General features: G+C 36.7%; 2 protein-coding genes and 1 pseudogene across 2 annotated transcripts in view; 1 reads left to right on the forward strand and 2 right to left on the reverse strand.

Annotated features, from left to right (window-relative positions):
- Positions 1-14,637, reverse strand: part of Zfand1 (zinc finger AN1-type containing 1) — a 16,973-nt gene extending 2,336 nt beyond the window's left edge. The window contains exons 1-6 of the mRNA XM_076835893.2: positions 14,574-14,637; positions 12,518-12,560; positions 11,316-11,355; positions 9,075-9,202; positions 8,895-8,986; positions 8,020-8,141 (exon numbers count right to left, since the gene is read on the reverse strand). Coding sequence (XP_076692008.1) covers positions 8,020-8,141; positions 8,895-8,986; positions 9,075-9,202; positions 11,316-11,355; positions 12,518-12,560; positions 14,574-14,628 — 480 coding nt within the window. The 5' untranslated portion in view covers positions 14,629-14,637. The remainder of the gene's footprint in view (positions 1-8,019; positions 8,142-8,894; positions 8,987-9,074; positions 9,203-11,315; positions 11,356-12,517; positions 12,561-14,573) is intronic.
- Positions 14,638-28,206: 13,569 nt separating this feature from the next.
- Chmp4c (charged multivesicular body protein 4C) lies at positions 28,207-53,543 on the forward strand. The gene is made up of 5 exons (XM_076836306.1): positions 28,207-28,396; positions 47,891-48,068; positions 50,480-50,594; positions 53,134-53,287; positions 53,479-53,543. The coding sequence occupies exons 1-5, from the start codon at positions 28,207-28,209 to the stop codon at positions 53,541-53,543; spliced, it is 702 nt and encodes a 233-aa protein (XP_076692421.1).
- Positions 46,221-46,636, reverse strand: LOC143382315 (small ribosomal subunit protein eS24 pseudogene; annotated as a pseudogene).
- Positions 53,544-72,089: the final 18,546 nt, after the last annotated feature.

Consider the following 72,089-nt stretch of genomic DNA (forward strand, 5'->3'; position numbering starts at 1 on the left):
AATCATTGGAAATTCCAGTGGTCCATAAAGAAAGTCTCTGTTTCAAAACAAAGTAGTAAGAGAATAAATATAAAATGAGATTAACTAAAAATATATAGCCTTGTTGGGCACTGTGGCAAACTCCTGCAATCCCAGCAATTCAGGAGGCTGAGGCAGGAGGATTGCAAGCTTGAGGCCAACCTAGACAATTTAGTTAGACCATGTCTCAAAATGAAAAATCAAAGAGCTGGGGGATATAGCTCAGTAGTAGAGCACTGCTGGGTTCAATATGCAGTACTATAAAAAAATAAAGAAAGAAAATGAATAAATATATCTGAAGATCAAAAATGAAATGCATGCTGTCATGATACTCCAAAAGGAAGGAAGAGGTCATTCAGAGTTGAGATTGAGGGTGAATGGGAAATACTGGTGTTGCATAGAAATAGAACTAAAACTCCCTGGTCAGGTTCACTGGTTAAAAGCAAAGGCTGGAATGGGGCTTGGGCTCTAGGAAAGGAGGCTAAAGAAGTGATTGCTAAATGTTAACTGGGCTGTTGCTTATACAAATCAACATTCTGAAGGCAGCAAAACATGATATAACCTAATGACAGTGAACAAAGCTCAGTAAATGCATCTTTAAAAATTTGAAAATCTCTGTAGGGCAGAAGCACAAACTTCCAGTCTCAAATATGGATTTGATATAGAGGTTCTGGAAGTGTGGGTCAGACAGAAGAAAACACAAAATTGTTAGACAGGGATTAACCATGTAAGGAGAGGGAGAGAGATACAGACAGAATCTCTTACTCAAGATGAACACACAGAGTCAATCAGCTGAAATTTTAAAACAAATTCAAGGTTCAGCTATTATAGACCATTGAAAATAAGTGAACTTAAAAGACATTAAATAAAGAAATAATATGCAAAGGAACAAAAAGTAGTGAAACCAAAACAAGTAGAAATGAAAAAGGAAAAGTTATGATGATCCAAACAGAAAACCAAAAATAAGATTATTGAAGTAAGAAACTCAAACAAGGTAAATTTCTACATTCCTTAATAAAAAAGTATATTAACCAAGAGTCAGCCAGAATATAGTATAAAGACATACAGAGAGAAATTATAAATCTCTAAAACATGTTGAACAAGAACTTCAGAGACTCTTCACCTACCAGTGAAGTGACAACCAGAGAGAAAATGACTATAATTTTTCAAAAGTGAAGAGAAAAAATTAAAAATGTATCTCAACTGTCCAGTTGGATAATTTAAAAATACATATATTATTTCGTTTTTTTAGTACTGGGGATTGAACTCAGAGGCACTCAACCACTAAGCCACAACCCCAGCCTTATTTTGTATTTTATTTAGAGACAGGGTCTCACTGAGTTGCTTAGGATCTTGCCATTGCTCAGGCTGGCTTTGAACTTGTGATCCTCTGTGTCTTGAACTGCTGGGATTACAGGCATGTGCCATGGTGCCTGGCAGATAATTAAAATATACTGAAACCTGGAACACTGCACCAATATTTGAGAATATCACAGATAAAAACCTTAAAAGCTATCCAAAAAGGAGAATTACAAAATACAACAAGAATGAACCGTAAAGAGATGTTTCCCTAATAACAGATGGCAGAGGTCAATGAAGAGTATGAGTTGAGAAAGTCTAATAGCAAATCAAGCTAAAAGTGAGAGCAACTTACATCCTTGTGGGAAAGGGAGGAGATAGGAAGACATATTTCTAAGACCATGTTGTGTTACCCCTGTCTCTTAAAATATTTTTAAACAGTATATGCTGAAGCCTGTCATTTGCAACTATATCCCAGAGTTATAGTATTGAAAATCCTGAGATGTTTTTAAAAATTTGGATATAGTAATTTTAAAGTTCATATGAATGAATAAATGCTAAAATATTTCTTAGAAAAAAATAGAGACAGGACTTAGGTTACAGATATAGAACAGTCTATGAAGCTACTATTAGATATTAACATGAGAAAAGAACAGATAGATGGTGAAATAGCTTGGAAAGTAAAAAATAATTCTGTATATGTAGAATGTTAATTTACCATGAAGGTGATATTTTGGTATTTCAATACAATAGAAAAAAAAATGACTATTTAATATCAGTGATGTAAAACTAGCTAACCAACTGAATGAAAATAAAATTGAGCCCATAGCTCATAACATCTACAATAACAAAATCAGATTAATTAAAGACAAATGTAAAAATATTTTAAAAAGATAGATCCTAGAAAATTTAAATATTATATCAATGAGAAGCATAGTGAAATCAATATACCTGATTTCAAAGAAAGTTTGCAAAGTAGATTGATTATAAAAAGATTATTGCCTGTTATAGTGTAAGAGTTTCTTTTCATAAGCTGACAAAACAAAATAAAAAGCCCCAAAGAAAAATAATCAAAGGATATGTATGGGCAATTCAGAAAACGCAATTTCAAATGGCCAAAAAACATACTAAAAGAAGTTCAAATCCAACAGAAGTCAGATAAATGCAAATTACAGCCATTATGAGCTATCATTTTATAGCCAACAAACTAGAAAACTTTACTTAAAAAGAGTGATAACAGCTAGTGGAAATCACAGGAGAGAGGTATTCTCATGTAACAGTGACAAGTGGAACATACTGAACTGGTTAGGAGGGCAAGCTGTAACTGAGTTATTCTTTTCTTGATTTTCCTTTTCTTTTTTGCAGTATTGTTAAAATTTTATTTTAAGGCTGGCTTCAAACTTGTGATCCTCCTGACTCACCCATCTGAGCTGCTGGGATTTCTGAGTGATTCTTAAACAATACTTAACTTTATTTAGATTACTGTATGAAATGAAGAATAGTGAGAGAGAAAAAAAATCCAGAGTCACAAAACAATGCTTGGTATAGTCAATAAAGGTTTGCTATTATAATTACTGGTGGTAGAAATATGAATTGTTACAACTCCTCTGTAGAGTTGTTTGGCAATATTTATTAGATTTTAAAATATATATAACCTTCGGTGCAGGAAAAACATCATTAGAAAACATCATTACAAATATAAAAGTATCAGATTGATACTTAAAATAGTGGAGGAAACTAGAAACAACATGAATGCACATCAACAGAAAAATGGCAAAATAAGTTACAGTGTATTCACATTATGGAATATGATACAGCTTTTAAAGAAAATGATGGAGAGCCATACTTGTGCCCTTGAGGAATCTTTAATAGGCAATAATGAGAAGTGTATGTAGAGAAAAAAATGCATAGCCACTGAGCCCTTTCCCCTGCCCTTTTGTATTTTATTTAGAGACAGGATCTCACTGAGTTATATAGGCCCTCGCTAAGTTGCTGAGGCTGACTTTGAACTTGTGATCCTCCTGCCTTAGCCATCCGAGCCACTGGGATTACAGGTGGCACCAAAGGAGAACTGCTTTAATTTTATTTATAGACCTCAGCACCATACACCAGATGTGTGTGTATGTGTATTATACATACACATAACAATATCACATTCAATAGCATATAAATGTCATAAGAGTAGAGACTTTATTTTATTCACTGTTGTATCCCCAAGGCCTCATCTATAACAGGTGTTCAAAAACTATGCTGACCAAATGAGTACATGTCATTTTTGTAAAATAATGATCAAAAAACACTCTTCAAGTTATTGCATACATTAAGTAGAATACATTTCATTTTGTGTAAAATCAAAATCACACATGTATAAATATATATGTATGTACAAAGAAATGTGTGCATTATATATATATGCATGTGTATGTGTACACATGTGTGTACATACATATTACCTATGAAATGTGTGTATGAGAACACATACACCAATATATCTATATATTTATATTTGTACACACATACAAAAACATTAATAGTAAGCAGAAAAATTACATCTATAGATTTGAAGAATGGTCCATAATATATTAAGGATGTAAGAAAAGAGTCTCTGAAGCCAAATTGGCTGGTTTTAATTCACAGTTCTCTTACTAGGTATGTCACTAGCAAGTTACTTAACCCTTTTGTGCCTCAGTTTTCTCATCTGCAATAATGTATACCTCACTGACTTGCTGTAAAGATGAAACATGTTACAATAGTGCTTAGAACAAAGTTAGGTGATATTTAAATTTTAACTATTGTTCTAAGTATTGAAAGAATTGAAAAATTATGTGAATGATATTACTGGATGCTTTAAGATAGGTATTCTCGACTTTACAATACTGACATTTATTCTTTGCAGTGGTGGGGACCAAATTTACTTAGCATAAGCTAAGTAAGAACTCTAACTCCTTCCAGACCAGTACTGATATATTGGACCAGAAAACTCTATTGTGAGCACTGTCTTTTGAATTGTAGGATGTTTAGTAGCATCCCTGGCCTCTATCCATTAGATATCAGTAGCACCACACCCCCAGTTGTGACAACCAAAAATGTCTCCATTGTCAAATGTCCCCCAGAAGGAGAAATCATCCTTAGTTGAGAATCACTGATTGTGGGGCTTGGAAATGGACGAGGGACATAGGAGGGTATATTTAGTTTTTAAATATACACTCTCAACAGGTATACTATAAAAGTATGGACTACCTTTGTAATTATAAAAACATCTAATAAATTTTTGTAAATGACACTATTAAGGATAACCACAAAAATTAGAAAACTATAATCATTGATTTCTAAACCAGTAGAAAGTAAGGGAATATAGAAAATTTAAATAAGAAAAAAGAAGACGGGAAAGACAGAAAGAATTATAAGAATAAGCAGAAAACACAAGATGGAAGAAATATGTTCAAATGCATCAGTGATCACAATAAATAAAATGTATTTAACTCACCTATAAAAGAGATACTATCAAACTGGATTAAAAAAACAAACTCCAGCTATATGCTGCTTACAAGATACACCCTAAAATAAAACAACACAGAAAAGTTGAATATAAAAGAATGAAAAAAGACATAATAGTTAAATGTTCACTAAAATAAAACTAATAAAAGTATATTATTATAAGTAAAAATAGAATTTAAGGCAAAATTCATAAAAAAAATACAATGAAGAAATTCCATACACTTGATAAACACAACTCAGGAAACCATTAAAATTACAAGAAGAATCTCCATGGTTGAAGATTTCACTAACACACTTGTCTAAGAAACTGACAGATCAAGTAGACATAAAATTAACACACTTGTGCACACACAAAGAAAGAGAATGCAAATATTATAGCAAACAGAGAAAAATGTAAATAACTGTTGCATTTGGGTAAAAGATATGAAAAATTCTTTGTACTATTTTTGTAACTTTTCTGTGTTTGAAATTGTATACAAATAAAGATATCCAAAAAAAAAAAAAAAAAAAATACACCCAAACAACTACGCTGAACATAAATAAGTTGACCATTTCATTTGAGAACTTGGGAAAAGAATGTCAGACAAAAATCTAAACACAGTAAAGACAAGGAAATAATATCTGAGCAGAAATTAGTGGAATGCAAGACAAAGAAATAATATAGGTAAATAAAACCAAAACATGGTTCTTTGAAAAGATGAAAAAACAAACAAACAAACAAACAAACAAACAAAAAAAAACCCTAGCAAGATTATTTAAGGGAGAAACAAATAAAAGTACAAATGAAAAATATTAATGAAATGGAATATGGAATAACAAAAAACACAATAGAGATTTGGCTTCATAAGAATAACTTGAACAATTTTGTAACAATAAACTAGAAAATCTACAGCTAATAAGAATTCTCTAGAAAAATACTGCTTACCAAAATTGACTTCAGAAGAACTAGATTCACCAAATAAGCCAAGAATTATCTAATGAAGTAGAATAGTATTTAAAATTCTCCTCTTAAAAAATATTAGACTGGGTGAGGAGGGAAGAATAGAAGTTCACTGGATTAGACAAAGGGGAATAAAGAGAAGGGAAGGGGTATGGAAATAGAAAAGACAGTAGAAGAAATCAGATATAAATTTCCTATGTTCATATATGAATAAATGACAAATGTTAATTCCACATCATGTACAACCACAAGAATGGGATCCTAATTAGAATAAATTATACTCCATGTATGTATAATATGTCAAAATACATTTTACTGTCATATATATCTAAAAAGAACAAATAAAAAGATACTGGAAAAAAATATTAGATTTAAAGGTTATAAAAACTGAATGCTATAATCACTATATTCTCTACAACTATCTCAAAGTGTAGAAGAGGGAAAGCTGCTCAACTAATTTTATGAGTATACTTTTACTAACTAATGTTATTAAGAATATATTAGCAAATCAATGTAACAATGCATTTTAAAATAATCATCTACTAGAGTCAAGTGGTTTATCCTAGAATATATGGCTGGTTTAAAAATGAAAAAGATCAATCAGTGTAATTTTTTATTGTAGTAAGGAGAAAAAAAGATGATCATCTTACAAGATACAATAAAAAAAACTTAATAGTAAATTTTAATACCGATTTATGATATAAATTCCTAGCAAACTAGCAAGAGAAACAAATACTGTTAGGCTGATAAAGGCTATAGAAAATATAATATTTGATGAAACTTTAGAAGTATTTGCATTAAAATTAGATGAATGACAAATGCCTGCTACCATCCATACTATCAACATTTTTGTGGAGCTCTCAGCACAAGGACAAATAATAATAACAAAAAGGAGTTAGAGGAAAGAAAAATTGGGGAAAAACATCCCACAGAAACTGGTATTTGCAGAAGATATGACTGCACAGAAGACATTTCAAAAAATCTACAAAGTATAGGAACCATTCAGAATTTATTTGCTGCATACAAGGCCAACATATAATAAATAACCTGCAAAGACAGAAAAATGTGACTTTAAAAAAGGTATTTGTGATGACAACCAAAATGATAAAGAATGTAAGCATAAACCTAAGAAAAGATAAAAAATAAAGTAAGTATTACAGAATGTTGTTTACACATATAAAGAACACCTGAGCACTTTGAGTTGGAGGGAAATGAATTACAGTAGATGGGGTAGAGAAAGAAGATGGGAGGGGAGGGGAGGGGAAGGAGGTTAGTAGAGGATAGGAAAGGTAGCAGAATACAACAGTTACTAATAGGGCATTATGTAAAAATGTGGATGTGTAATTGATGTGATTCTGCAATCTGTATTTGGGGTAAAAATGGGAGTTCATAATCCACTTGAATCTAATGTATGAAATATGATATGTCAAGAGCTTTGTAATATTTTGAACAACCAATAAGAAAAAAAAGAAAACTTAAAAAAAAAAAAAAAGAACACCTGAGGGTTGAGGCTCAGGTGTTAAAGAGTGCTTGACTCGTATGCACAAGGCCCTGGGTTCAATCCACAGCACAAAAAAAAAAAAAAAAGGCAGCATAATTTCTACGAAGATTGAAGTTTCAGGGGCTAGGGATACAGCTCAGTTGGTAGAGTGCTCGCCTTGCATACACAAGGACTTGGGTTCAATCATCCTCAGCATACAAAAAAAAAAAAAAAAGCAATTTTGCAGAACAGGACAAAGTAATTCTGAAAGAATAATGGCCAGGAATGGATACAATTGAAAGTGCTTTTGGAAGGAGACAAATCAGTACAATCGCAGACAAGAGGAAATTGATAATGTCCAACTACCTATGGAAACTCTACCACACATACATAAGGGACTTCACTGTATAACAATTTATAGCAAAAGACTGGAAAAGTCTGAACTTTATTAATAAAAGAATAGATAACTTGGAGTATATTCACATGATGGAATTAACATGCAGCTACCAGATGAACTAGAACTAATCTAAAACTATTGTCATGGATAAGTTTTAAAAATATGATGCAAAAAGGTGGGGGAAAGTTAGAGGATTTATATGGTTCACTGTCATTTTTATAAGTGAAAAAACTCATAAAAAACATATTATTGATGCATATCATATACCACGTAATATTAAAAATGAAACATATCAGATGCAGGTTAATTGTTACTTCATGGGAATAAAAAAAGGAGACTTCAACTATATTTAGAAGACCTTTGTTTCTCCAGGTTTCTAAGACTAACCTGTGGCAATGACTTGTCTCCATCAGCATGCATCTTTAACTTCATCAATGCAACCTTTGCAGCTGTTTCACTATTTTTGGCACCTTTCCGACGTTTATTTGCTGTCTCTCCTGTCTTGGAATCTAAGAAGTAAATGTTAAGCATGTAAACACATAAGAACTTTTACATTACATTTCCAGAGTTTTATTTTAAGGCATTTATTCATTATGGCCCTAAAACATATACAAATTGCATACTATAGAGATTCAGGCACTGTATATGACTAATGGAAAAGTATCACTGAGGTTGATCAAGCAATCTCCACATCAAAAAATTTCACCGTTTCCAACTTAGCCGGTTTAATATAAAGCAGTCACTAATGCTTCTACAAAAAAGTTCAGGATTTTATTATGGAAGATTTTAATACAGGTACTATCCTTAACACAAAATGAAAATTCTGCTGAACTAACATACTGGTAGAGATAATAAATCTAAGTCACAGATCTATTCTTTCTTGGTATCTTAGCAGCATTTATAACACAGCCAAACAGGCTTATTAGAGTTTGCTCTTAAGAGAAAGCAAACTACTATGTCAACCTCATGAATACCAACCAAATCTAGCCAGGATGGTTAACCAGCTGATCTGATGGGCAGTCCAGCAAGAAGATCATCTTGTGTGGTACTTTCAAATAGCTTCCAGATTCTCTTTGGTCAGGTAGGCCTCATAAGAAATAGTATTGCAAGAATGTCCTCAAAATACAAGTTATTACCATTGGAGCTGGTACATTAATGATACATTCCATAAATGGTAAGCAGAAATAAGAGGCAGGAGCTCTGGAACTAACAGAGAATACAGAAACAAGAAAAACAATAGAACAAGTTTTCTAGATACCTACCAATAATGTCTTTAACAAGTTTCTGAGTGTTAGCCATTCGGGGCTTTTGGATTTCCAGTTTTTCACACTCATGATCTGATTGATGGCGATGTCTACGAACAACAGAAGAGTTTCACTAGCACATGTATTTGTATACAACTTAAAACAGATATACAAAGCTTGAATGGTCTAAGTAAATACCTCAGGCAAAAATTCTTCTCACAGTAAGGACATATAACTGCCACAAGCTCTTTTTCAACACAGTTCTTGAATGAGCATGGGTAAGATTTATGTTTATCAGTCTTCAGTCTCTCATTGATTATAGTTACCTGAAAATGTAAATGGGGGGAAATGGCATTATCCTCATGCCATTATAAACATTTAAAGTATATATGCAAATCTATTTTAGAAGGCAGAATTCACATCATTTTGGTTTAAACTCATTATTCAAGTTATATTCTCTCACATAAAAATATAATGATTATTTAAAAAATGATTACTGAGGTTGGGGATATAGCTCAGTTGGTAGAGTGCTTGCCTAACATGCACAAGTTCCTGGATTCAATCCCCAGCACCACCAAAAAAAAAAAAAAAAAATGATTACGATGTTGAATTTTCTACATTTTCATAATTTTCCTACTATGGTATATTTATCTTCTAATTTAAAATGACTATTCAGTTACTCTCTGCAATTTTAATCTTCTATTTCAAAAAAGTCCCTCATACAAATGCCCCCATAATATGTTCAGGTAATCATCTTGTCAATCCGTAACTGGCAAGTCATTAAGTACTTTCTATACAAGCTTTAGGGAATTAAACAGTTAACTTAGGGAACAGACTACTTAAAATTACCTATTTACCCATTAGATAAAGGGCTAGACATAGTTTTATAATCATATACTATTTTCTATGCTATATTTTACATTGTCAAAAAATATTATATCAGGTGAAGAGAAGATTTTTGTAAGAATTAAAAAAAAAAAAAAAATCCAGATCAGCCAGGCTGTTTGGCATTAAAGTAACCTAATTTAGAGTTGAGTAAATTTAGGGAATTGTGTGAATACTATACAGCTTGAAGAAATTCTTTTACATTCATGTTGTACATTTTTTTGCAATTTACTTCTTAAATATCCTTCCAAATTTGTTGCAGTAATCTAATGATAAAATTAATTTATTTCAATATTTAATAAAATCCAATAATTTGAGTGACACTCATAGAAATCAAATGATACCCTTTAAAAAAAAAGCATAGGACAGATTTGTGAGCTGTATTAGAAACATTAATAAATTTTACTATAAACTCTAAAGGAGTATTTCCTTCCAATCAATCCTATAGAAAACTGACATATTAGATAATTTTTATTTTCCTCATTATACAGATTACTTAAACTTTAAAAACTCAGATTTTAAACTTTAAAGGTTCAGATTTTTGCAGGGATGTGCACTAGGGATGGAATCCAGAGTTTCACACATGCTAGGCGAGTGCTCTACCACTGAGCTACATCCCAAGTTCCTAAAAGTTCACATTTTGACTTAAGTTCATATAATTTTATTTTTCTATAATTGAAAGAACATATGAAAAAATACTTGGAAACCTTGGAAATGTACTTGATAAATGGCGGGCAAGAATAAATGTCAACTTGAAAGAATTAAAGACAAATGTTGTTTTTCTAAATGGTGTGAATTCAGTCTAACTCCCCATCTCTCTTTGTCCATAGGAAGGTGGAACAACTTACCTGACTGCAAAATTGAAGATTATACTAGACACGGTAGACCTAGCTTTCTCTTTTTCAAATAGAATTCATCTGTTTCTGAGGAAGCCTAACTTGGTCCAGTGCTACTGTGACTGGTGAGCAAATCTACCTAATTCTAGATTTCCTTTGCAGACCCAAATGTCTCTATATTAAGCTTCTTCATTCAACTAAATAACAAGGGTTTTTTGATTTGTATCTGCCAGCCCTTCCTTAGTCCATTAATTTGTTCAGAATTAAGGTAGGGATTCTGCTGGATAAAAAGTTTGATCCTGGTGTATGAAAGCTGATAGAGCCCAAACAATTTACTATCAAAGGATTCTACTAAAAATACCAGTGAAAATGAATAATGAAGGAAACAACAAACTGGAAAGACTATATACTGAGAATACTAATTTCAATGTATATTTATAAATAGAAAACGTAATGTTGTAAGTGGACTACCTAAACAGAAATGTCAAGGAATAAAAGTCATATGAGGATAAAAATTTATAAATACCATGTAGAATAATTTTTCTTTAAGTCAGAAAAAAAAATAAAATAAAAATGAAACAAAAGCTTCTTTACATATTCAGTTCAGTCTATCAAACTTTAATCTGTAGGGTACTGACTGGCTTTAAATCTAATCAAATTCTGAGTGAAAGTGCATGGTTACAAATATGTTTCATTAAATTGGAGAAAATTAACATACCTCAGGACAACCATGTGACTCTTTGCTTCTGTGTTCAAGGCTTAAATAATTAAAAAAGTAGTGTTTAATTAAATGCAATCAAATAAAACACTTAATTTAATTAAATGCAATCAAATAAAACACAGATAACTACAGCAATGTGAGATATTTTAATGGTTTTAAATTAGTAAGGACCATCAATAGTGAAATGTCAAGGAGTACTGTCTTTTTTGGGGAAGCACTAGGGATTGAACCCAGTAGTACTCTACCACTAAGCTATATCCTCAGCCCTATTTATTTATTTATTCATTCATTCATTTCAAGACAGAGTCTCACTAAATTGTCCAGGCTGGTTCCAAACTTGTAATCTTTCTGCCTCAATCTCCCAAGTTGCTGGGATAAACACGCATGTACTACCACACTTGGCTCTATTTCTGAATAATTTAAATATACATACAACTTTTATTTACCTATAAGTCTTCCTGAATTATATTCTAAATATGCTTTTCCCCCCTGTGTTCTATTTCATAAATTAAATACTTAAAATTAAAAAAAATTAATTGTAAAAAAAATACATTTTCCAAAATTTTTGGTTAGTTTTTGGGTTTCACTATACATGTGATATGTTGAAATGACATGTAATGCCCATTTTAAAAAAATGATAGTTGAGTTCTTTTCATTTTATTTTTAAAAATAAATAGTAATAGCCGGGTGTAGTGGCACATGCCTATAATCCTAGCAACTCGGGAAACAGAGGATCATGAATTCATAGCCAACCTCAGCAACTTAGCAAGGCCCTGAGCAACTCAACAAGACCCTGTTTCTAAATAAAATATTAAAAGGGCTGGGGATGTGGCTCAGTGGTTAAGCATCCCTGGGTTCAATCCCTGGCACTAAATAAATAACTAATAGTGATAACCATAACTGGATTGCTTTCCATATTTTTTGTGTTTATGTATTATTTCCTCCTTGCAATTTAAAGGTACAAATATATCATTTTATATAAAATTCACATTTATTACCCCAATTCTGGAAGTTGACAGGTTAACCATACATAGGTGTAAGTAGTTAATAATTAGTCAGTCTTTCTCAAGTGATTAATATATTGAATATCAAGTATCAATGGTTAAAGAAACAATTATTTTAAATCAATATATTTTTCAGAAATAAAGCATATTACAAATACCAAAATTACTCCCAAATCCTGCATAAGAACAACTTACCAAAATATTCCTGAACAACTGTCACATACAAATGGAAGAAAATCTAAAATTGGGGAAAAATGTTGTAGGTTCTGATCAGTAGCCAATTTTTATTTAGTTTTCTTACATAAAAAGAATCAAAGTATTCATTTTCTATAGAACATTTTTTAAATTATTAACATACTAGTGTTGCAAGTCACTACATAATCACTGCTAAACAGAGGTCATCACAATTTTAATAACTGAAAAAAAAAAAGAATTAACAGAAGAATGCAATCTGTGGCATTTATCTTTTTTGTTTTGTTCCCAAGATTTACTAGATGCAGTTTTTGAGGATTGTATACTGCAAAAATTCCTCATTTGGAGTAAAATATCTGGACTTTAATTCTGATTCACTGTTTACTGATCTAGTAACATTAAGTAGATTAGCTCTGGCAACATATATGTATACACACGATATAGTGTACATGTGCATGTCTCTGTCTCTACATACACAAAAACAAAAGCTCTATTATTAGGTAAATATAAACAGGTAAATAGAATTATATATACAAAATATAAGTATATAATATTTGTATATGTACACATGTGTATGTGTATATGCGTACGCATCTACATCTGAATCTGTGCTATATGCCACACTCTCTCCACAAGATAATTTTAAAAACCAAATGAGATAAATGTGAAAGGTCAGAATAGTAATGCAGTAACTAAAATTAATAAGAGCAATATAATAATTAGCTTCCTTTGCATATGCTCAACTCCAAAAAATATTGTAGTAACTGGGTGGAGATGCTTTCAATGAGATTCCAGAAATTCAATAAATGGACTGATACTTTAAAATTAATTGCTGAATTGTTTCTTTGTTGGTGAGGAACAAGTACACCAGGACCAAATAACAAGAACTGAACTGTACTTTTGGAAAGTACTTGAAAGTATCCACTCTCAAAAATGGCAACTAACAGTTAATTACTAGATTCAATGAATCACTTTCTAAATTTTTAATATTTTCTCATATTATACTATACAGCCAAGTGCAGCTGGATATATCCAAGGTCACTACTTTTAAAAAGTGAAAATCAGAAGGTACTACTGAGTCCTTCTTTAGAGAAAGCTAAATTGCCTTGAAAAGATCTTATTCTACAGGTATTTTCATTCCAAATAGAAAGGTTTTACTGCAACCAAAAGGGACCCTTGGATCATTATACTTTTGGAATAAAAGGGCCTAATAATTCTTCCCTCACCTGAGAAATAGGCTTGATGAACTGTCACTATTGGTATTACAATATTCTAAGATTTGGTTTCAAACCAAGAAATTATGGGTACATTTGTCAATAAGAGAAAAAAAGTATAGCACATAATATTCTACAAACTTTTGTTATGTTTTCAATATGAAAGATTGTACATATTTGTTATTTTGAGACTTTTTAGAAACAAAAGTAAACATTAAATGCACCAAAACCAAAGCTTTGTAAATGTTTGTTCAATGATAATCAGAATCAAAGAATGACCTAGCAGAGAGAACATTATCATCGGATGGAATAGTCCGAAGATAAGGAGCTCTTTCAGAACCCGACAAAAGCCTTCTCCCACATGCTCATCTTCTGAGGGGCCCGTGAAGACCAGGTTGAAAGTAATCTCGCCCAAATCCTTCGTTTGACATGTAAGTAAATACAAAGGCTGGGAAAGTGGCTTGTACAGGTCGCAGGGGCCAAGGCCAGAGGGGAACTTGAGTGTTCCCACTTAAGCATCCTAGCTCCTGGAGCTAAGCAGAAAGGAGAGGGCGCTCTGCGAGCCAGAAATGTACTCTCGGACTTCTTGGAGAAAAGCACTAGAAAACCATAGTGAACTCTGCAAGGTTCATTTTCAGGAACTGCATGGAGACCGTAAATTTCTTCCCAAGACGCAGGAACAACGATAAGCACCAACACATCTATCTCATCGTCCACTAAGCAGGAACGCACCCGCCCGCTCCTCAGCCAGCTTTGCGGCCTCCCCTCACCCGCCGCCACGCATCCGTGGCGCCAAAGCAGAGCCTGGATCTACCGCGGCCGGGGAATGGGGACTCCCGGGTCACCTCGCTGCCGGCAGTGCTCCACCTGACAATGCTGCCCGATGTCCAACTCCGCCATGTTTGCAGCGCCCTCCAGGCGATTGGCGGAACTACAGCAGGGCAGGGCAACATTGCGCTCGCGGCGCCTGCTGGGAGCGTGGAGCTCCCGGGGGCGGAGCCTGCAGGTGAGGGCCGGGCGAACACCGGAAGCTGCCGGCATCCTGGCCATCTAGGCGTGCACCCCAGGCGGCACCGAGTAAAGAGAGGGGCCTCCTGAGTTCTTTTCCTGGAGCGGAAGTTCTGTTCGCCCACTTCCTACCAAAAGCTCATCCGCAGTTCTGGGATTTTGCAGGCGGTGGGGATGATTTGAGGGTGCCACCACTAGGATCGGGGACGCTCTCATAAGGAGAAAGTGGCTTGTACAGGTCGCCACTTTTTTTTTTTTTTTTTAATTAATAAAACCCCAGGAACCAGCACAGTTCCTGGGACAAAACATTTCAAGAATCAAGTGAAAGGGACACTAATTATGCAGCTCCTGACTTATCCTGTCACACTGTCTTGATATATGATTTGAAGTAAATGCCCCTGATAATGGAGTCACTAGGCCTTTTAAGAAGTAAAGGTTCTTTCTCTTGTCTTTTTTTTTTTTTTTTTTTTAATTCAAATGGGGGATTTTTTTCCTGAGGTCTCGAGTGTGTAGGCTTCCTCGGCTTCTACAGCACAGATTCATTTAACATGACGACCTGAGAGTTAGGAGGATTCCATTGGGAAGTAAGGGAGTTGTGTGCCTGATGAGCCACCAGGCTTTACTAGGTGGGGTAAAAAGAATGCCATTCCATTAACATGACATCACTAACATGACACCACACAGAGTGGAGTGACCACTATACTCGTGACAGGATCTGGAAAAGCATCCAGCGCTTGCTTGCGATCCTTCTGCTTTAGCCTCTGGAGTTGCTGGGATTACAGGTGTGCACCACTGCACCCCACTCAATTATCTTTTTGCTTAAGAAATTCTTAGCCGGGCCCAGTGGCCCATGCCTGTAATCCCAGAGACTCTGGAGGCTGAGGCAGGAGGATCCTGAGTTCAAAGCCAGCTGAGCTCAGCAAGGCAGAGGCGCTGAGCAACTCAGTGAGACCCTGTCTCTAAAAAAAATACAGGGTCTAAAAAAAAGACAGGGTCTCAGTGAGACCCTGTCTCTAAAAAAAATACAAAATAGGGCTGGGGATGTAGATCAGTGGTTGAGTGACCCTGAATTAAATCCCTAGTACAAAAAATAAATAAGTAAATAAGTAAATAAATAAATAAATGAGAGAGAGAGAGAGAGAGAGAGAGAGAGAGAGATAGATATTATTTGTTTTCCCTGACTGGAACAAACCTTGCTGTTATACAATTCATTTTGCATCTTTTTCAAAGCTGTAAACTTCAAGAAGACAGAGATCATGTATTTTTTTTTTCCTGTCCATCGTGTTGTAATTGCCCTGAGTCTGTCAGACATAAAATAAATATTTATTGAATGAATGAGTAAAAAAAAAAAACCTTGATGTTTTATGCACTGGTCAACTTTAGTTACTACATGTTTCCTCTTCTAATCCCCAAATGCTTTACTCTGTGTCTTTGTGCTATTCCCTTTGCTTTAAAGTGTCCTTTCGCTATCTTTTTTTTTTTTTTTTTAAAGAGAGAGAGAGAATTTTAATATTTATTTATTTATTTTTAGTTTTTGGTGGACACAACATCTTTGTTTGTATGTGGTGCTGAGGATGGAACCGGGGCTTCACGCATGCCAGGCGAGCGCTACCGCTTGAGCCACACCCCCAGCCCCTCTTTTCGCTCTTTACAAATCAAATTTCTACCTATCCTTGAGAGTTACATTCAAATGTTATTATTTCAGGGCTTTCCTTCATTCCTCCCACTATCAAGGAGTCAATCTTTCTTCTAGACTCTATTGTGGTTTATCTGTACCTCTTTATTTAAACTTAGTTACTTCCGAATTTTTATAGTTATTTTTATGTACATCTTCTCCTTTACTAGGCCATATGGTTATAGCCTGATGGTCAATTGATGTTTTATTCCTTGCTGTAATTCTTTCAACCTACCACAATGTCATTAGACACATAATAAATATTTGATATAAATCTATGAAATAATTAGCTGAAATTTAGATTTTTGATTCATACGTAATTTTAGAATGGAAAAATGATCACAATTTAAACACCTGAAACAGTAATATTTCTATATACTGGAGGAAATTTGAGCACAGGAGAGACATACAAGAATCCCGAGAGCAGCACCAGCTTAAACTGAAAATGAAACAAATGCTTACCAATAGCAGAAATGATAGCTTGTGGAATGGCTAAACAGTTTAATCCTTTACAACAGTGAAAATGAAGGAGATATAACTGTGTATGAGAATGTTGATAACACTTAAAAATAAAGTATTCTGTGGTAAAATAAAACCCAAAGAATGCATGTCATATCATTCCACTTACATAAAGTTCAAAGAGGCATCATTAAATTGTTTAGGAATCAGTACATAGAGATATACCTATAAAGAAAATTAAGATAACAGCGCAGTACAAAAGAGTGAATACCTGTGGAGGTAAGGAAGAACTTTGATCAGAAAGGCACACATAGGATGGTAGTGGGGAAAATGCCCTATTTTGAACAACATGTTGTGTTTATATTGATGTTCTCTGTACATTTCTTTGTTAATGTGTGTCTGTGAACTTCTCTGGCAATTTGTTGTTTTGCAATGAAAATGTTTCTTCAAAGGTAATATACCGGAGAATGGGAAATTAATTCTATTTAAAGGTTTGGCATATTTAAATAAGTATGGAATGACATATGATCCCACTTAATGCTACAACGATGTTAAAACTCATTCATAACAAATGTTTGGAGTACTGATGTTCAATTTATTTATTTAGGTACTGAGGATTGAACCTAAGGGCACTTTACACTGTGCTGTGTCCCCAGCCCTTTTATATTCTTTATTCTGAGACAGGGTCTCACTTAGTTGACCAGGCTGGCTTTGAACTTACTATCCTTCTGCCTCAGCCTCCCAAGTAGCTGGGATTATAGACTGGTCACTGCACCCCATTCTACTTTATTTTTTAATTGGTTAAAATAAGAATTCACTTTTGCTTGAATTTGCTGGCAATACCAAAAGGTGGGAATAAGAATAAACTTAGTACCTGAAATTATGATTCCTTAAAAACATTGAAAAGTGTCAAGTGTGAAAAGTACTTATCCTATTGTTAAACATTTGAAAAGAATGCAATAATGTTTTACTTTTTAAAATTCCATATTTACTTTTAAAATTCCACATTGCAGGCATGGTGGTGCACACTTGTGATCCTAGTGACTTGTGAGGCTGAGGCAGGAGGATTGCAAGTTTGAGGCCAGTCTCATCAACTTAGACCCTGTTTCAAAAATGAAAAGGGCCAGGGGTGGCTTAGTGATAGTGGGCCAGTAATTCATACCTACACACAAAATTCCATATTATTAACAAATAATTACTATTATTTACTTATATTATCATATGCATGTTTAGAATCCCTCTTTATTCAGAATCTCTGCTGGATGTAATAAACATGAGTAAGAGAAAAAAATGTAGGTTGTTAATTGAAGTTATTATTTTTTGATACAGAGTTATATTATCTGTTATAAACCTGCAGGTGTGACAGTTTGAATTATTGTTCTGCAAATATTCACTGCCTTTCTCCCCAGTGAGGGCAGGTGTGCTTTATCAACTCATACATATTTGGTTTGGCCAGCCATATGACTTTCATTGCTTACGGAATGTTAGCAGACCTGGCGTAGGTAGAGTACTTAACTGGGTTTCTGTGGTTTGTCTTGCCTGTTGTGCTTTCATGCTATAACACAAGAAGAACATAAGCCACAGAGCTGCTGCCTTTCAGTCCTGGCCCCAGAATGAACACATGTGGAGCATGTCCGAAACCAACCCACAACCTGGATTGGAGCTTCGGCAATTGACAGCCATGCTTTTTCCAGCCCAGATAAATCTTGATAGACCTGTAGGTCTGTAAGCATGAGTATGAAAGCTTATTGTTAAGGTCCTAGAATTTGAGAGTGTTTTGTTACACAGCATCATTGTGGAAATAATTGAATAATATAGTTGATAAACAAAACAAATGAAAGTGAGATATTCCATAATTCACAGGATATTTATTTCCACTCAAGATCAGTTTTGTTTTTTACTGTAGGAAATATCATTTAATCAAAGTTTCTGGGTTTTATTAACACTCACTGGAGAAACCAATCTGACAGAGAATGTATTAACGAGAATAGAAAGAAAAAAAACGTAAAGCACTTTCAAAAAGCTCAAGATATTTTTAAAAATTTTTTACCTAAAATGGAGCAAGGGATATATTTTCAAAATTTATTTTCACTTTTTTGTCAATTAATCAGTATTAAAATTTGTCTTGTAAGATATAACTAACTTAAATAATATTTTTATAACATTAGTTATTGATTTTTGTCTTCTTCTGTACTAGGAAAAGTACAGTTATTTTCTTGACTAATTATCTTCCATTCTCTAAAGATGTCACATTACCTTTTTTGTTTTCCCATTTTTAATTTGTTCTTATTAGGTATACATGATGATAAATGTATTTTTTAAAAATATTTTTAGTTGTAGATGGACATGGTACCTTTATTTTGTTATGTGGTTTTGAGGATCAAACCCTGTGCCTCACATATGCGAGGCAAGTGATCTACCATTGAGCACAACCCTAGCCCGGTAGAATGTATTTTGACATATTATACATATAAGGAGCACAATTTCCCATTCTTCTGGTTATACGTGATGTAGAATTACATTGGTAGTGTATTCGTATGTGCACATAGAAAAGTAAAGCCTGATTCATTGTACTATCTTTGCTATTCTCATCTCCTCTCCCTTCCCTTCATTCTCCTATGTGCAATCCAAATTCTAATTTTTCCTACCCCCCCATTATGATTTAGCATCCATATATAAGAGAAAACATTCGGCCTTTGGTTCTTTGGGATTGGCTTATTTCACTGAGACTGATAGTCTCCAGTTCCTTCCATTTGCTGGAAAATGCCATAATTTCATCACACTTTATGGCTGAGTAGTATTCCATTGTGTAAATGTATCATATTTTCTTTATCCATTCATCTGTTGAAGGGTAACTAGGCTGATTCCATAATTTAGCTACTGTGAATAAACATTGATGTGGCTGTGTCACTGTAATATGCTGATTTTAAGTCCCTCAGGATTGGGATAACAGGGTCAAATGTTGGTATCATTCCAAGTTTTCTGAGGCATCTCCATACTGCTTTCCAGAGTGGTTGCACCAATTTGCAGTTCCACCAGAAATCTATCAGTGTACCTTTTTCCCCAGAAAAGATCAACTTTTGAATAATCTGAATTCAAAATTTAGTAATACTAACAGTTTAGACTTTTTGATTACTTACTATGTGCCAGGCAATTAAATCCATTATTTCATGAAGTTTTTAAAACAGATACCATTATTATTCCCATTTAATAGACTGGTTTATAAAAATAACTTACCTCCTGCCTTATTGTCCTCAGCATCTAAGACTACTCTACTCTTTAAGTCCACAGGTAGACTCTGAATCACTTTTACTTACCAACTTTCTTCCTGTCCAACCTCATGAACCATTCTATTAGTCTTAAAATTTTCTCCCTTCCCTCTATTTACCTGGTAATCTCTTTCTCATGTTTTGGCTCTCAGAAGAGGGTTCTAGGACATGTCCCAGATTCAATCAAGACCTTTGCTGTTTGGTTTTCTATTGGTTTCTGGTTTTCTATTGTTGCTTTAATAAATTAGCATACATATAGTGGCTTAAAACAACAAAAAATCTATTAAAGTTTTGTAGGCAAGAAATTCTAAAATCTATGTATCAATGTATCAATAGTTCCTTCCAAAGGCTCTAGGGGTGAATCCAATTCCTTGCCTTTTCCAGCTTTCAAAGTCGACCTGCTTTGCTTGGTTTGTGACCCCTTTCTCCATCTTTAGGATTTACAAAGTGGCATTGTTTTCTGTCAGATTTTTCACTGCCGTGACTGAAAAATCTGACCAGAACAATCGTAGAGGAGGAAAAGTTTATTTGGGGCTCATGGTTTCACAGGTCATAATCCATAGAAGTCCAGTTCCATTCCTCGGGAGGCTTGAGGTGAGGCTGAATATCATGGCAGAAGAGTGCGGCAGAGGGAAACGGCTCACATGATGATCAGAAAGCAGAGTGGGGGGAATCTCCATCTTCCAGATACAAATATATACCCCAAAGAAATGCCCCCAAGGCCCCACCACCTCCAGCTTGCCTTCAGTTATCTTTCAATTAATACCATCAAGTGATTAATTCACTGATTGGGTTAAAGCTCTCAAACCCAGTCATTTCTCCTCTGAACCTTCTTGCATTGTCCACATGTGAGCTTCTTGGGGATACCTCATATCCCAACCGTAACAGGCATCCTCAAATCTCTCCTTGCCTCCCCATGCTCCTCTCATCTCTTCTTCTGCCACATCTCCTTCCCTGGCTCTAACCCTGCTGCTTTCCTCTTTTAAATATCCTTGCAATTACTATGGGTCCATTGGGATATATCAGGATAATCTCCCCATTTTATGAGCTTTCATTTGATCCCACCTTCGAAGTACTTTTTGCCAAAGGTTTCAGGGATAAGGTCGTGGATAATGTCAGGGACCATCATTTCAACTACCTCAATGTACGTTCTTATTTATCTCATATTTCCAAATATTTCTTCACAACATTTGTTATAATTTTCAACCTTATATTTCCATCATTATTGATTTATATGTCTCCTCTTTGTCATTTGAGGACAAAGATGTTGTCTTATGCATTATATCTCCAGCTCATTGATCAGTGCTTGACACATGGCAAGGCCTCAAAAAATATCTGTTCACTGAATCAATGAATAAACAAGTCAACATTGTCATATAGCTGTCCCCAAAACTGTATAATCTCTCTCTCTCTCTTTTCCATACAAGAGATTGAACCCAGTGGCGCTGAGCCACCCAACCACATCACAGACCTTTTTTTGTATTTTATTTTTTATTTAGAGACAGGGTATCACTGAATTGCTTAAGTCCTGGGTAAGTTGCCAAGGCTGGTCTTGAACTTGTGATCCTCTTGCCTCAGCCTCCTAAGCCTATGGGGTACAAGCATAGCTGTTATAATCTTATCAGGATTATTAAAATACATTTTTCAGAACAAGGAACACGAACACTGTAATTTGTTTTATGTGCTTGTCTGATCAAAACACCAGGACTATTTTTCTTGGTTCTGAGTATAAACTTTAGATGTAAAAGAAGATAATTGGAGCATATTAAAAGGAAGGTAACAGGATGGTGAAGAAACTAAAAACAGTAATATGGCCAGGCTTGGTGGCTCATGCCTATAATCCCAGCAACTCAACGGGCTGAGACAGGAGAATCAAAAGTTTGCGGCCAACATGAGCAATTTAGTGAAACCATCTCAAAATAAAATTTAAAATGGCTAGGGTTGTAAGTCAGTGGTAGATCACTTGCCTAGCATATGCAAGGCTCTGAATTAGATCCCTAGTACAAAAACAAACAAACTAACCAAACAACAACAACAAAAACATATTATGTAAAACTCATGGAGTGTTTTTAATGTTTACAGTTAAATGAGTAGAGAAGAGGAAGGTATGGTGTTTGGTGATATGGAGACAAACCTATCATCATGTCCTCAGCCCTATCATTATCATGGCCATTTTTGTGAGGGTATTTTTATGTTTGTGTGTGGGTGTGTGTAAACCTGTGTTCATGCATGCTGCATGTGTGTAAGCATGTGTGTGCATTTTGGACATCTTCATCTTTTTAAGCAGTAGTCTGCCCACACAGGTAAGTTTATAACATTTTCTTAGGTAATTATTCTTTAGAGAGACGATTTTAGTAGTCCTGACCAACACACGTGAAATTATTTTGAAACATCAGCTTAAACTGCATTTTGGCAGGAGGTGAATATTTAATTAGTCTAACTAGGGAAGTTTCTTGATGATGCAGTAACAGCTACTATTATCTTTACTCCTTGAAATTCCTACCAATGCAAAGGAATAACAGATCTAAAAACATGAATGATTTTCTAGAGAAAATATTTTTATTTTGAGAAAGTATTTACCTCTCTTTCTAGTGCTGGGTGCTGTACCATCTCAAGTGTTTTCCTTTGCCTCAGATGGGCCAAATATTCTGTCGGAACTTTTGCCTGCTGGTCTCAGTGATTTGATTACTAGAATAGTGGGTGTATCTTCTGTATCATCAGAATGATGACACAGGTTGTAGGATCTAGGAAATGAGTTTCAATTTTTTTTCATATGTTGTTCCATCATTTGGATATGTTACCTATGTTGTCTTCCTTGCTCGCCCTCCCTCCTTCCCTCCAGCCCTCCCTCTCTCCCTTCCTTCCCTCCTCCCTGCATTCAGTGAATATTAATAGAGATCTTACAATGTGCCAGGCTTAGCTCTGGGAACTGGGAAGGTACTGGTGATCAAAACAAATAGGTACTGGAGACCAACCTCTGCTCTCGTGAGGATCGTTCTGGAAGCAAAGGAGATGGAAAATAAACAGAATTAAAAAAAAAAAAAAAAAACAGCATATAACAGATGGTAGTGAGTATTATGAAGAAAAATAAAGCCAAGAAAGGGGATACATATTCTGTAGGCAATAGGGAATGAGAGGTTAGGGAGGTGATTTAAAATACAGTGGGATGACAATGTGATTTCATAAAAGGACCCAAAGAAGGTGAGAAGTGAACAAATTAGATGTCTGGGAGTAAGTTAGAAGGCAGAGGAGCAGCTTGGGCAGAGACTCAGCTGGGAGATCATGCTGGTGTATTGCAGGCCAGTGGGGCTAGTGCAAAGTGGACTAGGGAGAGAGAGAGGATGTATGGACGGGGGGCCCTGCTGGGGTAAGGCTGGGGGTCAGTATTACTTCATGTGAGGGTTTGAAGACATTTGTGAAGACTTTGGCTTTTAACTGGAGTGAGATGGGAAGTCATTGGAGGGTTCTGACGTAGCTCACTCTGGCTGCCATCTAGGGACTATGGCAAGATCAGGGTGTTTATAGGGAATTCAGTCAGATGTCCCTCCAGGGATAATCCAGGGAAGACATGACTGGCTCACAGCATGAAGTGTGACATTAGCAGTGTTGGTGGTGACAAGGAGTCAGGTTTCTTTGTTAGAGTCCTCGGATTTGCTGGTGGATTGAATGTGCTTCAAGGATAATTCTAAGGATAATTTCTTTTGGCCTAAGCAAAAGGAAGCCCGGGGTTATCATTAACTGAAAAAGAAAGAAACTGGACTGGGGAGAATCTGTTGTTTTGGAATTAGGTTAAAATCTCATGTGATTCTATTCAAGAATAATTAAATTCTGGAGGAAAAAGGAAAGTGTAAAAATTAGCTTTTAGAAGGTTGTATGATAAGGGTGACATTGAGCTGTGTGCAGGGCTACATTTTACATCCATTAAGTGTGGTGTAGAAAACAGTTTAAAGCTAAGTCTGATAAACCTTAGGCTTTTTTTTTTTTTTAACTTCTGATCAAAGATGGACAAAGATATGAGAAACATGAACAAAGAGCAACAAAGGCGAAATTCAGTCATAAGCATCACATATTTTCATTATGAATTAGGGTAATCAAACTTGTAGTTTTTCAAAATTATTATTTTTCATAATGGCTACTCTTGTACTCATTATTGTGATTGAGTATTACATACAATGAGTATTTGGTTCTAAGAAGCTAAAAAGAACTGCTGATGAAAGGAATGTGTACATGCTTGTTGAGCTGCTTAATAAATAACTATTTGATGATTATTCTGCAGTATGTTTAAAGGATAATTCTTCTTCTGTTGCTTTAGAGAGCTCATTTGGCATTCTAAAAATGGATGCAATTTCAAGGGGTGGCCAAAATGTATCAATTAGCCTGACATCTAGGTCTTTTTAACAGATCTATAAATTTCCAATTTCCTTTGCTATCTTAACCATGGTAAATCATCCTGAACAAGATCATTCTTTTGAACAACAGCCTCCTTATTAGCTGAGATCAATTGAGATTAGAAAATGAAAAATACACTAGATGCTGAGAACTCTTTATGAAATCACATTTGTAGGATGAGTATTGAATGAAGATTAATGTGTTATTTTCAGCTTCTAAATCATTGATTTAAAAATTTATTTTCTACATCCCGCTGCTGGATTAAACACTAATACATATCTGTATGGTTTACTTGCTTGCAAGTATTATCTTTTCCCCATTGAATTTATGTATTAATGGAAGGGAATGATTTTTAATTTAAACGTGTCTTGCTTTGCATACCACATGTTTCTGAAAGTGCTACACATTAAATTGGGTAAATTACTTTTTCCACTGAATTTACAGATTAATAACCAGATTCTTTATTTTACCTTCTGATTGACTTTCAGTTGCTCTTCTGATAAAATATGGGTCCTTAGCACATGGTGTGGATGCTCTGTGATCAGGATGCTACCTTTGAAGGCAATCTTTCCACATTCTGCTCTTCTGTCTCCAAACCCCATTTATATTGGCATTCCTTCAAATGTTAATACTACAGACTTGAGATATTTGTATGTATTATTTATAATTTTAATTCTCAAATAGTCCCCATTTTCCCCCAAAGAGCACATTTGGTACATTATTTTCTTATTTAATTAATTGTCTGTCTCCCCTTATCTAGAACACAGGCAACAAAAATCCATGGATTTTTGTCTAATTGCTACTGAATCTCCCCATCTAGAACTGTGTTGGCTATAGAAAATGCACCAAGGAAAAAGATGATAAATGAAAGAAGGAAGGAGGAAAGAAAGGAATGAGTGATTTCTTATACTAGAACACTGATTTCCCTTCTGAAAACTTATGGAACTTCTATTTATTACTCAAATTATAGCTTAAGTGTCACTTTTTCAGATCATTCTTCTTTGATCCCAAGACAAGACCAGTTTCCTCTATTATTTACTCTTATAGTTGCTGTCCTCTATAGAACTTTTTACAAAATTAACTTATAAAGCTCATTATTTGTGAGATAATTTGTTCAACTTTTGTCTTCTCCCCTAAGGTATAAACTTTCTTGGAACAAAAAAAAAATGGTTCTTATTCTTAATAATATGACACAATACCACTAGCACAATTCCTTGGACATAGAGATATTCAATAAATATCTAAAGAATGAGAACATAGGTGGGTGGATAATTATGTAACTCCCTTTATAACTTTCAGTCCCTCTGTTCCACTTGTTCAATATTCTTCTAACAAAAAAGTAGAATGGTGAACTACAAAAAATTTGGTAAACTGGATAGTTCCTATGTAAATGTAGCCCTCTGTGAATTCATTAATACGTGTAGGAGTCTTTAAGTTGGATGCTTTTTCATAACCTCTTCACATCATATCATTTAATCAAACAACTACTTAATGAATTTCTTTTATGTATCAACTCAGGGAAAGAAGGCCATATAAATCGTGACAACACCATAAGTTTTAAAACAGAAAGCTCTCTTCACTCTTATGTGTGACCAATTGAGCCTTAAGTACTTCATTTATCAAACATAAAAGGGAATATTTATCTTGTGGGGTTATATAGGGGTTATTGATAATGCATGTAGCATTCTTGCCACACAATGGCAGTCAAAAGATGGCAGCTACTACTATGATACCTAGACAATAAGCTCCCAGAGAGTGAACTATACCTGCATTCTCAGTATCTCATATGTAGAATATACTCAAGCAACTCAGGAGGCTGAGGCAGAAGGATATCATGTTCAAGGCCAGCCTCATCAGCTTAAGGAGACCCTGTCTCAAAATTTAAAAATTAAAATTAAAAAAATATGCTGGAAATGAAGCTTATCAGTGATACAGTGCCTCTGGGCTCAGTCCTCAGTACCAAAAGAAAGAAAGAAAATAGAAGAAGAGGAAGAGGAGGAGAGAGAAAGGAAGGAATAAAGGAAGAAGAAAAACTTTTTTTTTTTTTTTTTTAAAGAATATACTCATAAAGTTTGGGCCAACTGGTCATTAATGGGAAACATAATAGAATATGTATACACTCAATTTTTAAGGGGCTTAAAATCTAATTAAGAAAGCAAGTTTAAAACATGTTTATGAATTTTTGTAGCTGGCTGCAGTTACTGGGAAATGGTAAGCTCATTTGTGTGTGTGTGTGTGTGTGTGTGTGTGTGTGTGTGTTGTATGTGTGTGTGATGTATATTGGTAATTTCCTATGAAAACGTTTAATTGTTTTAGCAAACTTTGATGCTAGCTATTCCAATGTTGGATAAAATGGAATAATTTGCTTCTTCTGTGTTAATATGATGGCAGACAAAATTAGGTTCTTGATCTTGGGTATCAAGGTGAATTTGTTAGTATAATGAATGCTGTTTTCCCCTTTAGCAGTGGTTTGCTAACAGTTACAAATAGGTTCTGATGATGTTGGGTAATGTTGCTCAAAGAGGGCTGCATTATGCAGTGGACCTTGCTAATCTTTGAAAACTGGAACATAGACTAAATTTCACATGCCACTTCTTTGTAGCATACTCAACACAGGTTTTTGACTACATTGTATCATCCATAATCATTACATATATTCTTTCATTTTACCAAAGTCTTTGCTTGCAGCTCTAATAGATGGGACAAAGATAATGAGCATGACCTAAATAATGTATCTTTCCTCTAGGACGGTTTCTACTTTTTGTTACTTAAGTGTTTATGTAAAGGCATCTGACAAAATTCAAACAGAAGGGAAGCTCCATTTAAGGTTATTGATACACTGCCAATCACACAGAAAGCTTCAGATTTTTAATTATAGACATCAATGCAACCACTAAACACACTGAGAAGTCCTGACTTTGGAAAACAAATAGCCACCATCTTTCTCTCACTTGAAAATATGTAAAAATAATTTAGATACACTCATGCCAACTGGCTGGTGCTCAGCCACGTACCAACCTGCCTGGACTACACAAATGCTGACCAGCCAATCAGACCAGCTGCTCTTAACTTGCCCACACACCTTCATGATAGGGGCAGGCAAATGTCCTGGAAGCCACACACCTTTACCTACACGACACACACTTGGAGGAAAATATCTGAGTATTCTTATACACAAGAACAGAGACCTGAGTGGGCGCGCGCGCGCACACACACACACACACACACACACACACACACACACACACGATCTTGTATTCCACGTAGGCAGAGCGCACTTGTTATATCCTCGATCAGGTACCGCACAAGCCCCCTGGAGCCATTCGCATCCCTGGGTGCGTCCCCAGCGTGGATCAGGCAGCAACTTTGGCGCAGTCTTCCTGCCCCTTTCAACTTTTCTGTGCTCTCCCACAACTCCCAGAGGGCGGGTGGCGCCGGCTGGCCGCCTGGGAATGGGGTGCCCTCCCCTCCCAGTAGCGCTGAGGGGCGGGGCCGAGTAGGCAGCCAGGAAATGCCCAGAAGTGTGTGTCACCTGCGCCCGCAACTTGTTGATTCCCGGGAGAGTCGCCTGTTGGGTCTGGACTTTCTCGCCCCCTTGTCCCCTAGGCGCAGCCCTGGGGAGATACGGAATCGCCCCGGAGACGCCCCGGCACAGCACTACCCCCCAGCTCCACAGCCATGAGCAAGTTGGGCAAGTTCTTTAAAGGGGGAGGCTCCTCTAAGACCCGGGCTGCTCCCAGCCCCCAGGAAGCCCTGGCCCGACTTCGGGAGACTGAGGAGATGCTGGGCAAGAAACAAGAGTACCTGGAGAACCGAATCCAGAGAGAACTGTCCCTGGCCAAGAAGCACGGCACGCAGAATAAGCGAGGTAGGCTGGGGTCGCGCCCCCAGGCCGTAGCTCTCCCACCTACCTCTGGCCCTTCCTTCCCTTGGGGACCATGGGGAGCACAGCACCCTGGTCCCCCAGGCGGCAGGGTTTGCTTTACAGCCTTTCTAGGAACTGATGCTGGACCCCAGGGCCCGGTGATGAGGGTAAGCTGAGCAAGGTACTTACCTGTATGGCAAAATGTAAGAGAGCTTCCAAAATCTCGAAATGTGCAATGCTTTTATGCCATATTTAAAAGACTCAAATTAATAATAATAATAATAAAAGAATCCATGAAGGACCCCAAATCAAGTGTTCAAATCAAGTCATGATCGATATTACTGATTCTTTTTCTCTGGTATCTGATATGTTATTCTATATGACACTTCTTTATTTAAATTTTTTTTCATGGGATATTTTGTTTATTATGAATTTTTGTATTAATTTTGAGTTTTAGTACATATTGCAGTAAATGTTATTTATCTTGAATACTGAATTTTCTGACACTCTCTTCAATTTTTGCTTCTGGCTTCCCTCTCCCTAGCCCAGCCCTTCCACTCCAGTACTGCACAATTAAGTTTTCTGCTGTATGTTTGTATACCAACACAAATCACACATAAATCTCGAGTGAAGCATATTCTAGTTTGTTCTGGCTTACTTTGCTCCTCAGACTTTGAAAACTTTGGCTGGCTGTTGTGTAGTTGAGATCTTTAAAAAAAAAGTTGAGGAATTACATATTAAATTTCCTATCACTGGCTTTTACCACACACAAGGGACTTTGAGTCAGTAATGATACTTGGTTCTCCTGTTGCACCTTGAACTCTTTGTTCTTTGCCAGAGTTAATTGGTTTTTATAGTATATGGCTTTCTCTCTAGGACTAGATCCAAATGGTACCCATGGCACATGTAAAAATCCAATGAGAAGATGAAGTGGTTTGCTCTTATAATATCAGGCAGACACAGAAATAGAAGTGATAGAACCGGACTTTGCTTACCTCCAAACCCTAAACATCTGCATCTTCAAGTTGGGCTTTTTTATTCATGAAGAAACCCTGGGAAGATTGGGCTCACTCTAATGATGCTGCCATTGTTTAAGGCAGGAAAGGAATGGTGTCTCATGGAGTTGAACTTGACAGCCTGCTTCTTCTTGTAAATGCAGGCATGACACTTTTATGGCCAGTTATTACTGGCAATGAAAAGGTCAAGTTTCATTTTTCTCTTCTATTGCATATATCTTTTAGTCATATTAAAGCTTGTTTTAGAGCTAAATAGTGGTTTCTATTTTTACTTTATGTCAGAAAATATTTTAGGAAGTTATTAAATGGCAGTTTCTAAACTGAGACCATATCATTATGGGTTGCTAAAATGTCACTGGTCAAAAATGTCACTGGTCAATCTGTTACTCCTCCCTTCTTCCTCAATTTGATATGTACTCTGACATTTGCTTAGTGTCTTTCAAGGCATCTTTCGACTTTGTCATCTATTTGGATTTGTATGTAGTTTTGTCTGCTGTGGTTGCTTAGTAAATATTGGTTTAAAATGATCATAAAAACTGAATATCTCCTTCAAGGAACTGGTAAACATGTAGGTTTGCTTTCAGAGAATCACATGTAAAATAATATGTGTTTTATTACTTCTTTTTCCCCCCAGAAATGTCCTCCAATTGGCAATGCACTAAAGTGCATCAAAAGCTGACTTTGTAAAGACAAAGAAAATTAAAGACATTGCTAAGAGCACCAATCTAACTTCCTTGAATCAGGGAAATTACAGATGCAAGTGTAAAGAATAAGTCACCAATTGGTGTTAAGAAATTCATCCATTCTTTACCATTTATACTTGGAAACTTCACAGGTGTTATCCCAGGCCTGGTTCTGCAGTAGCCCTTGCAAGTAAGCAGCAGAGGCTGATTAGCATCAGGCCATCTATTGTATAAACTATGGAAAGAATTCAGTCACAGCCCTGTGCATTAGAAATGCTGTTAATATCAATATCTTCAAAATGTACAAGATAAAACCAAATGCTGAATGTTTTCTTTGATATAAGGAGGCTTATTCATAGTGGGATTGGGAGATGGAGCATGGGAGGAATAGATGAACTCTAGATGGGGCAGAAGGGTTGGAGGGGAAGGAAGAGGACTGGGGTTATAAATGATGGTGGAATGTGATGATCATTATTATCCAAACTACAAGTATGAAGACACGAATTGGTGTGAATATATTTAGTATACAACCAGAGATGAAAAATTGTGCTCTATATGTGTAATAAGAATGTAATGTATTCTACTGTCATATAAAAAAGAAAAAAAATGTACAAAATAACTTCATATACAACTAATTACCTCTGTTAGCCACTATTTTCACACTCGTAGTAACTTAAAACTCTGTATACTCAGTACTAAATGGTCCCCATGCTGCTTTATGTCATTGTTAGAATGGCTGTAATTTACATTGTAACCACAGTGAGATAGTGAATGTGCAGTTAAAGCTTTGCTTCTAGACTTGGTTGGTCAACTAACACCCTGCCAAGTTTACAGCTAGCATTGCATTAAAAACTAAAAGTTCTTCAACAAACTGTTTCTGTACAACAGAAGCCTTGACAACAATCTAAATGCCCACAAGGAGTTTTACTGGAAAAACAAGTAACTTCTAAGTTAGCAAGTGTTAGAAGTGGGATCTCATTGGTGAAATTGTAGATTGGCTAAGGTAGATTTAGAGACACTTCCTTGTCCCCCATGTACGAACTCATGAGAAGAATCTACTAGGTACATTACTACTTAAAACCAGGTGTATCTGAAGTTTGATCTCAAATCAGTGTGGCATCCTGTCATTGGTTCTGGTGGATATCTGATTTGAGTGCATCTCCCATAGGGCACAGCACCTTCTAGGAAATGTCACTGTCAGCCTCAGTGAGCCTTTCAAACAATGTGTGTTGGAGCATCTGAAGGACATAGAGTTGGGAATTTATTGAGCTTGTGAAACAGATTGACAAACTGTTTATGTTTGCTTACCAGTGCATGCTTATTTAATAATGTATTTGCAGAATTTAGTCAGAATTTTGTTTGCATGATCACTTGTAGAAAGGCAGTGCAGAAATATCTAATTCTCCTCATCTTAAACTTCTTTTGAGGTTACCATAAATATCTATCAAAAGAATCTAAGTATGTATAACCAAATTGACTTTGTGATAACCATAATATCATGATATTCAAGGTTCTATTGGAGGCTAGGGATATAGCTCAGTTGGTAGAGTGCTTGTCTCACATGCACAAAGTCCTGGGTTCAATCCCCAGCACCCTCCCCTCCCCTGACACACAAAAAGGTTCTGTTGGTCCAAAGGAGTATCACTTAGAGTTGGATACTGTGGTGCATGTCTCTAATCCAGCAACTTGGAAGCTGAGGCAAGAGAACTGTGAGTTCAAAGATTAGCCTTAGCATCTTAGCAAGACCCTATCTCAAAATAAAAAATAAAAAGGGCTGAGAATATAGCGTAGTGGTAAACTGTCCTTGAGTTCAATTCTCAGTACCAAAACAAATGAAGAATAACAATTGGAGCAAGATTCATAATTTAATTTTTTAGTTCTTCAGATTACTATCACATAACACCTGCTTTACAGCTAGTGCTCTTTTTTTATACAAAAGCCAACTTACACATGGTTTAATATTTTTTCCCCTTTCTGAACTCTGTCACCTACAGCAGTTTTTAGTCTTGGCTATATAATAAAGTCACTTGGATGCCTGGAGTCTGCTCCTGTAGATTCTGATATAACTCTCAGGAATGGGTTTAGGCATCAGACTTTAAAGAAATGCTTCCAGCTGATTCTGCCCTGTTGCCAGGTTTCAGTATCAGAACTCCAAATCCATAGTAATGTTAATGAGATAGAAAAAACAGGACTTTTACTCTCCCAGTGCTTCCTGGCCCCTTTCACATCATGCCCCCGTGGCAATGATTATTTATACACTTCACTGGGATATGGCAAGTCACCTGGAATTTCCATGCCCCAGGCTGGTGGGCCTCCAGAGTGTCAATTATCTTAGCTCACTGCAAACCTCTGCTGCCACATTGGTTTGGCAACATACCTTAGAGGTTACTCTTCTAATTCCTTTTTGAGGTCTTTTTTATAATATCCCTGACAGCTGGCCGTAGGGATTTTGCTCAAGTGCAATTTCATGTTTTAACTTTTATAATTTAATATAAAGGAACTTGGTGTCATAGTTAAGAACCTGGCTTTCAGAACAGCCAGGCCTGGGCTTGATTTCTAGCCCTGACTGTCACTTAGCAACTCTGTGACCCTAAATCTGACACTTGGAACCTCTCTCATTCTCCATTTCTTCATCTGCATAATGCAGCGATAACAGATACTTAGAGTTGTGAGGATGAATGACATTTCTGTGGAAAGCACTTGGTATACTGCTCTATAAATATCTGCCTTGGTATATCATAGTAGCATTTTTTTTTTTTTTTTTGAAGCTGAAGTCAGCCCATTTACTGGCCCAGATTTTTGTCTCCTTGAATAATGTTGAATCAATGTACTATATCTCCTTTGTAGGACAACAATCTTTTCTCTGAGAGTCCTTTTCCTCATTCTCCTCATTTTTATTCCCTTAGCAAACCTCCTTTACTGTGCTGAGATTTGTCCCCCAAGGCCTAGTTTACAGTGCAGCAGGTGAGACGCCCAGGACACACCTGTGTGACCTGAGTGAGTGCTGCCTAGCATTTTGTGCTCCTTGTCTTCTCACCCTAGTCATGGCCCTGATGCTTGTCTTGTTGAGGGCTGAGCAACAACCCCAGATATATAATTAGATGAAAGAAGTGAATTCAATTTGTGGCTCTCTGTAGGCTTCCGCTTGCTGATCTCATAGGTTAATCGAAAGAAAAAGCTGAGACAGACAGGAAGTAAATTTGTCCCAAAGCTCTCCTTGGTAATATTACATATGATTCAAGTGGAAATCTGGTGCTGAGGCTGCTCCCCCGGTTCGTCAGGTTGTATGGTGAAGTGAGTCGCCCAGGCAGAGCGTCCTCTACTTGAATGAACTATCTTGCTTTGGAGTCTGGGCTGTGTGGACTGACAGGGATGGATTTGCTTTCAGAGTCATGCTGCAGACATGGTCGGGTGTGTGCACAATCCCACTCTTATGTCAGTGATAGGAACCTCCTTGGTCTCTTGATTTTGCTTTTAACTGGACTTGTCATAGGGCTGAATTCTTCCACGCTCACTCACCAGTGACCACAAGGACTTCAGTGTGAAGAGAATCACAACACAGCCAGCTAACACTGAGGGCAAAAGCATGGCTCAGGTAACCGCAGGACCCTGGCAGAAGTCCCCTGGGTGATATAGCTTACCTGGTGACCTCCTTTCTGAAGAGTTTCTCAGAATGTGGCTCTCCAATTACCTGCATTAGTGTTCCTTCTGGATGCTTATTAAAATGTTTGCTCACCAGAACTTGCTAAATTTATTAGGTGTGTAGTCCAGATATCTGAATTTTGAGGAACCAGCTCAATGATTCTGATCCCCACCACACTTGAGGGCCTGTGAAATATTATTCAGTGCTCTATTCAACTGCAAGAAACTAATCTCTATTCTGTTTTCTTCCCTTATCCTGTATCTCTTGATTTTCTCCCTCTCTGTTGTCATTCAGATACCTGGATGAGAAAAATATTTACCTATCATCCCCTCTGTTTACTTCTGAAGAAACAATTGAGGAGCTTCTGGCAGATCCTTATAGCCATCTGACTCAGTTTCTTTTCTTTTTTTATGACCCAGTTTCCTTAGGGACATTTATATGTCCATAGGTGGTACAACTCAACCAGTTAAGGAGGGTTTCAGATTTATCTAGTATTCAAATTACAACTGGGCATTCTCATATATTGCTCTGTTTGCTTTTGTTTATCTGATTATCTTGTACTATACTCAATATTTCAGTGCCTGGAGGAGAAAAATAATTTTTTTTACTGGATGATTAATTAATACCTAGGGCAGGTCTTCCTCCCCAATCAACTGTCCCTCTCTCTTCCAGAAATACAGATTATAGAAATGTGAAGAAATGTGATCCTTCTCACAGCCTCTACTCCACCCACGTTTCTCTTCCTCACATAGACAGTTACCCCATAGTGGGGGACCCTAAAACATCTGCCCCACACCTGACAATCCCCCTTGCTTAAACTATGATTTTAAAACTTCTCGCCCCCCCCCCCCACTGCCTCTGTCTCCCTCTGATCCTGACAAGGATCCTATTTTGACTTAGGCCTTTACTCACACACCTAGGTACGGACCAGCACAGGGTTCCCTGGGCTTGTTATCTCTTTTGCTCTGTCAATACATCCTCAGTTTGTGGATACTTTTTCAGGTGCCCAAGTGACTTACTTTTTTAAAATAGATTTGGAAAGAGTTAAAACTCCTAGCCAGGTGAGGACCATCTCCTCTTATGTAAACCAACATGTCAAACTTGTATTTAGTGCTTTACATTTATTTCTATTAAACATTCTATTTTGGGTTAAGAATTTTAACTAAAATTAAATTAAATTCGTAATTTAAAATTGAGAATTTTTAATTCCAATTTTATTGCCCTTTATATGAGCTCTTTCTTTTAGTTGAATCAGCCATAATCAATCTTTTTGTTGTTACAGAGATATTTGTTAAAATATCAAGTAAGACAGAGAAAAGGACAGAACCTTATGGCTTTCTACTGGAGACTTCATTCCAAGATAACTTCTGCATGATTGCGACATTGTTTCATCTAAGATTCAGCTATCCCTTGATAGATCAGCACTCAATGAGTTAGCTCATTGAGTGAGCTCACCCACAGTTGTTCTTAATGGTGCCGGCATGTTTCTCAGTGTTTAGAGCTATTCATTTTAGATAATTTTCAAAATAACAGGAAAAGAAAAAAATGTATGCTATTCTAGACAATGAGATAGAAGGTCAAATATCTAATATTCAGGTTTCGAAACTTAGATATTTAAACTCAGTTATTCATCTAACTATGAATACACCTGACCTACATTTCAACTCATTATCATTTTGCTTATCCCACTTTTTTCTCTTTTCTACACAAAATGCTCTTAAGTACCTTGTGAATCTCATACCTAAAACCAAACTATCTTCACGTGCCTGGGGATCATGGAACTGATAGTGTGTTAGATTCATCAGATTCACTAAAGAGCTCTTCAGAATGCCATAGTAGGAGATTCTATTTCAAGAGATGAGGTTTCAAGACTGTGGTCCTCAAAGCTTTCTGTATGATTTTCTGTGCTAGATTAGAAAGCCAGCAAGTGAACTTTCCTTGAGTCAGCATCCAAAGAAAATATGCCCATAAGGTTAAACAGTTTGGCATTTTTCATTTTTGGTAACTCATATGGACTTGTTAGTAATCACAGTCTTATTTTCTAACTTCTCAGAATTAAAGTGTACGATATTACAGCTCTAAAATTGTTCTGTCATGTACGTGTGGCACAGATTTTGACAATTCACTGATGCATTCTGGCCACTTCCAGAAGAACATTTGGGACTCTTTGTAATGTTGCATAACACTACACCCACTTTTCTAAAACATTAATGAATTCGAAACAGTATTATGAATATTGAAACTTTCATTATTATTCTTCATTTAAATTCCACCAGAGTGGGAAGACACTATATTTGGGGAAACATGTATGTTAAGAAAAGAATGTGAGTTTTCTTATTGTCTACTATTTTTTTTTTCAGATTATTGAATTAGACAAAATAAGATAGAGTAACATAGAAAATCTGTATTAACCTGTAACTATACCAGAGTCAGAGGACTTGATACAGTTTCAAGAAACTATGGCAGAAGAGAACTGTGAGCTTACCCACATGTGTCCTTTTTTATAATATTTATTTTTTAGGTGTAGATGGACACAACACAATGCCTTTATTTTTATGTGGTGTTGAGGATCGAATCCGGGTCCCACCCGTGCTAGGCAAGTGCTCTACTGCTGTGCCACAATCCCAGCCCCCCACATGTGTTCTTAAGGTGTTGGCATGTTTCTCAGTATTTAGAACTATTCATTTAAGATAATTTTAAAAATAACAGGAAAGGAAAAATGTATGCTACTCCAGCCAATGAGATAGAAGGTCCAATATCTAATACTCAGTTTTTTTAAACTTAGAATTCTTTGCTTTATAGGTCAGGTTTGGAATGGGCATGAGTGAACTGTGCTTTTGTTCTGTTTGTATAACAAGCTTGATTGCATGTGAATGTACTTTTTTAATTATCCCAGATACTTAATATAACAGATAATATTGAGGACTTATTATTATTATTTTAAATCACATTCTTGATCTTCCCCCTTAGTAAATGTAATCAGGTTAATGCTTTCAGTACACATTACCAGTGATTTTAGTCTCTCCTGCTTCTATGGATTATCCTTTGGTAGAAGTTCTAACAAACACACTAGACAACCAATGAGCTAGCTCCTCAGGTAGGGACAGGCCCCGCTACCATAGCCCTGTGCAACCTCATTAATCTCTTCCTCAGTCTAGCAATCTAGTGACTTAAAATACCAACCCTGTAATCACTACCCACAGAAGAAAACTCACTCAAAAAGGAAGCAAGCAAGAATGGTGATTCTAAAATTACAGGCAAAGAAAAGGAGCTCATTCTCTATGAAAAGTTAGGAATCCTGCATTAGAAGTGAAATCCTTGATTAAAAATTAAAATTTAATGTCAAGCATCTAGCTTAAAGGAAATGAAGTCTTCAAAAGAAGTTTAGAGAAAAAAAAATATGCAACCCAATGTTTGACAAGCACTTTGGACATTTTGTTCTCTCTTTAAATAATTCCCAGTGAATCTTTTTGACTTTTTCACAGAGTGTTGTAGGCTACATAGTCATAATGGGTGTGTCTTATTTTTCTGCGGCTGTGACATTGTTCTGTGGGCCTTGCTCAGTAAGCATGCTATTTACATTACCACTTATTTTGAATTTTTATTTGTTTCTTTTGAAATAGAGTCTTGATAAGTTTACTTGGCTGGTCTCAAGACATCTTCCCACCTGAGCCTCCTAAGAAGCTTGGACTACATGCACATAGTACCACTCATAGCTATACCATTTCTTTCCACATATTTAGCACATACAGAGAGGAAGTAAATAAAACCTTAGAGTTTGAACAAGAATATTATCCTAATGCAAAAGTTACACTCTGTTAACTGTAGAGAGAGAGAGAGAGAGAGAGAGAGAGAGAACAAAAAAATTATGATTATGTTAAACTAATTTGTATACTTTTCAAAGATTGTATATGCAGCCAGGTGTGGTGGCCCATGCCTGTAATCCCAGCAGTTTGGGAAGCTGAGGCAGGAGAATCACAGTTCAAAGCCAGCCTCAGCCAGTTAGCAAGGCCCTAAGCAGCTTATCGAGATCCTGTCTCAAAATAAAAAATAAAAAGGTGTGTTGGGGATGTAGCTCAGGGGTAAAGTGCCCCCTGGGTTCAATCCCCAGAAACCCCCCCCCACACACACACACATGAAGATTCACACATATGAGATCCCATGTTATATCATTTTGTGAGCTTTAAATATTTAATAATTTTACTCATGAAAACTATCTTGATTTGTTGAGTGTTACTTGTCTTTGAAGAATTAGAGAATAGTATAGTGTGATATTAATTTCAGGATAAGTATATTTCTAAAGAGTTTAAAATACTAATACTCATCTTGAGTGACTCCAAAATTTGTTGACCATAAGTTCTCAAAGGAGTGGTCATAAAGTCATAGACAGTGAGATCTAAAAGGAATATGGTTTGTTGGTCCTTGAACTTCAAGTGATAGAGCAAATTCGTGGTTACTTGCATAGTGCTTCAAACTATTGCTGCATCATATGAACAAAGAATTTTTCCAACAAGTAGAAAATAGAACCACATTAAATATATACATAACATTTAAATAACATATTACATACATAGATGTATATATTACATCCCAAGTACACATATACCCTGTAAAATTAAGCATAAGAAGCTATTTCTGTTTTTTTCTGTTAACATTTGCGGATTTCATATTCATACCATTTTTCTTATATTCTAGGTGACAGGAGGTCCACAAAGATTACCAATTTGTGAAGTTATGAATAATACTAGTAGCAAGTAAAATATTCAGTCAGTTATGTATTCTGCCTAGTGTCAAACAATTAATTAGGTTTTCACAAAGAATATCAAGTAGATTTTAATTAATGTATTGGTATGTTGTTCCAATAACAGATCACTTCTACTTGCCTGGCAATTGACCTCTATAGCAATTAATTATAAGGGATGAGAGTTTCACTGGGTATTTAAAGTAAGTCTTTTTTGCTACATTTCTGCTTTTTCTGTAGTTCAGGGTTGATAGCGTTTTTGGATCATGAGCTTCCCCTTAGGGTTTTCATCCTCTAATATTCTCCTATATGCTATCCTGACAGCAAGAATGGCCTCATCCTCAAAAGCAACCGTGAACCATTTAGAATGAGGCGATGAGCATTTTTTTCTGTTGGAAAATCACTTTAATTGTCCTTGTCTATTTGTTCTGTATCTGGCGAAGGAGGAGGGCACTGATCAACTTATCTTTTGCACTTTGTAATATTAATCAAACACTATGTTTTCAAATACAAAATGAGGTCCAAAGTTGTGGGATTGCTCACTGCAGTATTCCACTTCCAAATGCTCTTTCCTCAGAAAACCTCTGATTTAGCTTCTCCAATCTCATTCCCTTTTACTGTTTTCTCAGGCATCTGTCTTGCCATTGTATAATCCCATATTTCATTGTTGTGTTCCAGGCTTTTTTTTTTTTTTAGTTTGCTATTTACCCTTCTTATGACATTTAATATTGGGAGACCTCTGAAAATATGGAGGTTATATATAAGATCCAGCTGGTGTGGCAAGCTGGGGTGATTTGCTCTATTTGTGAGGTTTATAGTTCCTGGTGTCCAATATATCTCAGCCAGAAACTTCATATTGGTATGAGATTTGCAGTAGGAGAGAGGTCATGTTTTTTTTATCGATCAGTGTATTGAGTATACGTGTAGATAGTCACTAGGCTTTATCTACATTGCCTCCTCTCTGAAGCCTTCCCTTACCTGAGAGAGAGAGAGAGAGAGAGAGAGAGAGAGAGAGAGAGAGAGAGAGATTGATTCAAATCTCTCTGTGTATCCACTGTACTGTGTACATGTTTCATTCTCACTATGACTTGAGAGGAGAATGTTACTTATGCATGTTACTGTCCTTGGGGGCAGTGCCTATAACATAGCAGGTGCTTAATAAATGCTTCTTTTATTTATGTGGTGCAGGAATCCATCCCAGGGTCTTGCACATGCTAAGCAAGTGCTCCACCACTGAGTTGCACCCCCAGCCCTAATAAATGCTTACAGCATAGTGAATAAGCAATTGAATGCCCATTTTGTATTTTGCCTTTCTGAGTTTGTCATCTTGTTCCTTTGTTCCTCTAGTTCCTAAAAGTGCCAGGCATGTGGTAGATCCTTAATAGGTGTGTGTTAGGTTACTGAAATAAATGAATAAAGAACATTCTTTGAATGTGCACAAACCGAGGAAAATTCATAATGGGATGTTCTTGGTTAAATGACTGTTAAAATTTCCTAGTATTTTCTCAGCTTTTTCCAATCTAACCTATGACTTTGAACAGAAAGATTTTATTTTTATCCCACTTGTAAAATTCTTGTGACACTTATTCAGATTGTGCTTTCTGAGAACTAAAATCATGTACCACAAATGGAAGGCACTGACTGCTTAATTTACGAGGTGATTTGTATGTGAATATGAACAGGGCTTACAGTAAACTTCCTCAAATAAAACCCGATCATGAGATTCCCCAGTTAAAAACAAAAGATGACATAACCAATTATCTGTGACATAGCTCTCTTAAGAACTCTCATAACTGGCTTAATCTTCAGACCCTCATCTATTAGTTCTTCCTTCCTTAGAGCTCATCCATTCATAGAGAAGAGCTGATGTAATGCAGTTTCATATTTTATGACCAGGGTTGTCTGAAGTCACTGGATAAAATGGCTCCTAAAAGGTTCTTCCTGTTTGCCAGGATTAGCAATGCACACATTTATACATCCTAGATGAGAAAACAGGCTGACCTTTAAAACGAACATACCCTATGCATTATTCAAGCAATGAAGCTACAGCCCTTTTTTTTTTTTTTTTTTTTTTTTTTTTTTTTTTTTTTTTTTTTTTTTGCTATTTTAAGTTATTTGGAGCACATGCTGAAAGTCGTCCTCCTTTGGCAGCAGAGTTGCATAGGGTGGCTTTTATTTTGACTGAAGTGGATAGTTCTTGCATTTCATTCTCAATCTCTGGTGGTCAGCAGTCAGGACTCTCCTGTATTGACTTACGTTCTCCTGAACATAAAGCACATTGTTCTGCAGCTCCATTGCTAAAGGGACTTCACTATTATGTGAGAAGACGAAACTCTTGGCTGATTCTCCACCACAGAGGAATACAATAGGTTCTTTTGTTTTAGAAAGAAAGTTGCCCAGTTCTCACCAGCTGCTTAAAAACACATGCTGGGAGTCTGGAAAATGTAATTATACCTTCCAAACAGGTTAAACTACATGGTTCTAAAAGTATCCTTTGCCATATCAGGAGCTATGCTTGATTTGCAGCATTTGTTGCATGCCTTCTCAAAAAGTCATAGTAGTAGGGCCCGGGTTGTGGCTCAGTAGTAGAGAGCTTGCCTAGCATGTGTGAGGCACTGCGTTCAATTCTCAGCACCACATATAAATAAATAAAATAAAGGTCCATTGACAACTAAAAAATATTAAAAAACAAAAGTCACAGTAGATGTGAGATCTAGTCATGTAGGAGTCATTGGTTTTACCTATGCAAGATTTATAAAAAAATATTTAAATCAGTATTTAAAATTAAAATTTGGGGACTTTGCTTGCAAATCCATATTTCTTACTTCTTTGGTATATATGGGGGGCTAGGCCTGTAGGTCTGCAGGGCAGCCATAGACAGAAGCCCAGAGGTGCTGCTTCTATTAGATCATGCACATGCTCTCTGGTCTCTGGGTCCCCCTTACTTCTCTTGAGGTCCTGAGTCTGAGGCTAGTGTCCAATGCCCTGGCACTGGATTTTTTTTTTTTTTTTTTTCACTAGAGGTTGAACCCAGAGGCGCTTTATCACATTGAGCTACATCCCCAGCCCTTTTAATATTTTTTATTTTGATATAAGGTTTGCTAAGTTGCTGAGGCTGACCGTGAACTTGCAATCCTCCTGCTTTAGCCTCCCGAGTCATTGGGATTAGAGGTGCATGCCGCTGTGCCTGTCCTGGCACTGTTTTTTAATGTTACAGTAGAGAAACATTTCTCTTTCTCATAGGACAGAAAAGGAAGAAAGCCCTTTTCCTGACCCTCTCTCTGCTTCACTTACTTTCATTACCTTCCTGGCTCTGTCTGAGTTTGGGACTCTGGTGCTGGCCAATCTGTAGTTTGCAATATGGGAATTAAAGTTGAAGTCCCAATCCTGGGTGAATTTTACATTTCTCCTAAATATTTTGAGAGGCAGAAACCATGTGTTAACATAGGCATTTAAAATCGTGTCCGAACCAGAATTTATTAATAATTACCATTTTGCAAATGGTGAGTTCATATTGTGTGTATTTCCCTGTTGGGGTTTCGACAGCCTATGAAGGAAATGGCCATAAGGACAAAGACCCCTAATATTTAGTTACTATGCAGTATGTGCCAGGCATGGCACTAAGCATTTTACTTGTGTTATTTCATTTAATCCTTAACAACTGAGTGAGTTATAGTCCCATTAACCACGAGGCTAAGCAAGTCATTTAAAGCCATATAGTTGTATATAGAGGGAGCCCAGGTTTGGAAGCAGGCAGCTTCTCAGTTCTATTGTTGTCTTCTAGGTGATATTTTTCCAGTGAGGGGACATCAGTAAGGAGAGTTAAGGGTACACATTAAGATTATTATGCGCAGTTATTAAATGGTAAAGATAGGATTAAAATATAGGTTTGGAGACTCCAAGACTTCTTTATACCAAATTATATTTCTTAATTTTAAAAAAATCTATAATTTTTACTAGGAAATATGGCATATTTCTTCATGGAGAACTTGTAAAATTTTCTGGAAGGAAATGTTCTTGGGTCAGTAGGTACAACTGCACAGAACAGCCTGGCAAGTGAGGGAGGAGACCCCCTGGAAACGTTCCAGAGTGCTGGGGGAAAAGATGTGTATTTGCTAGTCAGCTTTTTAGGATTCTCTGCTGGAAACCATGGTTTGCTGTACCTATTGAAATGCACAGCTGTTTTGTAATATTGTGTTCCTATTATGGTGAGTTATACCGAAAAAAAAATAAGTAATTTGTTTTGAAGGGTTATCAGAATTGGGATAGACAATCTTATTAAGAATGTTATATAAATCACTGTCATTGATAGTAATATTTAGTGGCTATGCCCCTGTCATTCACAGGGGCTATATAAATGATCCCAGTTCTTATAACTCCCAGGCCTGATTTAATCCCCATTCCCAGAACAACAAACTAAAGCTCAAAGAAGTGAAGTGACACATCTGTTAAATTGGGCAAGAAGGTCCGCACTCCATACTCTTTTCACTGGACCATGCTGTTATTGTACTGTGGGCACAAAATCATGAAATTCATTTATTTAATATTAATTTATTCCATCATCTTTAAAATGGCTTATTGTAGTATGTACTCTTGTGTTTTTTTTTTGTGTGTGTTAAGTGGCATAAATCGTATCATGCACACAAAGCACTTTGCACCAGTTTGGCATATAGAAAGTTATTCAGTAAATGTTACTTTTTGTTATGTATATTATTGACCCAGTTGTAGGAACTGGACAAGCTACTGGAGAAACAGAGACGTAAGATGCTCTTTCATCAAAATGTTTATAATTAGGCACAGGAGAGATGGAACAGAACAGATTTTACAAATAATTACAGTACAGTGTGGTAGATACAGCAATAGCTGTGGATCCACAGACAGAGGGATAGCCCAGGGGATCAGCTGGCCATTCTCCCTGTGCATTGGAGAAAACCCTCCTACAGATTGGTCATTAATGTGGTAAGGCTCTCTTAAGTGTGATCTTGTAAGAAGTTCGTTGAGCCAATTGACTTAAGAAGAAAATGTTTTAGTTCTTTCCTAAAGGACAGATTAAGCAAATAGGAGCTGTTCCATAATTAAATTGTAAATGCTGTTCAATAAAAGCTTAATTGTGGTGCCACACCCAAAGAGGAAAATAGCAGAGCCTGCAGTAACCCTGGACCCAACAGTGGGTAGGGAGGGTGGGAAGGAAAGTCACCACTGCCAGGAGGGAGAAATATTTCACACTCAAAGCAAAGTCTTTCTTGGGCAACTGTAGGAGTCCCCAGCTGTGTACTTGCTCCCTCCTGTGGAAGGAAGCCTGCCGCTTGTTCTACAGAGCTGTGGGCAGCCTTCTCCTTCCAGGAGAGGCTTCTGTAACTACAAGACACACAGCAACTTACACGAACCATTCTAGCCTTTCATTTATAAATATGAACCTACAAGAGACAATCAGAAGCATTTTGAGGAAGGGCAGTTATGCAAAAGCATCAAGGTAAGCAAAGCAGACAATGGAACCCAAGAGAAGAGAGAGAGTTTCAGAAATGAAAGGTGGAAAATAAACACCTTGTATTGTATCTTCAGGGTTCAAGAGGCTATTGCATCTGTGAGACAAGAGAATGCTGCCATAAAAATCTGCAGGTAGAAAATAAGAAGTTAGAAATTAAAAACATAATTTAAAAACCAATTAAAGGGCAAGAAAAAGGTAAAATGAGTATAGGTGAAGATGAAACTAGTAATCAGGAAAATAAAGTCAAGAAATTCTCCCTGGATATAGATCAAAAAGATGGAGAGACAAACTAATAGGGTAGAAGATAGAGCCAAAGAAGCTGGTAAGAGGTTTCAAAAGAGAGAAAACAGAATGTTTATGTGGGAACAGGTGATGGTAGAGATAATTAAAAAATAAGTGGGGATTTCAGAAGAGAGTGACAGAAATATTGGAGAAGAGAGAAGAAATAAAAGAAATAATGGAATACTTTTTCCTCAAGCTAAAAGAAATTTTTATTCTAATTCTTCATAATAAAAATGCTTAGATGGAAAAAACAAAAGATAAAAAGGCACATGCCTAGAATTATCCTAGGGAGATTTCATGACTTTAATATAAAAAATAGAATCTCAAATACTTTCAGAGGATAAACAAAAAGGCAAAGCATTTACAAAGAAATTAGAATATTTTTAATCAAACTTTTGAGATGTTGACTACTGTAAAACAACAGAACAGTGTCTTAAAATTTTAAAATATTTGGCATCTAGGATTCTGGAAAAGTCTAAATTATCATGCAAGTTTGAAACAAAATAGACATTTTCAGACCTATAGGTATTCAGAGTTTACATCTATGCACATTTATATGAGTATATCTACAGTATTTTATTTATATGCTAAAAATACTTTGCTGAAAAACAAAGATTCACTTCAGTAAAATTTAAAAAGCCATCAAAGAGAACAATGTAGAATATAAGGAGCAATAGTAAGAAAATAAGCCACTAAACATACAGATTAGTGTAAATAACTAGTGAAATTATGCATATGATGCTTATTATTGAGAAAGAGTCCCTTAAAAAATTGAAAGAATAGCAAGAAATTTGTTAGTCATCTCAAAGTAAAAAAAAAAATTGCAGATTATTTAGACATTGTGGGGTCTGAGGTGGGAAGGGAATCTTGTTTGGGAACAGTAAATTATAGACTGATTAATTTTCAATAGGGTTACAAAACTTATTTAATTATATGTGTATATTTTAAATACAAGTGTATTTGTTAGGAGAATAAATTTAGTATATGCACAAATTATAGTGAAAAAAATGAACAAAAATACTTGACTAATCTACATAAAGAAAAGAAAGCAATGAGGACAAAATATACAGCAATCAGAAAACTCAAAGTTTACAGTAAAAAGACCATATTTTTTAAAATCAATATTGTAATAAATGAGGCTATGGCCACATGCAGTGGAACATGTCTGTAATCCTAGTGGCTCCTGAGGCTGAGACAAGAGGATCACATTTAAAGACAGCCTCAGCAACTTATTGAGGCCCTAAGCAACTTAGCAAAATCTTGTCTCAAAATAAAATACAGAAAAGGCTGGGGATGTAACTCAGAGATTAGGTACTCCTGGGTTCACTCCCCAGTACCACGCCCCTGAAAAAAAGAAGACCAGGAGACCCAACAATAAAAGTTTCAGAAGAGGAGAAGTTCATTTGGGATTCACAATTTCAGAGGTCTTAGTTCAAGTACCACCAATTCCATTGCCCTGTGCCTGAAGTGGGCAGAACATCAAGGTGGACAGGTGTGGTGCAGGACATGGCCACCAGGAAGCAGAGAGAGTGAGAGAACTCCCCTCACCATGGACAAAAATATAAACCCCAAAGTCATGCCCCCAGATACCCTCCTCCTCCAACCACACCCTACATGCTTACAGTTACTACCTAATCTCTATCAAGGGATTAATGCACTGATTAGGTTCAACCTCTCGTAATCCAATCATTTCACCTCTATGCTTTCTTGCATTGTCTCTCAGGAGAGCTTTTGAGGGATTCCTCACACCTAAACCATAACAACATTCGAGTATATGCTATTTTTAATGGGCATTCTAAAAAAGGGTAAATAAAATTTTGAAATAGAGGTCCATGAAAAAGTTTATTAAAAGCAAACTGTAACCAAAAGAAGGCCAAAATATTATTATAAGACAAGATGGAATTTAAGGAAAAAATATAAGTGGGACATAGGATGATATTTTGTGCTGATTTTTTTTAAAGTGTTTGCAGTTTATTAACCCTCTTGTGAAAAACTGGCACAATTGCCACAGATAGTCATGGTAGAGTCTTTACTCTGCATTTTGCTGGCACTAACCCTGGCCTTTGCAGTTCCCCTGACTCCCTTTGTTCTATTCTTCTGTTCCTTTCACAGTTTTCTTGAGGTCTTTTTCTTCTTGTGTATGTCATGTTTTGCAAGTTTATATTTGTATTCACTTTTCTTTGCAAAACCCAAAGAATTATAAGTCATGCCAAAGCCATCACCAAAATGGGTTCTAAATCCAAAAACAAAGATGATGTCTGGGGTGCTCTTGTACATTTTGACTAGATTTTCCTGAGAATCTGTCTTATGTACTGTTGTCTTTCAAGGTGAAGGAAATCAGTAACCATTTGTTCCCTCTGAAGTGGTCAGTTGGTCATGGACTTCCTGGTCTGGATATGAATGTGTCATTCATGATGGTGGCTGATCCTCAGGTAGCCAGAGAGGGACAAAAAGAGCTTCACAGATATTAAATCTATTAAAATCTATTAATTAAATCTATTAAATCTATTAAAATCTATTAATAAAATACAATGCCTATGAGTCTGTGTACCAGTGAAAAAACAATGGAATAAGTAAATTTGTTGGAGTTACAAAAAGCAATTCCTGCAAACAGAAGGAGTTTTCTCCCAGAAGTATGTGGTAATAACTCATCTGCTTCTGTCCAGATCCACAAGCTATTTGAGTTCTTTTGTCAAATCCATTTGATTATCTTTATGCTAACATTCTTCTGCTATTCTTTTCTTGCACTTCCCCCAAATGCTTTATCAAAAATGAACATTTTAGGGGGCTCAGCAGTAGAGCGCTCGCCTTGCAGGCATGAGACCCTGGGTTCAATCCTCAGCACCACATAAAAATAAATAAGTGAAATAAAGGTATTGTGTCCAATTACAACTAAAAAATAAATATAAAAAAATGAACATTTTAGGGCCCGATAATGTTGCCTTTCAAAATGCTAAAGTCAAAGGACTCTTAGTTTTGTGGTTTCAAATTGATACAGGTAAGATTATCTTGCTAAGGGGTGAATAAGAAGGTTATTTGGATATTGTTTCTCTGAAGGCAATGTTCTTTTATGACACCCATATGCCATGTACTCCTTGAGGATGACTCTAACTGCACTGATTTTATGGACACTTGGTTAGATGTAACCTTAATGGCCATTTCTTAATCATTTCAAATCAAGAGATGTATGTTCACACTCCAGGATCTGGTTCCAGCTGCCACCCATTAGTGATCTGGCTTTAAGCAAGTCAATTAATCTGAGTCTCCATAAACTCACCTTTAAGGAAGAGGACTAGAGTTGACAACCATTCAGGTCCTTTGATCCTCTAAAGACTTTTTTTGTTTTGCATAGTTTTACTCATATTTTTATCTTTTTAGAAAAATCCAATATTGACAGAAATTTTTTCTGTGTTATATTTCATGGAATATTATAATTGACTTTTCATCCTCTGTTATACCTTCCAGATCGTTGGAAGAAAGCATTACACAGTGTTTGAGAGGACAGATGTCACCCTTTAGTGTCTCAGGAGTGTTTGGTGTGCGCTTTGTCTTAGGTATCAGCAGTTCTGAGTCTGTGGGTGGTGTGTGTAAATGCCTTGAGTAGTGTCTCTTCCCTTATAAAGGTGGTTCTCTCCCTTGTTTAGCTGCATTGCAGGCGCTAAAGAGAAAGAAGAGGTTTGAAAAGCAGCTCACTCAGATCGACGGCACCCTTTCCACCATTGAGTTCCAGAGAGAAGCTTTGGAAAACTCCCACACCAACACAGAGGTGTTGAGGAACATGGGCTTTGCAGCAAAGGCAATGAAAGCTGTTCATGAAAACATGTGCGTGACTTCGTTCTCCCTCTGAATCATAAATGCCCTCAGTGTTGGGAAAAGCCCTTGAAATTATATGATGATTTTAGCAGGAATCTCTTTACTCATTTGAGGCTCTTTGGCATATTGAATGGAATGCTTTCTCAGAGGTAAATCAGAGGTTGCCGTGACAAAAAAGACGAGGACAAACCAACCAACCATGAAAAAAAAGAAGGGTGTACATTTTTATCCTTCATGTTTCTTAGTTCTCCATGATTGCTTGAAATTCCATCTCTGTACATACCTTAATTCTGTAATTTTTTTAAAAAAACCCTTCAATGTCAACATCTGTGCGGACATTAGAACTGAGGAATAGTGGTTGTCCAACTTGGGTGGGAATCTGAGCTGTTAAAGGGAACAGATTCCAGGTTCCTGGAAGTAGGATAGGATTATTTATTTGTTTGTTTTTAACCAACTTCCCAAGTGATTCTGATACCACCCAAGTTTTGAGAACTTCATAGAATAGATACAGAATATAGAGAGAGTAATAGTTGTGGGAATGAAATTTTATACTTTGGGGCTCAAATTTGCTGGCTTATCATCCCAGCTGCCCAGGGACAATCCCTTGGGCAGATTGCTTTCTCTCTCTTTGATTCAGTTTCCTTATCTGTAAATTGGAAATTTCAGTGAGATGCTAGATGAAATGCACTTAACACAGTTTTCAGAGTAAGCACTCAATAATCATTCATCGTGGTAGTGGGGCTGGTGGCAGTTTAGTTCACACCTACATTGGGAAGTAAATGCCAGTGACCTGATCCTTTCCTGGTGTTAGTCATGACAGTGGAATCTTGGTCAAAGATGCATAAGAGCAATGAATGCCTGAGGGATGTAGACAGATTTGCACAGGATAGGAAGAGTGGAAAAGGCAGAGGCTGGGGCAGCGAAGACAGCCTTGCGAACATTTTCTTGCCTTTGTAGTTCATTAACAATCAGCCACCATTTTGGCAGCTTTAGAGAGGTCATTAGATTCGTTATCAGATTCTAAATTCTCTATGGTTGCTGTAAGCTGGGTGCTGAAATGTACAAATTAGTCTCTCCCCAGGTAGCTCAGCAGCATCACGCCATTGTGTTCCTTTTGAGAAAAATTCACACCCAGCCCCAAACTTTAGCAACACATTTCTCATTCTCCTTTTAATAAATATATTCATTATAGATAAAATAGTAAGTATTAGAGATAAAGGGTGTAGGAGAGTGATAAAAGTATTCTTTTTGATCACTGCATGAAAATATGTCAGAGTACTCTGTGGTCATAGCATATAGAGAGAATCTGAGAAACTCAAAAAGACTATTTCTACTGGGACACAAACTTTCAGTGTTTAGGTTACTTAATAATGAAGTAACCTTGTATCCTTGTATCCAATCAGCTTGGCCTAGTTTCGGAGCTGAAGGAATGATTTGGAGACAGAGTATTAGAGAAACATCTTAGACCCTGGGGACACCAACAACTTAGGCTGTTAGGTTATTGGCCAGTGGGGCTCTGGTGCTAGAAAGTGCCCTTAAGCCTTCTTCATCCTTGGTCCATGGCCACCTCTATTCCTTTGCTGTAGTTGCTGATTCTTCTGGGGGAACCATAGGCCAAACCCTTTACCCCTTAATAAACTCCAGGGGCATCACACTATGGGAAAACCCTCAGGGCATCAGGATCTGAGGTATTATAGAAATTAGATCTCTAGTCTCAGAGTTCAGCTTCTACAAATGCTGCTTTCAGAAAGTGGCTATTGAGAACTGCCATACATAGTTCCATCTTGGTGGTCCCTGGTGGTTCGTGGTATATCTCCTACAGAAGTAATATATGGTAGTATATATCTAAATTTTTACAAATGCCCTTTTAGACAAAATTTCAAAATGGTCCCATAAATTCTGTTATAAAATAATTTGATTTATAGTAACTCCTAAAGGTAATGGATATTTACTTAATATTTAAAATATAGATGCATATAAAGGATTGTTAAGTTTTTTGAAGTGCAAATTATTTTTAAGTTGATATTTATCAACTTTATATCAGTGGGAATTTTTGTTATGCTACTGAAATAATTAAGAGTTTATATTATGGGCTGGGGATATAGCTCAGTTGGTAGAGTGCTTGCCTTACATGCTCAAGGCCCCGGATTAGCTCCCTAGCACCACACACACACACACAAAGTTTATATTAAATTGACTCATTGTGGTGGGGTTTGGTGGTATACCTATAATCCCAATTACTTAGGAGGCTGAGGCAGGAGGATCACTTCAGCTCAGGAGTTTGAGATCCGTCTGGACAACACAGCAAGACTCCATCTCAAATAAAAAAAAAATCCACTAATTTTTCATATGGGATTATGCCTACATTTATAATTTTAAGGTAAAATCCTAAAACATTTCAATGAATTATTATTTGCTAGGGATCTGAACAAAATAGATGACTTGATGCAGGACATCACAGAGCAACAGGACATTGCCCAAGAAATCTCAGAAGCATTTTCTCAACGGGTTGGATTTAATGATGGCTTTGATGAGGTAGGTAACACAATGGCAATGTGGTTTGTGGCTGCTATCCCACAATAGGGTAGCAGCCTAGCGTATTTAGTGGGTAGATTCTTTTGTTCCTTAGAGAATAAATGATATTTGTTGAAAATGTACTTCTTTTAAGGGGGAAATGAACAGTTAGTAGCTCTGATTTAAAGGAAAGATTAATCTAGTTTGGCAAACAGCCTCCTAATTAAGTTTTCAGCTATTAAGGAAAAGCGGCATGTGATTATGTAAAGTTACTGACTTTCAATGGTTGGAGTCAGAATAGCCCCATTAGGAGGGATCGAGTGCTCACACATCTGGGCAAACAAAGCACACTGTGTTGCTTTGCAAAATGCAGGCATCATGCTTTGTAGATGCTAAATTAGAGGTCCGGCTGCCTCTGTTTATTAGTCAGATTATAAAACAACATAATGTGGGGTGGCATTATTAACACATACATTCTGTTTAGATTAATCAGTCTAATAATACAGAGAGGAGGTAATTATGTTGGTGGTGTTTGCACTGTGAATTTCAGCTGCGCTACTCAAAGCATACACAAGTAGGACTAGGGCATGTTTAAAAACATGTCCACATACTAGAATAGCATAGCAAAGAGTCCAACTTCCTTCTATGTGATACTAAAAACGATACATCTAACAAGTACAATGTGGCTCCATGGAATCCTAGAAAGTAAGAATTGAGTGATAACTGACTTTTAAAAATGGCATAGACCAGAGGTTGGCAAAATATGGCTTGAAGACCAAATCATTCCCTTTGCTTGTTTTTGTCTGGCCTAGAGCCAAGAATATTTTTCAGTTTTGTAGTATTGTAGAAAACAACTACAAAGAAGACTATGTGATGGAAAGATATGTGGCCTGCAAAACCTAAAACATTGCTATCTGACCCTTTATAGGAAATATTTGCCAACCCTGGTGTAAACTAACAAGCATGTAATGCATGCATTGTGGCATGGTGGAAAGGGCCCTGGGCTTATAAGGACATCTTAAGTCCCTTTACTTTTCTCACCTGTAGTTTTCTCATAGATAGAATGGAAACTCTTGGATCACTGGATTATCTCCAAAGCTTACTAAGTTCTAAAAATCTTTTCATAAATGATCAGATAAGAGTTTGGAACTGAAAGGCTGAAAATGATGGAGAAGATAGCTACTGTGTCCATCATATTTCCTGAAGAAAACATCAATATCTTTCTGGTGCTGTTGGTAATTGTCAAGTACCCATGGCATTCTGGGCATGCATTCAACATAAAGCAGCTCATTTTGCCATTACTACAGTTACTATGTTTGTTTTTTGAGCAGAACTAGGCATCAGACTATTTATTCTATTGTCATTTTATTTATATAAGCTGAGGAGAAGTGTAAAGCACTTAGCCACACTCATCATGCTGTTTCACATGACCTGATGGTATACACCTTCTTATTTTTTTTTTTAATGTGCAATCTGTTAAATAGAGGTCAACTTTCTGCAAATCTGATACTAATGAATTTGATCAATGAGTACTTGGCTTAAGTATCTCCTCTCTTCCTCCATGGTGTTATTAACCTTACTTTAATATATTTGTTTACATGGCTTTCCCCAAATTTAACCATGCACTCCTTGAATGTGGGGAGTATGGGTTCAATTTTGCATCTCTAGTACTGAGTTCAAACTCTGTCCTAAATTGGTGGAATCAAGAATGAATGAATGAATGAAGAATCTACCTGGTTGACTATAAGGGCATCCCAGGTCATTTCTAATTGTGATAACCTAAAAGATTCAATGATGGTAAATTTAATTTTTGACTCTTGACTTTTTCCTGAGGGGAGCTGATCTCCATCTGAGACTTATGGAGGCAGGTAGATGTGAAATACTTCAGGTTATCTCAGACCTAGTACAAGGTGACGTACATCCTTAAGATCTCAAACTAATGTTGCCTCTCTACAGCTTTTGTTCAGAGAATAGTTTAAGATTAAACCAGACTCTCTTGAACCATTGTTAAAGAAATACATTATACCTGTCTTTGAACTGAAGTTGTATTAACCCAAGCACACACATGATTTATGTTAACTTTGATGATTTGATAAAGGTACCACAGTATCTCTGATTCTTTTTATTTTTATTGCATTATGGTTTTTGCTATGCTTATTGTTCTATTTTCAATAGCATTAGCCCAAATAAAAATATTTATTTCTTCTAATTAAAGTTTCATAGCTTCTCAATAGGAGAAAAGAAGAGAGCATATTGAAAAAATGACAGGCAAGGTGTAAATTTCCCAGAAACTGAGATTATATATTCAGCTAGCACAAATTACTTGAATGGCTGTTTACTGAAGTATTATAAGATTAACTACAACAAATTTGCACAACCCAAAATATTCATTTTTTAATCATTGCTCAGTGTTGCAAAAAAGACTTAGTTTTAAAATAAATATTCCATTTCACTGGGTTCTCACATATCAATTGGGTAGCAGATGTTCTTGTTATTGTGTTTAAGGAAACCCACTTCTTGAAACGTTAACTCTGTAATTCTTCCTTTCTCCTACGTTCAGGATGAGTTGATGGCAGAACTTGAAGAACTGGAGCAGGAGGAATTAAATAAGAAAATGACAAATATCCGGCTTCCAAATGTGCCTTCCTCTTCTCTCCCAGCACAGCCAGAGAGAAGGCCAGCCGCATCCTCCTTTGCACACCGATCTCGAGCAGGTCTGTACCCATCTCCACTACCCGTGTTCTCACAGTTTCCTAAAAATAATAGCCAGGTCCCTTCCTTTAGTACTCATTTACATTTGAGTTCATAAATAAACACATTTTATGTATAATTCATACCTTTTTGTAGGCTGAAAGTGGGAGTGATGCCAATGACTAATTTTTTTTAAATCACTTTCATGTTCCAGCCTCTTCCAGGAGGGTAGAAGACGAAGACGATGGAATCAAGCAATTGGCGGCTTGGGCTACTTAATCTAAAGTGGAATTTCCTGAAACCGAAATTGATGAACTATGCATGAGACATAAAAAGTATTTTTGTCAAGTTCAGAAGTTAACAAAGACCCTGCTTTATATTTACACTGGATGAATGAATAATTGTCTTTTAAGCCTCATAAGTAAAAGTTAGGAAAGGAGTTGTGTGTAGACACAGAATGAAGGAGGGGGAAGGACCTCCTGGTAGCTTCTGAAGGGATCCCTCCATGTTGATGGTGGGGACACACGTCTCTCTCCTCTGTTGGCTCCTGTATTTCCTGTCCTTGAGTTGATGTTCTCTCCCTGTTTGTTGAAAGCTGAATTCTACTGACTTGTATGATATGTAATAGTTTACAAGCTATTTATGAAGGACACGTTTAGGATAGCTGGGGAAACGTCTTTTCCTATGTGAATGCAAGGTTGTGTGTTGTCCATCCATGTCGCCCATGGTAAACCTAAATATGTGGAGTCTCTTTTAGGAAAGACTTCTGGTGGGGAAGTCTTCGTATGAGTCTATACATACATAGTTGCACTTGAGTCTTGCAGTTTAAAATCTTAAAGGAGCTTTAATTGACATTTATTATGCCAATTAAGCTTGGAATGGGGCAATGGATGCATTTCCCAAAATGTCTGAAAGCACTAAAGGCTTACACTGCTGAGCGAGAACCTCTGGGGTGTAATTTAGCCACTTAGAGAGCTGCGTTAACACTCCCAGGCCATTATGATGCTGTTGTGGCTTCTGTGTGCTAAATGTGAGTGTTCATTCTTTTCTGTTTTGTGCTCTCTTGCACTTTTTTTTTTTTTTTACAAGTTCCGGGATACACTTTGTAACTATATAAAAATATTGACAATTCAAAGTATGTCCTGAATAAAATTTTGGCCATAATTGTTTTTAAATGAAAATAAATTATAAGATTATGTATTACTCATAAAATGCCATAAACCATAAAATGACAAAATCATTATATAATGTGTTCTGGTATTCTCTACATTTATTTAGCAATATCGTAGAACGGGAAGAACTCTAGATGTGAAGGTAGGACTCCTAGATTTTAGTCCCTGTTCTGCAACTGGCACATGTCATAAATTCTCTGAGCCCTTGTTTCTTCATTGGGAAATCTAAGGGCTGGGCTGGATGATCTCTAATGGTTTCCATTCTGCCACAGGCCTTTTGCATATGTTGCTCTCTTCAGTAATATTCCTACTCTGTAGAATACTGACACTAAAGCTCCCTTATTCCTTAAATCTTAGTTAAAATGTCCTTTGTTTCTTGATTTCCCAAACTAAATCAGGTGTTCCCGTTATATACTTTTATAGCACTCCGATCCCTCTCATACATATTAACTTGAATAATTTTTAGTTCTTTTTTTTTTCCCCTGTTGAGCTGTTGTAACCATGAGGGCAGGGACTGCATATTTTTTTAGTTCAACAGTCAATCTCCAGCTCTTTGCACAGTTTCTAATATACAGTAGGCACTGAATCAAGATTTATTAAATGAATGGCAATTAAAATTTTATATCCTTTAGATCATGATAGAATAACATAAACTAGATTTGCCTTTTCTCCTCAAATACTAGAAAACTGACATAGACTACATGCAACAACAGTTTTCAGACACTGGACAACAGATAGCACTGGATAGAGATTCCCACAGAAAGGAAACCAATCACATAAGCACTTCCCTTGCCCTGGCTCATTCCTCTATGGGGAAAGAGAACTCAAACAACCTGGTAGTCCTGCTGAGTTTTGGAAATTTGTGGAGAAACATTCTAGAAAGGAAGTCGCTATGGAGAGAGGGGAGAGAGTGAGAGAGTGAGTGCACACACAAGAGGGTAAGCGTGCCCTAGCAGGCAGGCAGCAGCGATGGCCTGAATGTTTGCATCTCCCCAGAATACATGCATTGCAATTCTAACCCTTAGGTGAGGGTAGTAGGAGGCAGGGTCTTGGGGAGGTGATGAATTCATGAGGGCAGAACTCTCAGGATGGGATTAGTGCCCTTATAAAATGGGCCCAAGGAGCTTGTTTATAACTTCTTCAGTCAACTGAGGACACAGTGAAAAGTGCCAACCATGAACCAGGGTGAACTCTCATCAGATACCTTATCTACTGGTGCCTTGACTTGGACTTCTTTGACTCTAGAACTGTGAGAAATGAATTTATGCGGTTTTTCACCTCCTAGGCTATGATATTTTGTTATGGCAGGCCCCAGCAGGAATGTACAAACTATAACAAAGAGAAAAGTCAAACAGTAGGAACAGATCCAGAAATGACATACATGATAGAAGGGGAGAACGTGAAAGCAGCTCTTATAAATATACTCCCTGTCTTTACTAAACCGACTAAGAAATGTACTCCATGATTTTAAGAAAGGAGAGGAAATCCTCATAACAACAAAAAGAAAAAGAGAAAAAAAAATAGGCATAGAACAAGCTATTTCTATCCATTGTGGGGGGGGCAGAGAAAGAAAAAGTGCATGATCTGAAAAGAAAAATATAGATTACGATGGATGGCATTAATAGCAAATTAAACACTGAAGAAAAAAATGTGTACTTGAAGATAGAAACAGAAACTACACTAAATAAAATAGTAAAAAAAAGAGAGACAGAAAAAAAGAAAACAACAAAGCAAAAGTGAGCTATGGGACCATATTAAGCTGATGATCATGTAGTAACTAGAATCCTGGAATGGTGGTTTTAGAGTGGTGGGTACTTTAAGGAGGCAGTTAGAGCAGGATATAGGACAGAAAAAGAAAAAAAAAAAACCTTTGAAGAAAGAAGGACCCTTAAAATTTCTGAATTTGATGTAATCTATAAAGCTACAGTTTTTAAATATATATATATTAGTTGTTGATGAACCTTTCTTTTTTATTTATTCACTTATATGTGGTGCTGAAAATCAAACCTCACGCATGCTAGGCAAGCGCTCTACGACTGAGCTACAACCCCAGCCCTAAAGATACAGTTTAATGAGGGGTTAATATACCAGTCTTAATCTGTTTCCTGCTACTAAAACAAGAAAATCTGAGACTGGGTAATTTATGAAAAAGTTCATCTGAGTAATGTCTCTGGAGGCTGGGAAGTCCACAGCATGACAGCGGCATCTCCTCATCTCCTGAGGGCCTTCTTGCTGCATCATTGCATGGCTGGGGACATCACATGGCCAGACAGCAGGTAACTAGCTCAGGCCTCTCTTCTTATAAAGCCACTAATGCCATCCTGGGGACCATCGTAGAAGGAGAGAATGTTAAAGCAGCTTTTATAAATATACTTCATGTGGTCACTAAAACAACTGTAATAAATAAATATCTTCAAACTTTTAAGAATGAAGGAGAAATCATCATAATGACCAAAGGAAAAATGGAAAAAAATACACATAGATCAATTGTTACATATCTGTTCACATAAATGTATCAACCATTAATCTGGTTATGAATGTGTAATCCCTACATATTATCCCTATCTCTCAAAGGTCTCACTTCCACATGCTATTAGTACAAGTAGGGATAAAGTTTCCAACACAAACTTTAAGGAACAAATTTCAAACCATAGCAATACCTAGAGATACAAGTAGAAATCCTTGTATTTTTCAATAATAAAAGTGATTGAAAAGTGTTTAAACTGCTAATACCTTGAGTGGGATTAAGGTATTAGCAGTTTAAACACTAATACCTCTCCTCACCATCATTGAACACATGTGCCTAGAGAGTTCAGCTGGATTTGTGAGGTCTAGAGTATTTGTAGCCAGGTGTTGCATGACTGTAATCTCAGGAGGCTGAAGCAGGGACATCTCAAATTCAAGGCCAGCCTCAAAAACCTAGTGAGGCCCTAAGCAACTTAGTGAGATCCTGTCTCAAAATAAAAAATAAAAAGGGCTGGGGATATAGTTCAGTGGTAAAGTGTTGCCGGGTGCAATTCCCAGTACCCAAAACAAAGTTAAACAAAAAAAGAAAGTATAGATTAGCCACATGAAATATGTATTTGAAATGTGGGTAGTGCAATAGAGGAACTGAATTTTAATTGCATGTAATTTTAGTTAATTAAAAAATTGATACTGAAGTCATTTATCAGAAACTTTATGTTTGAGGAACTTGGGTATTTGAATCTACTTTTTCAGCTCTAAAATTTATAAAATCTATATGTGAACCAAATATTTATAACGGAAATTTGCATCTGATTTGAGAAGCACTCTAAGTGTTAAAACACACGCTGATTTTAAGGACTTAATATATAAAAAATTGTAAATGTCTCAATAATTTTATTTTGATTACATGTTGAAATATTATTGTAGATATACTGGGATGAAAAAAATTATCATCTATATTCATTGTACCTATTTCTTTTTACTTCCAAAACATGTGACCATTGGGAAATTTAAAATTTCTCTATGTGATTCTCATTATATGTCTATTGGTTAGTCCTGGGCAAGACCAATTGCTTGCCATCAATGAGTGTACAGATAAGTATTAAAGAAGTTCTAAAATGTTGTTTTAAAAATATAATAATAAAAATATTTTCTTATGATAGGTGATGTTTTACCCTAAAAAGAAAAATATTTCGATATGAATCATCATGCTGCCCTTCTGTTGAAAATAAGAAGCAAAATGAAAGAGAGAACAGTTGTAAAAGTAGATCATCCTTGAAAGGTATGAAAAAGAATAAAGTATTAATTAGACATCTGTTTCCAGAAAAGCATCCTTAGTATGGGATGTTGTTTAAAAGTTAAAAATTTTGAGAGGTTTGCTAAAATTTGGTCCCACTGCTTTACAGGACACTTTGGTGGTGGAACTCAGATTGGACAGTGCTGAAGAGTTAGTGTGTTGGTTTTTTTTTTTTTTTTTTTTTTTTTTTGTATTTTTAAGATGTTTTGTCATATATCAATTTCAATTTTTTCTTTGGTTGTAAAGAACATATTCAAAATAATTTAAGAGCCAAATTTGAATTTATTGGCAGTGATTTGCATAATGATCAGAATCAATCTGCTTACAATGCAAATCTAAGGGAAGGTCAGAGAGATGGAAGGCTCTGGAGCTCAAGGCAACCAGATAAAAGAGATTTATTTTCCTGAGTAGCCAACTATAGGGAAAATTAAGCGATCCCAACTTTGAGCAGCTGTTCCACTCAACAGTTAGATTCCAGTGCCAGGACATTTGACTGACCAGGCTTGGCTCAGTTACCTACCTCTGGAGTCAGCCACCTGGACCCTCATGAACAGAGATACAGGAAGTAGGGATAGTTTACGTCCTGTAATCAAGGTGATCCTACACAAATCAGAGGGGATGGATGTTGGCCACCTAAAACCCAAACATACCAGCTCAAACCATTGGTATCCACTTAGCAACTGAGAATAATTCCATCTTAAGTGCAAAATTTTCTCATTCTTGGTAAATGTGGTCTGAGCACTGACTTATTTTGCAGAAATTGGAGTAGGAAACAGCTTATACACCACAATGGTATGTGTCTAACTGAACAAATTGGATAATGTGTTAAAGTTAGCAAGCCTTGCAAAAAGAAAGAAAAATCCAAAGAAGCTTGGGCTAATAAGGATATCTTGGTACCATTACATTACAGCCCCAGGAAACAAACTGATGAGATGTTAGTCAATTTCTGTTTCATCTCTCCCTTTCCTTTCTCCTATCTCCTTAATTTAAGACAGATATTGATGCTTCTTTTGGAGAAAGCATTTCTTAAAATAGCTAAAATCCTCCTCTCACTTCACATTCACTTTACATCATTCGTTTCTTTCCTAACTAGAAGCTTTATTGCACTATGTAGAAGACACTCAAGCTATTTTTCAGAAGAAAAAGACTTGGTATACATCAAGAAAACACAGACAGGACAAAGCAATAGAGTTGTTACTTAGAAGAGAGATTTACAAACACTGAGAAGTAGGAATGCCTCTGATTAAGAATGATTCTCTGGACAATTCTAGTATTTACAGGTTATTTAGGTTATATATACACTATTTATTATGTTGAGGGGATTTAAATGTTTCCTTTCAGCAGACAGAAAAATCAAAAGACAAAACCCTCCAGTTGAAGCTTCTCTGTGGCACGCTCAAGGAGTGACATGTCTGTAGTTTTGATCATTTTGGTAACAGAAGTAGTTTTTTCCTTGATTTTATTTACCTATGGTTAATATAATCCAAAAACATTAAATGAAAACTTTGAGAAGCCATTCACAAGTTTTAAATTGTGTGCTGTTCTGAGTATCCTGATGAGCTCCTACTGTGTCGCTCCCTCTTGCCCAGATGTGAATCATCCTTTATCCACCATTCATGCTGTTATGCCACCTGTCTGTTAGTCACTTACTAACCATCTTGATTATCAGATGGACTGTCACAGTATCACAGTATCCTTCATTTACTTAATAATATCACCAAAGGGTGAGAATAGTGGTGCTGGCTATTTTATTGCAGAACATTCTACAATGGTTCTATTTTATTATTAGTTCTTATTGTTAATCTTTTGCTGAGCTTAATATATAAATCAAACTTTAACATAGGCATGTATGTGCAGGATAAAACATAGTGCATATAGGGTTTGATTCTCTTATGATTTCAGGCATCCACTAGGGATCTTGAAACAATCCCTGCAGGTAAAGGGGGGCTGCTGTAATGTGTGTATGTAACATGTATGTATTAAACACAGATTACATATGTATGCTATATTAACAGAATATGTGTCCTGCATTCTTGAAAGTCTGCTCTTCTTAGCCCTTTATTACATTCTTGTATTTCCTTAATTCTAACTCTTTCTTTTTTTCTTTATAATTATGAACCATTTTGGTATTTTCTATGATTCAGTTGTTGCTGTCTCTCCCTTTCATACTCTCCATAGGTCTTATTTAAAATTATGGCTTTAACTATCACTTCTATGGGAATGATTGAAGAGATTTAGAGTTCATATATAAATTCATTTATGTAATCAATATTTATTAAAGACCTATTATATAATATCAATATCTTTGTCTTAAAGGTTCTTTTCTTCTGAAAATAGTTCAGCCACTTCAGTTCTCTTTTGGTTAAGGTTTGCATGGAATACCTTTGCCCATCTTTTTATTCTCAATCTAAATCTGTACTTGATCCTAAAAAATCTCTTGTAGACAACATATAGTTGGGTCATTGCTTTTTTCCCCCCTCAATTTGTCAATCTCTGTCTTTTAATTGGAGAGTTTATTCCACTTAAATTTAATGTAATTACTATATCTGCTATTTTGCATTTGTATTTGTATGTCTGATATGGTTTGAATATTTGTGTCCTTCCAAAATCCACGTTAAACTTAGTTTTTAATTTGGTAATATTAAGAGGTGGGTCCTTTTGGGAGGTGTTAAGTCATCAGGGCTCTGCTCTTAGAATAGGATTCATGCTCTTATAAAAAATACTTTGGAGAGCTGCCTAACCCCTCCAACTCTTTGCCATGATCTTGAATTTTCCAAGTTCCAGAACTCTCTTAGTGCTTTCCTTGGGGATCACAATTAACACAATTTTTAAACAAATTATGTTGAGTTAATATAAGCTTAATTTTAATATTAAAAATCTTGGCTTCTACATAGTTCCATCCTTCCCCCAAACTTATGCTATATAAATTACATGCTTATTTATACATGATGTGTCTGTCAAGTAAGACTTATAATTATTGTGATTTGTACTTGGGTTTTAAATAAAATTGAAAAAAAAGGCATTATAAACAAACAGAAAACAAATTAAAATGGTCTTTTATGGTTACCTATGTAGTTACCTTTCCTGGTGGTTTAATTGACTTTGTGTAGATTCAGATTATTGTCTCAGGTCTTTTCATTTCAGCCTGAAGCATTTCTTGTAAGGGAGGGAGACAAGCAATGAATTTCTTCCATTTCTGTTTATCTGCAGGTATCTTCATTTCTTCCTCCTATTTTGTAGAAGTTTTATTCGCCAGTTCTTGGTTGATCGTTTTTTTTTCTTTCAGCAATTTGAATATGTTATTCTGCCTTCTGTTGTTTTTGAGGAGAAATTAGTGGTTAATTTTATTGAGGATCCCTTGTACATGATGAGCATTTGCTTTTAGAATTTCTTGTCATTATCATTGGTTTTTTTTTTTTGCTGGTCTAGGCATGGAACCCAGGGCCTTGAACACACAAGGCAAGTGTTCTACCACTGAACCAGGTCCCCACCCAACTGTTAACTTTCGACCATTTGATTATAATGTGTCTAAGTGTGGGTGTCTTTGAGTTCATCTTTCTTAGACTTTGTGGAGCATCTCAGGTATTTATATTCATTTCTTTTATCAAATTTGGGAAGTGTTTGGTCAAGTGTTACAGGCCAGGCTCCCTGGGAATCAGACTCTGAAATGGACAGGAGAGTATAGGAGGTTTGTGAAGAAGTGCTTTTGGCATCAACACTCAATAAAGAAAGGGGAGGAAGGGATGTTGGATAGAAGTTAAGTCTCCAAGCAGAACTCTGCTGACTCCATAGGATGCTCAGAAGTCCCCATAGGACATCTGAGTTGAGGTGGTCCCTCACAGAAATCAGTCATTAAATGTGGCTCTACTGCAAAGAGGGCATAGCCTTAGTGGGGGGAGTGCCATAGACAACAGTCAACACAGAGGAGGCAGCAAGTACATTCTTAAAGAGGGATTTGGAAGGTTACATTGCAGCTTCTGCCACAGGGACATCAGGTAATTTAACCTTACTAAGCAACATTCAGAAGAGGATCAGATCTGGGTGGGAGGGAGAGGATAAGTTTGGTATTGATCATCAAAGCTGAGGTGTTTAATTGGTTACAGGGCTGGAGTGTTGGAGGATGATCTGGGAAGAAGCCATAGTTTGGAGACAGCAAATTACAGCTCTAGAGTGGGTGGGGGGCAAGTACAGAGAAGGAGGACTGGTTAACATCCAGCGAATGTGAATTGCAATTGAGGAAGAAGAGGTGGATAAGCAGAAAATCTTGGTTTTCTAGTTTCTATCATGTGGTTTTAAAATTGTGCTATTAATACATATTAATTAGTGAATATATACTTAATTTAGGGTTGAATAATGGGTATCATTGTGGCATATTCATATAACATATGACATACTTTGATCAGATCCACCTCTTCTATTGTTCTTCTCTCCTGCCTCTCATTTCTATCATTTCCTAGTCTTCTATCATGGGTTTTGACAAAATGGAAAAATACCCACCTACAGCTGATCAGGTGTCAGCCTTTAAAACTCTGAATAAAGCAACTTCTCTCAGGTGTCAAACCCTAGCCCTCTCGCCAAAAAATGATAAGGAGTAAATAGGAGAGATTTTACTTTTTTAGATAATGTGATAGCAATTTATCTAATAATATACCATTCTTAGGAAGTTAATTAGCTTTAGAAAAAAGAAAAAGAAAAGAAAAAGAAAAAACAGAAAAACAAAGCTAAAGAATAAGGAACTGTTTTCAAAACGGAATACAGAGAATGTGAGAAAATGAAAAGGGTAATGTGGGAGTAATTCTGGAATGGAGTTATTAAAATCTGTTAGAAACAGACGTACCTTGACATAGTGCATCTGGCATTCTGGTGAAATAGGTAAAATAATAGAAATGAATAAACTGGGAGTTTATTAATAACCATTAGTATGTTGATATAAAATAGCTAATTTAAAAATCAATTTCATGTTCATACTTTATGAAGTTAAGGGGAAGAATTCACCAAAAATATTCTACAGTAAATGAAATACACTATTGAGGCTATTTGAGAACTAGAAAGGAAGGATGGATACCCTTCTTTAGCTAGTACACTTGCTTAGACGAGGTATTTACCAATCTAAGAGGTACTTACCAGTCTAAGAGGCATTTCCTTAGGCTGTATCTTATTTAGGTCAAGTAAGCTCATAATGTAGCAGCAGGTCACGGAGACCTTGGTTTTCAATCAGTAGTGTGCCTGACATTTCCCTTGGTAGCTTTTTCCCTCTCCACCTGTGCTGTTACACATCGTCCACACTAGGCGGCACTCTAAGCCCATCGTAAATGCGAAGACCGCGCCAACTAAAATCTGCTGCCGTCGCCACCTTTTGTGGGAAATGGGTAACAGTTTGAAGGTTATTAATTGAAACTTTGGAAATGAAAACGGTCATTTCTAAACGAGGCAACAAGACTGGCCATATGTTTGAGTCTGAAAGCATGCAGTCTTCGGAAACCCCGATTTGCTTTCTTTCAGTTTTCAGGTGCTTCTTTGCAGACCACTAAAGCGAGGCTGCAAGTGGCAATTGGTGGGTTGCAATCACACTGGGGAGTGGCCCTCTTTTCCTCGAGGTCAGATGACCTGGGATTGTGGTAACTGGGAGATGCCTGGTTCTTCTGGGAAACCTAAACTGCTTCTCAAGGAATTTACATAAAACCCAATAATCAATCTTAGCCATGCACAGGAGAATAGCAGTAGCTTGTTTAACAGTCAGCCTGGGAGGAATGGTTTTCATTACTTACTAGCTGGCAGAGGGGCGGCAGGAGCCATGATTGTAGCACTGGATGTGGGGGCTCACTCTGTAGTTAATTCAGAGAAACAGCTGTCTTCACTTCTGAGGTTCCAAGCACTGTATTGCATTCCTTGCATTCCGAAGTCCTGTTAGGTGACCTGTAATTGTCTCTACTTTAGTAAATGAAGAAATGGAAATTCAGAGAGCTTTGCTGGCTTATAAGCATCAGGTACTGCACTGTGTATTAGTTTCTTATTGTTGCTAAACCAGTTACCACAAACATAGTAGCTTAAAACAAACACAAATATACTATCTTACATGTCTGTAGGTCAGAAGTCCAACCACAAAGATCTTGGGAAAATCAAGATGTTGGCAGGGCTGTGTTCTTGAGCAGAGATTGTATTTCCTGACTTTTTCCAGCTTCAAGCAGCCACCTGTGCTCCTTGGCTCATGGCACCTCTTCTACCTCCAAAGCCAGCTGGTGATGGCCTCTGATCCTTCCTCCATCATCACATCTCTCCATGATGATAGCCAGGAAATATTCTCTGCTTTTAAGATAAGATTAAATAGGGAGTGTCCAAACAATCCAGGATGATCCCCCACCTCTAGGTCGTTAACTTCATCACATCCACGGAGTCCCTTTTGCCATTACATAGTTTCAGGTCTGGGGATGAGGATGGGGACATTTTTGTGAGTTTAGACAGACATTCCCTTAATCATTTATAGTCAGCTCATGGGAGGAAAATTTTGTTCAATATTTTGATTTTACATGAACATGGAGACAAGATGCAAAACTTATTTCTTGTTAATAATTAAAACATCCAAGCAAACCCATGCAGTAAGTTCTAGAAGCCTTGCTGAACATGACTATCCCAGATTTATTTATAAACTCCCAGGCATCATATTAGGTGGTGGTCATGGAATGATAAAAGATAAAGTCTTTTTCATTCAGTGGAGGGAGGGGAGTTATATGAACAAAGAAGTAGAGTGAAGTAATGTTGGTTTTGTGAGAGAAACCCACACTAAAAAAGCTTTCAGTGAGGGAGAGCTTTAAACCATGTCTTCTGAGTTCTAAAATAACCGGCCAAAACCGGTGGTTGCTTAACTTTTCACTTGTGGATCCTGTGACAAACAGGACCAAAGCTTCCCTTGGATAGATTATATCCACATCAAACCCTTGACTGCTACATTTCTATTTTGTGTGTTAGAGGTCTGTTCTGCCCTCAGTTTGGAAGGAATCTCTGCAGGTTGATAACAAGGGGGAAGTTCATGTAGTTTGTCACCACTGGGAAAGGGAAACAGCTCCTAGGTTGATTGCTTGACGAGTATGTCCTGGATTACCCAAGGTGTGTCTCCCTGTGCTTGCACCAGTTGAGTATGTACTATTCATCAGAAGTGTCAGCATTCCCATGGGGCAACTAGATTAGCTGCTTCAGCCTCTTTCAGGTTCTAGCGTAGAGATGAAGAGCATTTGTCTCATTCTCCACTTCTGGACCTGAAGAGTAGGGACCAGGATCCTCCTAGGGGAACCTGAATGGGAAGTGAGTGTGGATTCTGAAGACAGCAGTAGAGAGTCGAGAGGGACTCTGATTTCTTCAGTGGAGGATGTAAGATCTTGTTGTGCTCCATCTTCTTACCTCTGACAGTGTGGACACTGTAGTAGTTATTCCGTTCTGTAGACTTGCCCTTAAACTCCAGGCCTTACTCCAGACTATGCAGGTGTCTGTGGTGCTACCGTCACAGTTAAGGACATAGAGCTCATTCCAGTGGGATCAGGATGATACTTCCTGTAGATGCAGAGGGTCAAGTGTGTTCATGAGTGCAGAGATTTTCAAAGCCCGCAGGGAGGTGGGTGTGACACCTGTAGGTTGGTGGCCTTTTGTTAATGGTATTAAAAGGTGACTCATGACCCTCCACCCAATCTATCCCAAAAGGTAGAACTGAAACTGGAATTAGGGACAAGATTGAGAACTCCCCCTTCCCTGGCTCTGGTGAAAGTATAATTCACAGATAATGGCTATGATCCATCATCCATGAAATCTTTACAGGTATAACGAAATGCAGGAGAGACTCTAATAAAGCACGCTAGGCTGAGAGCCAAGGAGTCTTGTCTTCTATAATGCTTTATCACTCAGTCCCCGTGTTCATGTAACCTCTCTGGTTTAAGGTTTCATTTGTAAAACCAGGGATTTGGAGCAAAGGGTTTGACAGGTTCCCTCAGGCATAAACGTTTTAGGGTTTGAATTTAGTGGGGTGGAATGTGTCTGCAAATTGCCACCCTACAACCACTGCAGGAGAGCTTTCCAAGTTACAGTTGCTTCTGTGGCAGTGACAGGTTTGCTGTCGGGGGAGCTGTGTGCTGAGGGTCAGTTTGGATCAGCTGCTTTCTAAGAGTTCAAGATACTCTATTTTGTAATGATATTTCCAAGGTGAGTCACACTCTGTGCATACACAATAAATATCTTTTGAGCCCTTGAAAGCGTATTTTAGACTGGCATTTTAAGGTAGTAATCAGGGAAGGGCTGCTTTCATTCTCCTGAGGTACTAAGATAAACAAGCATAACCCAAGGTAGTCAGTGGCCAACAGGAGGAGCGCACAAGGTGCTGTGCGCTCTGGAGGGTACAGCACAGGTGGAGTTGGGATGAAGCATATCCAAGGTGTGGAGCTCAGGGTGGGGACTGACCAACAGAGGAGACCAAAGTACTTGGGTCATTAAGGTCCTTGCTCACTGTAACGCAGGTCCTAACACACAGTGGATGGTCCATAATTAGTGCTGAACAAGTGCTTCAGTGTATGGAGATCACAAAATGGGTAATTGAGGGGAATACCTAAACTGTTTCTGAGATCTTACTGTAGGCAGAAACTGTGCCTAGCATGCATTGCATTTTTGTGGCCATTTATTTTCCAGAAACTCCATGGATGTAGGCAGGAACCTCAATAAATATAGGTCTAGTAGTTAAATTGAAGGAAATTCTTATTTCTCATCTCAAGATTCAATTAACTTAGAGCGCACCCTCCTGTTTCCACAGAAGCTCGTGAAAAATGAGTGGAATATATTTGTTCAAATAATGTTTACTTTTCAATATTTTTGACTTAAAAACTCCCTGTGTAATTAAGTGAGGAACCAAAGCACAAAGGAAGACTGTTTCGTCATGGTGACCATTTTGTGCCTTGAAAATAAACTCGGGATGTGCCCTCCATATCTGCTTTTTATGCCTTGATAGCACACACAATCCATATCATTCCTTGGACAAGTTGAAAGGTGAGACTGAGCCAAAAGAAAAAAAATGTTTCCAAGATAAAGCTTAAAAGAATTTGATAGCTGATCATGAATAGGTCAACTTCCTTTATTTTCTTATTTGTGTCCTTAATTTGTTTAATACACTGACATGGAAAGTTTCATTTTAAATTCTAGTGCCCATGAAACAATCTGTAAGCATCACTCAATGAAACAAGATTTGTTAAAAAGGCTGCAGAAGCAGGAAGTTGGGATTTCTCTGGCTAAATTCTGGCATTATTCCTCTATGGAAAGAAAATGTGAAGAAAATATTGCATTTGAAGATTGTGAGGTGAGGAAGTGTTTAGAACAGTCAATCAACAGAAAATGTTAGAATGGCCTGGGAACCAGAAGAGTGAGGAGGATGAGGTTGGAAAGGAGAGCTGCGATTTCTTGTCAACTTGGTGCACTAAAAAAATCTATTTCCAGCAGGGTGCGTTGGCACAGGCCTGTAATCCCAGTGGCTTGGGCAGCTGAGACAGGAGGATCAGAAGTTCAAAGCCAGCCTCAGCAAAAGCAAGGCATTAAGCAACTCAATGAGACTCTGTCTCTAAATAAATACAAAATAGGCCTGGAGATGTGGCTCAGTGGTGAGTATCCCTGCATTCAATCCCTGACACCCCCCACCCCACAAAAAAAACTAAAACCAAAACCAAAACCTACTTCCATGAAAATGTCTATTCAAACAGAGATTTCAGCAACACCAAGTGAGCCTACAAAAGGTGAAAATCTGGATAATTCAGGGTTGCAAATAGCTTTCTTGTCTCTAGACTGTGAGTGAACGGTTATCCTTGTATAGCCCAACTTAGCGGACACTGGATGAAGCATAAATGGCTGACTGGGACAAACACATCCTTCATGGCACAGAAAGCAGCGCACCCTGGAGCATCTAAGCAATTTCCATGCTGACCTGGGTGGTGGTGTTGTTTTCTGGGCCCCAGCAGGTCAGGCACTCTGCTCAGGAGGGTGGACACTCCACACACACTCTCCTCTCTACAAACCAGATGGGTGGGGACTATTCTTGTCTCCATTTTCCATGAGCACTGAGGCTCAGAAACACAAAATGAGTTGCTCCACCTCATAAGCAGCAGAATCCAAACTCAAACTTAGGTCTGTCTGTCCAACTTTGAAGGATATTCTTAATTAGACTTAAAAGGCATGTAAAATTAGAGGGTTCTGGGGCTCTAAGAACTAGAGCAAACAAGGAAACATTTGGCAGACATGAAATGCTCAGAAAAGTTAACCCAAAGGATTAAAAAAAAAAAAAATAGCAAGGTGTGTAAGTAAATATCCACGTAAAGGGTATGAGCACTTAGTAATTATCATCTAGCTGAAAAATGAAAGTTGCAAATGCATATTTTATGTCTTCTAGCACATACAATAAAGGTCTTAGTTTGAACCCAAAGTTGTTCACGTATTATAAAAACAACTTCTCCAAGATCCTACTAAGTGCTTCATGGATCGTGTGTTTGAAGGATAGGGGTCTGAGCCAGGGCAGATGAGAAACCTCCTGGACCGAGAGCCCTCCTCTTTCGTCTTGCCCAGCTTCATCAGCTTCATTCTTTTGGTTGTCTTGCTGTCCTCTCAGGCCCTGGAGTCCTCATGTTGTTGTCACATTTATTCTTTTCCCAGGAATACCTTAGTTAATCAGCTGGAGGCAGACTCACACTTCTTCTGTCTTGTCTAGCTACCATGAGAAAATTTTCATTCCATTTTAGGCGAAGGCACAGCTCTGACTCTGATTAGTAAGAATGAAACTAGGGCTAGTGATTGACAGAATTTATGTCAAAGAAATAGATCCAGTACCATCATTTTATAAACCTTTGTGTAGCAGACTATGACCTGGTCTATTGCAGGCAAGAAGACACGTAAATATAACACTGAACAGGTAATTTGGTACTGCAAGGAATTCCCTGATGTGGCAGAAGATAGGCCCTGCAGAGCTGAGGTGGCCTCACCCAGCCGGATGGCACTTGCAGCAGGAGGGATGAACCAGTAGTTTCTCTGCTCCTGGATCAAGAGCCACCAACCTTGAGGGTGGCTTCTGTGAGGAACTAGGGAACATTTGGATAGTTGTGTCTTCACTTGTTTGTGACCTTAAAGCATAAATGTTTTATTGTGTTCTTGGCATATTTAGTTGCAGTGGTCAGAGGTGTTGATTTTTTTTTAGTAAATTTCAAATCCATATTGTCTCTTTGTGTTTGGTCTAGTTCACTCTGAAATCCCCCATTAGTTTCTTTACAAAATCTCCACTTACCCTTCATCTCGAATTAAACTGCTTCCCTCAGGCCCCAAGTGTCCAGATGTATTATTGCCTTATCTTGTTTAATATACTAGTTCAAAGTTATTTTATCCTTTGTAAACATTGTATATATTTCCAGTATTTTACAGATGAAAAAAGCACTTTAATTTGATAACCACCATTTAATGAAGGCGTCACTTGGAAATTCAGTGAGAACAAAACCCACTGTAAACTGGATACACTCTATTCAAGCCTTCAAAATTTTAAATACAGGGTACATGATTGGGATGATATGGGTTGTTAATGAGCAATATCAGATCTGTTCACCATTATCAGTTTAATAAAACATTTCCACTGTAGTTTGGGTTTAGAGATGGGTTTTTGTGAATGATCAATAATGATGGTATTTGGTATAAGGGGGTTGGATAGCAAACTCTGCCTATTAATGAGCACAATGTAAACTAAACTTAGTATATTCATACTTCATTTAGGTCACAGGAATGCTTTACCTTTCTTCATTTTATAGGAGACAGGTTGAGGAATTTGATGTAAATAAATGAAATAGATGGTGAGGCAACATATATATTATTTATTATTAGTTTAAAATTAGTTTATTATTAAAAATAATTTTCAAAAATTACAAAGTCATATTTACTAATTATAGAAAATTGAGAGAATACAGGTTCATGAAAACAAAAAATAAATTCCTTCATAACTACATGAAATAGAAATAACCATGGTTATTAGTTTACAGTATTTATTCTTTCTGTACAAAATGCTAAAAAGAATACCTTTTTACTTATAAAAGTGAAATCCTACTTTTTGTACCTGCTTGTTTCAATTAGTATTACATCATGAGCATTTCCATTATTCTTCTGGATCACCTTTTTTGTAGGCCACACAATGTTTAGCAAATCCCCTTAATATCAGAAGCTTTGTGTTGATGTATTTGTGATAAATGTTATACATGTCCTTTGAGCAAATCTTTACCCATCACATATATGTCCTTAGGGGCTGAGATTGTGGCTCATTGGTAGAATGCTTGCCTGGCACTCATGAAGCACTGGGTTCAATCCTCAGCGCCACATTGAAAAAAAAAAACCAGCTAAATAAACATATATGTCCTTAAGTTTCTGGAAGTATAGCTGTTGGGTTGAAATCTATCTATATCTATATCTATATCTATCTACACCTCTCTCTCTCTATATATATCTATCTAGATAGATAAATAGATAGATAGATATAGATATATTTGGTACCAGGGGACTAAACCCAGGGGCACTTAACTACTGTATTACATTCTCAGTTCTTTTTTTTTTTTTTTTTTTTTTTTTGAGACAGGGTCTTGCTAATTTGCTTAAGGCCTTGCTAAATTGCTGAGGCTGGCTTTGAACTTGGTATCCTCCTGCCCCAGTCTCCCAAGTTACTGGGATTTCAGGCATGTACCCCATACCTGGCTAAAGTCATGAACATTTTTAATAGTTTTATATTGCCATATTAGCTCTAATTTAATATTAATGGATTCATGTTAATTTTAATTTAATAAATAATAACATTATTCTTAATTATTAATATTAATGATTTAATAGCTTTAATTTAGTATTCTTAAAACAAATCACTGTACCACCAGAAACACACTGAGTTTATTTTCACACACTATACTGAAAACACCTTTAAAAAAATCTCAGTCCATACATTACCTTCTTGTAGTTGTAGTAGTTAGATATTTCTTTGATTACTAGATCAAACATTTTTCATTTTATTGTCTACTATATTTGAATTTCTTCTTTTTCTTAAGCTTCATCTAAAATACTAAAGATTATTAGGATAAACAAGGAAAAAGGATGTAACTTTGTGATATTGTGTTATTATTAGATTCCTTCCAAAGGAAGAAAAACAAGATCTTCTGTGATAATAAATTACTATGGAATGAAAAACAAATTAACAGGATTAGACACCTGGGCCCACTAGGCATGTTTCCATGATGTATGTCTCTGTGGCACAAACAAAGTCATGACTTCTAGTCTTCTTCATTTTATTTCTGCTGACATGAGTTCCTGCTATGTTCTAGATCACTGTACTAAGGGCAAGTGAAATGAAGATCACCAGGGGGAATACTCCTAATTAATCTGACTTCTGTTCTATTAAGGCAGGCTTTTCCTGAGTTTTGGAGGTATATCTACTTGCCTGCTGCAGAGCTCCACTTGGATTGGCTATGGAATTTCAAACCCAGCATGTTCCAAGCTCAATTTACCTGTCTTAAACCTCTTCCTTCCTCTGTCTCCTTGGTTAGTAGCACAATAGCCTACCCAGAGAGTAACAATCCCTAAGACTTAAATTTTCTTTCTCAAGATCTTTTATTATTGACCTATTTTTTCTCTAATAAATTCTTTCATTCGGGGTTTTATAATGTTAATCACTCAGTAAATATTGAGCCTTTACTCAGTGCCTGATCCAGGAGAGTAAAGATTGGAAGAAAATAGACGAAGTCTTGCCTGTTAGAGGAAGCGGGAAGGGGGGCAGTTGACACAGATGATAAGTAAATAATAAACATGGATTCAGGGGACAATTTTGGGAGTGATTTAAGGCTGTCTGAAGAGGAAAAATTTAAC

Source organism: Callospermophilus lateralis, chromosome 16 (genome assembly GCF_048772815.1).
Source record: "Callospermophilus lateralis isolate mCalLat2 chromosome 16, mCalLat2.hap1, whole genome shotgun sequence".
NCBI classification, from domain to species: domain Eukaryota; kingdom Metazoa; phylum Chordata; class Mammalia; order Rodentia; family Sciuridae; genus Callospermophilus; species Callospermophilus lateralis.

Excerpts from the sequence above, each read along its gene's own strand:
- Chmp4c (XM_076836306.1), top strand. The coding sequence starts at position 28,207 with ATGAGCAAGTTGGGCAAGTTCTTTAAAGGGGGAGGCTCCTCTAAGACC. Across the intron at positions 28,397-47,890 it reads CGGCACGCAGAATAAGCGAG|CTGCATTGCAGGCGCTAAAG; the intron begins GTAGGCTGGGGT and ends TCCCTTGTTTAG. Across the intron at positions 53,288-53,478 it reads TGCACACCGATCTCGAGCAG|CCTCTTCCAGGAGGGTAGAA; the intron begins GTCTGTACCCAT and ends TTCATGTTCCAG.